The sequence below is a fragment of the Psittacula echo genome, assembly GCF_963264785.1.
Source record: "Psittacula echo genome assembly, chromosome: Z".
Classification (NCBI taxonomy): Eukaryota; Metazoa; Chordata; class Aves; order Psittaciformes; family Psittacidae; genus Psittacula; species Psittacula echo.
In genome coordinates, this window is record NC_137742.1 from 43,697,964 (window position 1) to 43,770,052 (window position 72,089).

The 72,089-nt window shown below is 39.4% G+C and overlaps 1 protein-coding gene across 1 annotated transcript; it reads right to left on the reverse strand.

The window, feature by feature from the left end:
• Window positions 1-5,254: 5,254 nt before the first annotated feature.
• RASEF (RAS and EF-hand domain containing) lies at window positions 5,255-37,687 on the reverse strand (the record flags this gene model as incomplete). Its single annotated transcript, XM_080638438.1, has 17 exons — window positions 5,255-5,363; window positions 6,715-6,791; window positions 7,787-7,906; window positions 8,726-8,840; window positions 10,106-10,187; window positions 11,121-11,268; window positions 11,359-11,496; window positions 12,563-12,794; window positions 14,755-14,846; window positions 16,832-16,916; window positions 17,814-17,882; window positions 18,662-18,777; window positions 19,382-19,459; window positions 20,425-20,520; window positions 22,816-22,906; window positions 23,681-23,827; window positions 37,338-37,687. The coding sequence occupies 17 exons, from the start codon at window positions 37,685-37,687 to the stop codon at window positions 5,255-5,257; spliced, it is 2,145 nt and encodes a 714-aa protein (XP_080494564.1).
• Window positions 37,688-72,089: the final 34,402 nt, after the last annotated feature.

Below are 72,089 nucleotides of genomic sequence, written 5' to 3' on the forward strand. Positions count from 1 at the left end.
ATACCAGTGGTTGCATCACTCTTGCATGGCTTTGGCCACAGAAATTGGTGAACCATGATGACATTATGCTGACAGGTCACAGACACTACGCTGGACTGCTGCTCATAAGCACTGACATAAAGAAAATGCACTGAAGAAAAATGGCTATTGAAGCATATTTTATTATGTGCATATTATATTTATTATACGTAATTATAGCAACTTCTAATACAGAAAATGTGTATTTCTTTTTAAACATATATATGTAAAAAATTACAGTGAATGCAGTGATCTGTAGTTTTGAGGAGGAATAACTGCATGAATACCAGTTTTAAACAGTATAAATTAAAGTTTCAAAAGTTTTCACAATTTAGATATTTATACAACATACAGACTTTTATTAAAAGTTGGCACATGCAATTGGCACTGAATTTTTTCCTTGTACTACTATGAAGATACATTTCTATTTTAAATACTTTATATTCAGCGGGAAACCTTCACAGCTTGGGTTTAATTGTTACTTCAGCCACCTAATGACTAATTTCTTATAAACCCAGCTATCTATAGCCATTCTTAAAAAGCAGAAAGGCCTTCTTTTTACAAACTGAGTAACACATCTGAACCTACATTCCACATAATCCAAGTCAAATTTTCTTTTACCACAGGATCAGTTTTCTCACAAACCATATAAAATTAATGATGATGAATATTGATGCTACTAGTCCTAAGGATACCAGTAAGAAAGGATTAGACCTGATAGTAATACAGTAGGTGAGAAACACTAAAATAATGGGATCTGTAAAAAGAATCTCCAAATCTAAGTAACCCAGACAGGGTCAGAGGGAAATCTGGCAGCAGTAATGATAAAGGGCATTTGAACTGCACATAAGATAATTGGTCCGTATCTTTAATTACCTAATAGAGCAAGAAACATCTTGGAAGTAGGTTTCTTTGTTATATAATAAAGTGCCTTGACTACATGAATATACATCCCCCTTTGGTTTATGAATTAGGGATCTTTCACTGAATTTTTTTTCCTAAAAAGTTAGCTACTATTGTTGTACAGCAGTTGATGAGACAAAAAAAGAGAAAGCCTCTTTAAAAAGATCTATATATGAACAGATTGCCTGCACTAGCATAGAACCTATTAGCTTAATTAGGGATCTGCATGGATGCACATCTACATGATACTCCTGCAGGAGTGGCCCATGGATATTTTCCTTGGAATACATTTTAACAGGCCACACAGATTTAAAACTGTAATTTCTTTTTCCTAATATAATAGAAAATTTTTTAATCAATACAAAAAAGTTACACAGAAAAATACTTCAACCATGTTAGGCCATAGCTATACTTCTAAGAACAATAAAAAGAAGCAGCAACTTGTTTTATTAAGCCACTATTGTATGTTAAATAGGCACAAAGTGGTTACTAGAACTCAGGGGATCAAAACACTTTCAGGGCATCTCACAGAAAATTATTGCCTTAGAATTGTGTACTATGCCACAATTGAAAAGGATCAAAACCCATACAGGGTAAAATAACATTTCTGTGTCAACTGAATAATTTATTTGCAGATCATGTGGAAAAACAAGGCCTCTCCTTTTCAAATAAATACACGTATTAAGTGAAAGCATACATTAACTTAAAAAAAAAAAAACCCAAAAAAAAACCAAACTGTGCAATTAAATGAATAGTTGTTATGTACTAGACAAAAAACATTCAAAGTACAATAGTGCAACCATGTCAGAGCACATAGCTGATGCTTGCCATTTTACATTTTAGGTAGAAGACAAGGTAACCTTCCAAAACAACACAAAACATTATTCACTATTCCATGTATAAATAGATGCTTCAATTTCTTTTTTTTTTTTTTTTCATTCCAAGTTCCTTTGCTTTAACATGAATTCTACATAGTATCATGTGAATATTCTGACTTAATGGAACTGATCATCATAGGATTTCTAAAATCAGTTCCAACACAGCTATAGCTATATCCCCATTTGGTAGTGCTTTTGTAGTAATTAAGACACTGACCATAAAACTTCACAAAGGCAAAACTTTGTTAGCAGTTTCCAGCCTTGAATCTTATTTAAAAAAACAACACTGTTTCAGAATAAAATTGCTTTACATAACACACAAAATCTACAGAGCTTAAAAAAGGGGGATTCAGTTTATATATTTGGCCAACTAACATAAAAGAGATTTTGGTCATTAAAATAAATTTAGAAAGTACTCAAAATAGCAATGGCCAAATCCTCCAGAGAGAGAAAAAACAGGTGTGATGGCAGGTCCCTGAACTCACATCCTTCAACCAGGCTCTCTACAGGCATGGACATTCACATGGCACTCTCTATATGGTAAAAATCTTGGGTATGAAAAGGAATTACTGCACACACACCCACACACACTGCCAATTCTGGGATGCTGGGATGTGCCAACTCTAGGTACCCCTAGCAACATCTGCAAGAGGTACCTCACAACAATATCACTATACTGGTGAAGACAAAGCCAAGTAGGATCTAACACCCTACAAATACTGAAAGGGGAGTCACCAAGATCACAGCCAAACCCTTCATGGTAGCAGGAGAAGATATGAGGGGAAATGGCTATAAATTTGTGTCCACTTGGGAAACCAAGGTTGGACATGGGGAGAAATTTTTATCCAGAAGTGGAGTGAAAACGTGGGAATAGGCTGCCAAGAATGGTGGTAGTCTTTGGAGATTTTCACAGCCTGGCTAGCCAAACCCACAACTAACCTGATCTAAGGCTGGCAACAGTGCCTGGGTGCTTGGAAGGTTGAACGAAACCACTTCCAGAGATCCTTCTAACAACTTTATGTGATTTTGTGAATTCAACCAAAATGTTTTGCTCATGCAGGTGTGTCAACAAGGTTTAGACTAATATATTTCACCTCATCTACTACAGGCTAAGACCACAGAGCTGTGGCTCAGGGGACACACATAGAATGCTGAGCCTCAGTCTAAACTCTACAAGTTAACAAAAGTTAGTAATGCTGAAGGAGCAATATTTCGGAATGCAGGTAACAGCTTATAATCATGATCTTTTCTTTCTTTTTTCTCTGAGAAAATGCAAATGCCTGCATGTAAGCTTACATTTCAGAAACCAAGTGCTGGATCATCTCCCACTCTCCCCTCTACTACTGCATGAAGAACTACCTGCAAATAAAGCTTACATTAATTCTACTTCCATTTCACTCCTTTGGAGAGAGAGAGAGAAGCTTTTACACAAAAAAAAAAAAAAAAACCCACAAAAAACGCCCTCATCAATGCACTCAGTGAAGTGTGGCTTTCTCCTCAGAGAAGATAATTAGAGCTGTAATTTTGTTGCTTAAATAATGTAAGGTAAACAACAAAACAAAACAACAAAAGTAAACAACAGATACATGACCAGGTATATTCCTGATACACCTGTGTCTCCTTCATTCTCTGCCACCTGCTCTAAGTAAGTCTCAGGATTACAGTGAGGCACCTTGTACTGCTGGGTGGGAGGATTCTACAACCATAAGGTCTTCTGCATAGAAGAAGGTAGTGCGTAAAGGTTTCCTTAGTACTACGAAAAGGAAAAGAAACATGTTTTCTCTTCTAGGGTTGAAGTACAATACAGTGAAATAAAATGCCTTATTCCTTTGGTTGTTAGATTTCTCTGTCTTGTTAAGAACAATCTTTCAGCTCGTTACCTGAGGATTAACTGCTCTGATCTAGAGGTTTGAAAGGATGCCTAATTACACTGCTCTTCCTACTTTCCTACTTTGTTTGGTTGGGCTTTTTTTTAATTCTGAACTATCCTGTTTCTGAGAACTCTACATTTTATAAAAACTGGTAATGCAGCACAGGCTATACACCATTCAGCTATAGTGCTGATAAAATGCAGTAACAGCTGCTTGTCATATGGGTTTTCAATCACTCCATAAAGCTTTATCCAAGGTTTATTTACCAAGCTAGGTGTCAGCTTGGAAATGTTTTATTAATATACACAGAAAAGACAGAGACAACTTATTGGCTCTGAATGGGCCCTATCTGAGTCCAACAAAAATTTGTGAAAGATGAGAAGAACTGGATCATGATTGTTAGAAATACCTCCAATTTTTACTACACTACAGAGTTGTTGGGAACTGTTATAAGCAATAATAACTTAGGTTTTAGAGATGCTGAGACCTAAAGCTACCACCCACTGGTGAGTTTCTCAGAGTTTTCCTTAAATCAGACAAAGGAGTTCTAATTAAGGTAAGTGGTCGCTGATCATTTCAGGTATTTCTCTTAATGAAGATTTTAAACATATCTCTGTGCATGTGCAACAATTCTTTCACCTCCAAGTTTAAAACTTAAAAAATGCATCAAGATTATCCATTAAAAGAGACTCCTCTGTACGACTACAATCCCTCAATTAGGGTCTGAATGGAAGATATGACAAACAAGGGAAAAATTACAACCTGCATCTCTCTGTAATACTAATAATGATCTAATCTAAACAAACAGGCAGGTGTTGGATCATTAATTCATCTCAGTAATCCTACATATCACAAGTATTACAGTCTCTCTGGAATTTTGAATGGTAATGGTCCATGCAAATGTTCCTTTCACTTCTGAGCTGTGTAAGATCAGATGTAAAGTCTACTTCTCAGTTCTGAATCAAACGCCAACTCCCAAATTAAATAAATTCTAACTCACTAGATTTTGCAAAATTTCACCAGAACCCCATGCACTTGCCACTGTCTTAACCTGACAGAGACCATTCTGCTTCGTGCCCTGAACTTAGGGCTTGCCTGGATCTAGACAACCTTTCAATGTTTTGGGGTTTTCCTGGGAAAGGTTTCATCAGCATATAACTTAAGACTTCCAAAAAACTACATAAGCAGGCACAAACAAAAAGATTTAAAAAATTGAAGCTGTAATATTTTTCTTTTCCTATGAGTGATATATGATATTACAATGTTCTGTACGTAAGAAATCTTGAGCCCTTAGAGAAACAAGCAGGTAAAGATAATAAAATACATTACAATATTATATGCAGTGACCACCATAGCATTGATTTGACTTACACTACTTGAAAAAAGTGAAACCAAAGCCTATGGGGCAAAGCAAGTGCACAGATATGAATGGACAGAAGAGCCTGGATTTTTAACACGATGTGCAATTTCTAAATACACAAATGGATAGTCCACAATAAAAAGAATACATTATTGAAATCCTTCATTAACTTTTTTTTCTTTTTTAGCATACAAGTTATTTAGATCAGGAAAAGTATCTATCAGTTAAACATTGCAACAGTTTTTCTTGAGCGCTAATTTTTTGACAGGTGTTCCAGCCAGGCTGGTTACTGACTTCGTATCATCTTGATTATCACTTCGTTTTCGCACTTCGCTGTAAAGAAACCAAAAAAACCAAAAAAATGCCTTCAATTAACACATTTTCATTCATGCTTACTGTTCTGTTTCCCCCAGTATATATTACAGGGCTCAACATCATCATTGCACAGTCAAAACTCTGGGGTTTAGTGCACAGAATCAGCATGTCTCCTAAGTTTCAAACTTGGGAATTGTATCAGTATTTCTGTACAAATCATAGCTAGTGCTAGAAATATAATAATTTCTGATACAAAATAACTCTCCTCATATTAGTAGAATAAATTCATAAAATAGCTCTAAGAACACTCTATTATTCAGCATAATGGTAATGAAATGTTAATTTCAAAATTATGTGCTTCTTTCAAAGAATACAAATTACCAATAATTGAGTAAAGAAATTGCAGACAATCATTCCAGACCAAAGTTCTGGGTAATGTCTAGATGATATGAGCATCAATGTCTTTATGAAGAAAACCTTTATTTTTGAGATTCTGAAGAGAGAGGCAAAACATTTTTTTTATCCTTGAAACAGTTAAACAAAGGTATCATGTTTAAACATTAGAGATAATTTTCCAGCTATGATTAATGTCATATGACTGTGCTATATATGTTCTCTAATCTCTTAATCCATAGCTGCATTCATGGCCAGGTTCTTTGTAACATGACATTTAACAAATTGGCCAATAAGTTCACACTGACATTGACAGACAAATAAATTATATTATAACCAAGACTTGTTTGAAAAGGTAGTAGAACTGTAATGTTTGGCTCACACATTATCACAGAAATACCTGGTTGCTAAATGGATCATAAATTCTATCTTTTACATAATTTAGAGAAAGGGACATCAAAGAATATACATGGGATTAGAATGGTTAGTAATAAAACTGAGTATATATGTGAAAGAATCAAGAATTAATTATACATAATTATATGTATTTGAAATTAATTTAGAAAAGAATTAAGAAAGTAAATTCACCAGGTTTTAAAATCGTGAGCTCCTTAACTGAGCTGTAATTTAAATATTAATTATCAAGACAGCTTTGTAACATTTGCAAGCAAAAATGTTACTTGATTAAACTGAGAAAAAATCCTACCTTGTAGTTACCTATAAAGATTTAATATGTTATTAATTTTTAAATTCTGTTTGTTGAATTTTATGTTGGTACAATTTTGAATGTACATGTGCAATGTGCATGATGTGCAATTACATAATAATATACAAATGTATAGTTCACAATAAAAAGAATACAAAGAAAAACACAAAAAAATGCAAAGAATCTTTGTATGTGTATTCACATATCATGTCCATTTCATTAAATATACTCAAGATTTGTTTATTCAACAATAGAAACATAGCTACTTACCGAGCAAGATGAAGAACTGCTTCTACAACATTAGATCCATCTTTAGCACTTGTTTCACAGAATAGTGCATTGTAAGTCTGTAAGTAAAAATAAATGTTAAACTAACTAATCTGAAATGGTTTCCATGTGCATATATATGTTCAATTACAAATAGTTTCCTCAACAACACAAAGAAAGATGGCACACATTTAAATGAACAGGACTTTTATCTCACACTCTTCATTCTCCAATATATTCACATTGTACTGTGAAAAAAAACAGTAATTACTTTCTAATTGTATTTTTTTTTTTATATTCAGTATATTCTGAATTAACAAACTGAATAAAAAACACATCATAGGCTTAATGTCCATATTAAGTCTTGTCCACAAGACTGCAAAATAGGAAGAGAGTTGCTAAAACAGGTTAATGAATCCATCTTGTTAGCTACTTATGAACTACAGTATCTGGTATTCTAAGTTAACCAGAAATATCAATCAGACATGACACTTGCCTCTGTATAATCAATCAATTGCACAAGCACTCAGAAATTCAAGACATTAAAACTTCTATATTTTTTTCTGCAAAATAGGGGTATGTGCATCCCTTATCCCCCATATAAATATATGCACAAAACTTGTCCAGACTTCTATTTATAGCAGACAGTTCCTTTTTCTTTCTGCAGATATCACAGGAATACAAGATACTCTCTTGAAGATGAAAATACTCCTCTCAAAAGCTGGACAGAAACTAGCTAGGTGAAAGCCTCGTATGCTCACTAGTGTGCTTTGTATTTGTACTGGCGATTTCTCTTTGGCAGCAGCAAACATCAGCCTCCTAGTCCATCCACTTTTCACCACAAAGGTGGAGAAAACTATCCCAGCCAAAAATTAAGTGCAGCTCAGAGAAAACTGAGCTGAGATTTAGCCCAGTGAACAAATAGGATAGTTTTCACGAGAAATATCCACGAATCCTAATTACTACATTTGAACAAACAACCAGAAAATTACTTCTGTTTACTAGTTTCTCACATGGTTCTCAGATTCAAGTTTTGAAGACCATTTTATACTAAAGAGGTAGACTTGGACCTTACCATAGCCAGCTTTTCTCCATAATTTACAGAAACACATTTTTGTCCTTGTTCTGTAACAGTTTGACGGAGATCCGCTTTGTTACCCACCATCATAATTGGAATATTCTCATGAGTTGCATCCTGTAAAAAGGATTTTATTTCCTTATTGCTAGAACACTCAGAAAACAAAAATGTAACTAGCATCATCATGCCATATTGATTTTCTTCCCACAAAAATAATTTTCCGCACTATCACAAAAAATGACAGATAATGAGAGTAATGCTGAGAATCATCAGCTAGTTCATATTTAACATCAGCCTGCAAAGATGGGCTTCCCAACAAGGCATTTTGTATGTTAAGTTAACCTAATGGAAATGGTTACAATACCCAAATGCTGTCTAACAAAATTACTAGGGGGAAAGTGTCAAACTCCTGTAGTATGATTAAAAGAAATGCCTTTCAGAAGATGAATTAAAGATCTTGCTTAATTCTTTCGCTCTTATTAAATGCTTCTGGTATGAGAGAAAAATGCTCTACGTTACATGCAAATTTGTATTCAAATAAACAAACAAGAAGTAATAGTAGAAAGAAATACTCAAAATTTCACTTGAACTGTAGCTAATTCACAGAATCTAACAAATTGGTTTAAAATGCAAAGACTCCAAGGAATACTCAAGCCATCCACAAGAGAGTGTCTGAAGTGGGCTGCCATATTGATTTCAAAAGGAATTGAACAGGAAGAGTGTGATTACATGACACCTTTTTATACAAAAACATTTATCGGTTTTAGCACTAACTGAATATATCAGGACACATTTACGACTTCCATGTGGCTTTTACTTATATGTGTATTTACGGTCTGGCTAAATCCAACATCCAGACACTCAAATTTTAAAAATAATAAAGATAAAAATGCAGTGAAACATAGCTTGTAACTTGCACATACATAAGGTTCTTACCTCAATCATATCCACCCATTCTCTCACATTAAGAAAGCTTTTTTCACAAGTTACATCATATAGCAGTAAGACACCATCTGCTCTTCTGAAGTATGACTTAGCAATACTTCGGAATCTTTCAGAAAAAGAAAATTTGCATAAGGCCACATCATCAAAAAATAATTCAATTTAACATTATTAAGAACACCACATTACTTTATTATGCTACTGAGGAGGATTTCCTCCACACTACATGATGAGTTTTCTCATAGCTTCTTTTGTAAGTAGATCTTGAAAACTGCTCCTGTAGGCCTATAAATGTGCCATAACAACCCATAGGATCCTTTCCTAAACATCAATCATAATTTTTTGTATCAAAACAAAAATGTAGTCTACATTGTATCTATAAAATATAATCTGCTTTACAGTGGAATTTTGATTAGGTGACAAGGCTTTTTCACTTACATACAACTTTAGAAATTGAGTGGGTTATTCTGCTACATTGGAAAACATATGAAACCAATAATTTGGAATTAATTCATCAGTGACAGTCATCTTTGCCACTATCATAACAGAATCAACAACCAAGGACAGCAACTAGGTATTTAGAATATATTTTAAAATATTCTTCATAAATTTATTCTGTGGGAGGAGAACAATTGAGCCTCTGACTACTTACTTCACATAATTACTCATACAGGCAAAAATAAACTCAGACAGCCCAATACAAATCTTAGTCAATGAACAAATTAAACTGACTTCCAAGTTGTTAGATTAACCTTTTAACAAGCCCCAAAAGCTATTAGTAAAGAAGTAATGGCTCTCAAGTAAATTTGTCATAGGATTTTGAGGAAATTCTACACAATAATTTGAAGGACCTTGGATATACATTCATCAAACTGTATAACTTCACCATAAGTCTTTTTAAAGTCTTCCGGAAGAAGTTTTCATACCCTTAATACAATGCAAATCAGGATCAGGCCTTTCAAGGAAAGGAGAGGATGGTGGAGGACAGAGAATCTCTAAGACAAAGCCTGTGCAGAAATACAGGTCTGTGAGGACAAAGAGGGAAGAAACAATGTACATCTACTTCATCTTTTTGTATTGCAAGAGAGGGGCAGAAGGATTTAATTAATTAATGCTGTGGTGAACCTCAACTATTTCTCCCTGCAGACAGAAAAGATTACCTAAGGCATCATCATGGCTAACAAATAAAAGTTTCACCTGTCATGGGTCTCAGCAGAGCAAAATCACATCTGTTATACACACTTGCATATGGCCAAACTGACTTACTGTAGGGTCATCTAATATTTAGTGTGTATTTTTTTTTACCTAGGTGGAAAAAGACAAACTTTTAGAAACAAAACAACTGAAATTATGTAAGTGCAAAGAATCACTAACCTCTCCTGCCCAGCTGTGTCCCACAGTTGTAGCACTGTAGGTTCTCCATCAACAATTAGTCTTTTCATTTGAAAATCCACACCTGAAAAGAATGTGTATAGACAAACAAAAAATATCAATAACCTTAAAAGCTCCACAGAAAATGTCAAGTTATGTGACACATACAAGTTATTTCAAAATTCATCTCTTTTAATAGATTATGAGATTACAGTCATGAACATAACCTTGAACTGCAATAATCCCCTGAATGCATTTATCTTTAGAAAAACATTTACAGAAACATTTTACCCACATATTTTCCCAGAAACATTAATACAAATGTGTCATTATGACCAGCAAACAAGAATGTCTCTTTCTCTAAGCAGTTTTATGGAAGAAGAGAAAATGTTTTATAAACAGACTATTTCAAATGCCAAGAAGAAGAAAGATAAATTAAAACAAAAATCCTGACTCAGAGGCAATAAAACAAATATATAACTATGATTTAATTAGAGGACAAAAATTAAGTCTTTGGAATCAGTAAAAAAGTTTGTCAGCTGACAGCTATAGTAATACACACAAGTCAGAAATCCCTTCAGCTGCATTTAAACAAAAGCTTCAATACACTTTGAAGAAACTGACACAAAAAAAATACTATAAAAGACATTAAATGGTAGTATGAAATACTAAGGAAAGAGGAAAGAGCTGAGGACAAGAAAGTAATGAAAAATGTGAAAAGGATCATACAGACATTCTAAGTCCATTACACTCAAACTCCCTTTCCTAGTGCTTGATGTTGTTCAGGAACAGGCTTTGTACATTGAGAAAAGAAACAAAATTACAACAATACCCTATTATCTACTCCAGCCAGCAGTGAGGCACTTCTAATCTTTAGTACTCAATTAGATCTCACATCCTAAGAAACTGCATGTGTATATTCAGGAAACTCTGGCAAGCAACCACAGACAGTAATCTTTTCACCCACTTCCACAGAACAGCAATGAAATTAACTTTAGAAATTTAAGAACAGCTATACCCAGGGTTGCACTCGTATTGCCTCGAAATTCATTCTTGCAAAGTCTCACAAGGAAACTGGATTTTCCCACTGCTGCATCTCCAGCAAGAACAATCTTGTAAGCCTTCTCTGAACTGGGGTATTTCAGAGCGCATTCGGTTGCATCTGACTGAAAATAAAAAGAACCCCTCTGTTTAAACTCATATAAAAAGTATTTTTCACATCAGGCACTTCTTTTTTTTTCTAAAGAACTGGTTACCTGAGGGGAGAGAGCAGATATGCATCTCCTTGTTGACACAATTGAACTGCTCCGACTTACTGGTTGTGAGGTCTTCCAGTCTAATACCACACTGCTGTTATCAGGACTGTATGCGTCTTCATCCCTGATCTCTGGAACCTGAAAATACAAGGCTCGTGTGTTAGCTCCAGTAAGAAAAATATATTTTTTTTGAATGGCACAGCTAAGACTGCTTAAAACATTTGTTCTTGCAGTTTGGATTAAACAGAGATAAATGACCAAATAACCCATGCAATTTTAGTCAACAAGCTGTGATTATTTTGTTATTATTTACACTTGTTCTTCATTATAGCCTACATTTCATCCTTAAATGTGTTTGCTGTTTGGTGTACATGCTTTCAGTACAGTATTCAGATAGAGAAATCTAATTTCCACATGGAAAATTCAGCTTAAAAAATAATTACAATAAACAAATACTTTATTTCAAAACTTATTTTACAAAAATATTTCCCTACAAGATATTACTTTCTATCCTACAACAACGGGACAGAGAATAATAGCTCAAGCTAAATTAAATACAGCACAGCTGTAATCACCACTATTCATAGCATTTTTCAACTGCAAACAGACTAAATGTCTCTACTAAATGCACAGCAAAGAATCTGCTCTATAAAACCCTGTGTTCTGCTGTGCTTGATACTAGCCTTGCTATGTAGTCATCAGCAAAGCTCCCCATTTTACTAACAATAAAATGTACACAATACACATTCTTACATTTCTAAATTCTCTGAGACTTACTGTGTAAGTCAATGTATGCACTAACAGTATTCTTTTTCTCATAAACGTTTTTTCATTCAATGCCACAACCTAGTAAGAGAAAGTGAGCAGAAACCTATTTGACTGCTATAGTATTTGCTTTTCTATCATTAGAAAATGAACTCCTGTCTGCATGCTGTTTGACAATGTTCAAAAAACACAGGTACGTCAAAAATGAAGTTATTACTTCAAACATCTATCAAAAATGTCAAAAAGAACATTTTCTTTTAAAGACGAATAGTTCTTTATACATTCTCAAAAAAAAAAAAGTCATTAATCTTATTTGAATGCATACAAATACAATATTAACTGGCCTTTGGGGAAATATCCGTTTCATTTTAAAAACCAGGAGATCAATTTTGTCTCCATCAAGGGTCTTCTTCAGAGAAGGAGTAGGTCTGGCACTTACGTCTGTATCAGAAGCATCACCACCAAAGCTTTCTTGCATACACTGTGACCTTGGAAAAATCCTTTGATGCCTGTATTCCACTTCTGAATCATACTCATTTGAATCTCTCAAGGTAGACAAACCACTGTCAAAACAGCTCTCAGGTAAGCTGTCAACTTCACAGTTAATCCTTTGCATAGGATCACAAAGGGCTAAAGAATCATAATCTTCATCCACACAAGAAGGAGATGATCTAATAAAAAATATTGGGGGGAGGGAGAATTATTCCACAACTGTTTTTTCTAACAAAATCTACACCATTCTGGAATAGTCAATACTTAGAAATCCTAACTATACAGTTTAAGGCATATGTTAATGCCATTTTTGCCTTGCTAAGTAATTTATTTTTCAATCCTATTTCTAAGTATGCTCAGATTAAATTACATAATCTACATTATTGATGATGATTTCCTGAGTCTCTGTAAGAAAGTCTATTTATTCATACACAAAAAAAATAATCAAAAAAGAAGAAAAAATATTCAGAAAAATTACATACAATGAAGACATCTTAGGCAGAATATGACTGCTGATGGTTCAGCTACTTTTGGCTTATTCTAAGACACATAAAATGACCTTGATGTACTATATATAATTCAAATGAATGCATTTGCTCACAGAAGCACACAGGCCAGTAAGTAACAGCTATAAACACAGAAAAGGAGGTAGCCAAGTTCAGGAGAGGAGTAATGGTGGAAGAAGTCATTGAAACGAGTTTTATTATAGTTTAGTAGGCTACACAAAACTTCAGGTTTTACACGGAAGTCCTTTCTTTTCCCTCACCCTTTCTTCAAAGACGTTTGCCTTTCCAGATGCTGTAATATATACAGAAACACTTAAATGGATGCAGCAATGACAGTAGTATGGCTTATAGAAAATAAAACTACTTTTTATCTGTCTAAATGAATCTAGAGAAAATAAAGATTAATAGAGTCATTCTTAAAGTGGCCAATCTTTTAAAAAGGTTTACTACTGCTACAGTCATTATCCTCCTTCTGCAACAAGACAGGGACAGGCACAAATTAAAGTCAGGTAGAAAAGCTTTCCAAGTCACAGTGGACAAGAGAGGACCAGTTTGGGAATGGATGTGAAGCACTAAACTACTAGAACAGGCCAGGTCAGCATCAATGCTTGTAAAGACAGTTTGCTGCCAGAGGGGCTGGAAGCTCCCAGAGCAATGGCACACCACAGAACACAGCGGGGAAAATCACCTAATTACGAAGCTGTTACTGACTCAGATATAATCCCTCCTTGCAAGCGGCCAAATAGAGGTGACAAAGGCACCAATGTCCCATGCAGCAACACCCAGAACCATCTAATTTACATCCCTTCAAGCTAATAAATAACCACATCAATGAGAATGATATTTGCTGTGGAATATCACAGCATCCATGTTATTTGTATTCATGCACCTACTAGCCTCTACCAAATCACTGAAATACAGAAGAGGGGTGCATGCTACAACAAACTTAAGCTTGTCATGCTTTCCCTAGAATAAAAGGTCTTTAGTAGCCAATTTTTAACTCCACTGAAGCATGAATTCAATGCTGGGAATTTCATACCTGCTTAAAGCAGGTTAGACCAAGATGTATGATAAGATTAAAAAAAAAAAAGAAAAGAAAATATACCTACTATTGTAAATCACTCTAAAACATGTTAGAATGCAAATCAATATCTCTTACTGCTGATCTGATGTCAGGAGACAAAGTACTGACAATGAACATAGTTTGGGACATTCATACCTCCTTCTGTCTTTAGATACTACTAAGTCCTGCCTGTTGGGAATCAAGTTTTATTCATACCACACAAACCTTCTTTTAAAGTAGTATAAACTTCTTACTTTTGTAGCAGGGCAAGCATTGCACCATCTGGCAAATATCTAATAAATATTCACAGAGAAGGACATTAGGCCCACAAACCTTTGTAATAATAATTATTATTACAAAAGGAAAAACCAGACATACAGCCTGAGGATATGACCAAAAATGCTAATTTCCTAAACACTGAGTAAGCTAGAGGTCATCAGTAGATTTTTGTAGTTTCTTGGAGGCATGGAGGGGAGACTGAGAATCAAACTACAATCCCGCAGCATTTGCTCTTCTACAACAAGTGATGCCCTACCCTTTTTAAACTTCATAAAAGTGAACCTAGCTTACCTGTCGTACCGTGAGTTTAGAGGAGACTGTCCACCATTAAATTTAGGACTGCTTCTAGAAATGGTACTCCCCGGTGAAGTGTTTGCTAATCGCTGTGACAGATACATAGCAAATGCATAAGTTTGATGAACACAGTATAAGGATCTAGATATTTCATGAAAAAAGTATGCATCACCAGAATTACTACTGTGTATTTTCATATATATTCAACTATTCATTTTTAATTTTTATATAGGATTGGATGTCAAAAGGCCCATTAGGTACAGCATTTTAGGCTACAATGTTACCTTAATACCGAAAGTGCTAGCCACACTCAACCAAAAAAGACAACTGAAATTCCAAGAGGATGATTTCATTGATTACATCTGAAGACTTTGAAATGCTAAACTTTGAAAAGTAATATTAAAAAAAAAAGGCATGTTGACTACTAAAGTGAAATGGCAAATGCCACTAACTGAGCTAGTTTCAGTAGAGGTACCTTCTAGTTCTTGAGATAGGTAGTGGAGAGAAGGAGAGATCTCAAACAATAGCACATGACAGCATATTTCATACATTCAGCTGTTCCTTTACATGTTTACTCACTGGGAACAATTTCCTCTGTATTCTCTGTTATCTGCCCCCCTTATATTTCACGGCATAGCAGAAACGAAATGGTGTTTTTTGTTGTATCTGCAGTGAACCTCTGGTAGCCTGTATCAGCAAAAGGCACTGATGTTCACTGGTATGATAAGCTGAAATAAAGCAATGACCCTATTTTCTCCTTCCTGTCCAGTACTTTCTCTGTGGGCCCATTATACTAGCCCCATCCTTCTAAAACAGTTAGCTGCTTTCCTGATGATGTAAGGCTGCCCAATCATTATTTTAGGAGTTTAACAGATTTCCCAATATTGCAAAATGGTAGAGTAAATTTTTTGTAACTTTCAAGCTTTCCTTTCTCTGGTTTGGAGGGTCCAGAGTTACATCCATTACAACAGATCCCCATATAGTTGTCCCCATTTAGTCCCCATATAGACCCAAAGGGGTCTGACTGAGGTCCTTATTATCAGCAGTCCCTGCTATTCCATTTTCCCAGTGCCTTGCCTGGATAAAAGTTTAAATTAGGTTAAGACCTTGCTACTGAAAAACATCAGTTTTCTGAAAAAGTGTATTTTCAGTGGTAGGGCATTCCCATATACACAATGCAGACATACTCCCTTTTGTCGTGGTTTAAGCCCAGCCGGTAACTCAGAACCACAGAGCCGCTCGCTCACTCCCCTGGCAGGATGGAGAGGAGAATCGAAAGGATGTAAAGCCCACAGGTTGAAATAAGAATATTCCAATACCTAAAGTATAATACAAAACTACTACTACTACCACTAATAATGATAATGAGGGAAATAAAAAGGGGAGAGAATATAAAACTAAAAGGGGAAAGGAAAACAATAAACAGAAGTGATGCACAATACAACTGCTCACCACCCGCCAACCAATACCCAGCCCAACCCAAGCAGTCATCTGGCCTTCCAGGTGACTCTCCCCAGTTTATATACTGGGCATGACATGCTGTGGTATGGAATACCCCTTTGGCTAGTTTGGGTCAGGTATCCTGTCTCTGCTTCCTCCTGGCTTCTTGTGTCCCTCCTCTCTGGCAGAGCTTGAGACACTGAAAAGTCCTTGATCAAGGTAAGCACTACTTAGCAACAACTGAAAACACCAGTGTGTTATCAGCCTTGTTCTCAGACTAAAGCCAAAACACAGCACTGCACCAGCTACTAAGGATGAGAAAAATAACTTACAGCTGAACCCAGGACACCTTTAGTGCAAGATAAAGTGATGTTTTATTCACCTCATCAGATATATTTGGTCAGCACATTAAAAAAATCACCTCAGAAAGTAGCTGCGTTCTAACAAAAGCCCGTTATTTCACAAAACATAAGTAAAATCTAACTAAATTCAACTACACAATTGTATCCTCAGAGTGAATCCACTGAATAAAACTGATTTTTTCTGAGAATCCACTGAAGTACAGACCAATTTGCATTTGGTGTGTTAATTCTTAAACATTCTAGTATAATATAACGGAATTAAAAATACATACCAATGACCTGTTGTACTTGCTGAAACTGTTTTCAAGCGCACTTCTTAAACCATCATTGCTGTCATGTAGCTTTCTATTAGCTGATCTAACAAGGAAATATAGTTTAACTTGCAAGAGTAAGGTAAGCAGAACATTATGTAATTCATCACAAAGAAAATTTAAAAAAAAACAAAACAAAACAAAGGCTAAAAGAACCTTTTTGCTTTTCTTTACATTGAAGAGTAACGTGGAGCTAGAAATGTGTGTTGCACACTCAAACAAATGATTTTACACAAAAAAGCACTGTGAAGTTTAACCTACAGTAACAGTCTACAAAACCCTGTTTCTCTTCTTCCACCACGGTCTGTGGTCAGCTGAGGGGAAAAAAGACACTTGTAGGAATGGCCTCAGAAAACACAGCTATGGGGTAGTAGACTGGTACAGTCATTTCTGAAATACAAAATTGCTAACCTTTAGGTACTGCTGAAGTGACTGTAAGAACAGGTGTGATTCAGCTGCTTGAAAGAAAGAGCATGCTCAGGATAAAGCATTTAACTAAAGATACCAGAAAACCTACTCATTGTGACCCTCCTTGAAAATAAGTCTGTGCACCATTTGTATAACTCCATGCACTTAGTACTTTCCTGATAACTATCAGACAGGGAATTACTGGAGCAGCAAAGTCAATAAAAAATAGGAGCCAAGTAATATAGCATGGATAGATTCAAATCTGATTAAGCTTATCATGAAGAAATGAAAATCAGTGAGGCTAGGAAAAGAAAGAAAAAACAATGAAGAGTTAGTGGCTAAGTAACACAGTAGAGTTAGCAGCATGGTACCTTCCATGAAAGTTGAGCACAGTACCTTCTACGAAAATTGAGGCCATTTTTGTATTTTTATTTCAGATTTTTTCCCTGGTTTTTGCATACAAAATATATACTCCCGAATAGGTTGGGACATATATAGAAGTTTGTGAAAAAAATCTGAATTACTAAGAACTTACTGAAGTATTTCAATTTGTCTTTCCAAATTATCTCTGTCTTCAGTATACTCTCGGATAATTTCTAGGTCTCTGAAGGAAAAGAAAAATATATCTATCTCCAATAATTTTTACTTTACAGGATATATTTTTTTATTTTTATAATATTGCTTTTGGCAGATGACAAAACTTAACAGTCAACATTTATAAGAGGTGATAAATATACAGTGGGGAAAAGATACCATTTCAAAATATTCCTGAATATAGTTTTTCTATGTTCATATTTTTACTGAAATACATAAAAGTCACTTGGTAACTTCATTGATCTCTGCCATTATATCTCCACAGAGACTGTGAATGAAAACTAAAAAATCTACAAAATAGCTGTAAGAACTGCCACTTCTCCCCTTGAAATATCTTTTTTGTTATCAGAAGATAGCCACATAATGAAACTGTCATTTACACTCCTTTAAATTAGTATCTAGAAGCAGCTTCCATTCACTTCAGAAAAAACTGATTGAGACTGATGTGTGAGGCTTCCAAAACTATTCTCCCTAATATTCACACAGATACCCGAGTACAAATAATGAAGGAAAAAACTGTCTGATGGTAACTTTGAATCCTAACTGAAATCCCAGTAAAATCAATAGGCTTCCCTGCAAGATTATGACAGTTTGCATCATGAACAGAACTTTCTCTGTCTGAAACCTGACAAGAAAAGTGAACAGCAGTCATGACATACTTTGCAGGGTGTCAAATGTGTCCTCTCATTGATGGTAACAGTTACCAACTGCATACATACTTACTACTACATCAGACAACAGATATTTTTCCCCTGGTGAAAATATTATCATGTAGTGTTATTACATTACCTCTCAGTGTTCAAAGTCTGATCAGCATACTCTGTTTTCAAGCTATCTAGTTCACTCTGTAGAAAAGCTATATTTGTCTGTGCTTCTATGAGATCTTTCTTAAGTTTCTGATTTTCCTTAAAAAAAAAAAAATGAAGACATTAGACATTAGCTGTCAGTCACCTGCATAAAAATGTTGACATAATGGTAATACAAAACATACCAAAATTAAATTGAAATACTCCATTCCTGGCAGTGTTCAAGGCCAGGTTGGACAGAGGCTTGGGTGACATGGTTTAGTGTGAGGTGTCCCTGCCCATGGCAGGGGGGTTGGAACTAGATGATCCTAAGGTCCTTTTCAACCCTAACTATTCTACAATTCTATGATTCTATGATACAATAGAAAATCTGAGCATAAAGGGGGAAAGAAAATGGAAGAACTCTAAATCAAGTCAGTAAGTTAGCATACAAGAATCACTGAATTTTTTTTTTTCCATTTCAGTTACACAAAAATGGGACTATATCATCTCAAGCCATTTCTAAATGTCATACCTAGAATGTGTATGCATTCATGCAGAACAAGGGTTTTTCCAAGTTAAAGATCCTCATACACTTACCAACAACTTTAGAATTTTATTTTGTATCTTACCAGTACTAAACTTAAAAAAAAAAAAAAAAAATCTCTATTGCAGAGGCTAAAATGGAGATTAAATTACTATATTAACTATCATCATCTCTTACCAGCAACATATCATGCATTCTTTTTTTCAATTCAACCACATCTTGCCTGTGATTTACATTTTTGGACTGCTCCTCCAACTAGAAGGTAAGGAAAAAAAAGCACAATTAATGTAAGCTATTGATTGTTCTGATTCAAAGTACATTAAAAGTAATATAAATCATATTAAATAACCCCTAAAACTTCTTAAAGCTATTAAAAGTTTTTAAAATCCAGGATTTTCTCAACTATATGAGTAGGCAGTATGAGTAGACATTCATGTTTCTTGTGAGAAATTTCCATTTCTATCAATGCTCTTTTAAGTTCAATTCGTATGAAGAAACAAAAATATATTCTCATTGGATGATATAATACTGGTAAAACTTATAGCAAAAAAATGTGAAAATTAAACCCAAATTGCAAAATAACCCTAACCAATATTCATATCCAAGATTTCAGTTTACCATAAACTTAGGTATCAAATTAAAAGATCAGATTGGAGTTAGGTTCAGGCTAGTACTAACTAGTTACACTAGTAATTTCAGTTTAGAATTAAGAACTTAAACCCACTTCTACAGTCAAGTTTGAGAGAAATAACTAGCTGCTCTATGGCACTATATTACTGTAAATTACTATATCTGAGTTGCCAATTTCATCTAAATCTATAAATTACAAATATTTATTGGCAATATATTAGATTATTTCTAATATATTACAAATTTATACAATAATATTTATAATATATTACAAATATGTTACAAATACAAGAGTAGGTAACTGCAGTGATAACAACTTGATGAACCTAGAAAAATATTCAGCCACATAATTTGGCTAGGGGTTGGTTCCTTTCCTAAATATTTCCATAAATTACAGAGATGAATGCAACAGCACAGAATGACAACACAACCTAGAAGATTATTAACAGGCGCCATTTACTAATGCACATCAAATTAAAAAGCTAAAATTTAAAGAGCTACAGTTAGGATTATCCATCTTGGGGAAGGCACTTTGTAAGGTCTGCATCTCATAACACACTTTAAAAACTCTTGCCATGACTTCAACTTACCATTTTAAGTTTTTTTATTGTCACCTGAAGATCCCCAACCTCAGTATCATACTGGCGCCTCAGTTCATTTAGTGCTTCTTCAGCTTTTCGCTTCTCCTGCAATATTTTTAATCTTATTAAAAGTTGATAAATGTTTCAAATGTTATTAAAAATAAATAAATAAATAAATAAATAAATGCATTCATCAGTTTGGAAACCACACACTTTCCCTTTAATGTGTGTAGTCTTGTGTTTCCATTGAATAAACCTGGTCCTTCCTCAAGATCCACAGATTCTGATTCTGTAATTCTAGTCCACTTCTAAAATATTCATAGAAATAGAATGGTAAGATGGAAGCAAAGTTATGGGCCAATTCAGTGTTTGTTGCTTATGTCATAGTCTCCTGTGCTTAGCTTTCTCAATTTCTTAAAGAAAAAAAATAAAGAGAAATGTTCATATTTTATTGTACATGAATTTAGGTGTGCATTGCATATAGAGATGCAAACACACACACCTGTTTTTTAAACCAGTCTTTTGCGGCTCTGCATGCGTTGTGCTAATAATAGCATTACTGTGCCACCATCAGTTACTTATTTCTGGCCTTCTTTTACATTTTTTCACTTAGAAGTGCTGGAAAGTTACAAACTTATCTTCAGTAAAAGGTCTGCTAATGACAGTATCTTTAGTTTTATATAGCACTTGGTCTGAATATCAAACCAAGAACAATATTCTGAGATTCGTTTTATCAACACAGAGATTTTGAAAGGAAATTACATCAAGCACAATGAGAAAAACGGTATGTTTTGCATGCTATAGACGACTATGTGTTTAACTCACTCCAGTCATTCCTCAGGGCCTTCAGTGCACAGTTTCACAACACAAGAAACCAGAATGCAGCAGCGATAACATAGACAATGAGACAGGCTGAGTTTTTATATGGAAAAGATAGTCATGGACTTAATTCAAAATTCGGTCCTTTCCTGTAGGTGATGCTGACCATCTGTGTGTTAAATTGTAAGAGTGTATTAAAACAATAATCAAAGTAATCAGATTAAATTGGATTCTCTTACTGTTGGCACCCATACAGGACTCCTAAGTAGTGTTTGGTAACTATTTCATTCTCTTGAAGAGACAAAATACAGGATAGCCTCAATCTGCAAATACTATCATGCAAGGGCAAGTGTCACTGTGGCTTGGCATGAGTGAGATCACTCTGACAAACAATTCCCTTGAGCACAGGCATTAAGATTAATGGCTTAGTACAATCCCACAAAGTAAATACCTTACATTTACTCTCAGGGCGTTTTAGTAGGTGGAGTATGTGGAGCTAGCAGCTAAAGGGAACACTAAGGAATGAAAATAAAAAGAGAGCTGTAAGAAACAAGTTACAGCCCATCTTTCATATCTATAGCTAGGTGCGAACAGTAAAATAGCAATCCATGCAACTCAATGACAATTTGAGGACTTTTCAGCGTGAGAAACACAGGCTAGATGTGGATAATACATAGCAGATGGGGTTTTTACACGATGATAGTACATAACTGTGGATGATCTCAGAGTGAGTGAATACTCACACATCCCAGTCATCTTTTTACAGCAGTGAAAGAGTCTTCAGGGCTTTTCTCAGTGATTTATCACTTCTGCAGAACAAAAATTTTCCAGAGCAAATGTATTTTCTGAACATAAATGCTTAGTCTCTGGAAATGGAAAGTTTACCTCTACTGAGAGTGCATTATCATTAGTTAAATACATTATTACATGCTTTTATTTTCCTGGGGTGATAAATTTAACAGTATATTTTGTTTCTAGTAAAAAAGTGACTTTTATGGTTTGGTAGGTTTCCTCATATCTAGAAAAATATGCCATTTTCTTCAAACCTTTCAGAATACTGTTTACCTTCACAGATCAAATACTGTGAACCATTTAAAATCGGCAAGTTGGCAGACTTTTGCTTCTGATTCTGCACATGCTTTGGTTAAAGAACCCGAACCAAGTATATAGACATTCAGTATATTGTCTGTCCTACAAAGCAATAATTATGCCCTTAGTATATGTTTTAATTGATGCATTTCTTACATCCACAGTTTCACAAACTGCTATTCTTATGCATATTATCTCAAATCTGTTTCTAGTAATGGTTTCAGAAATAAATATCTCTAGGTCACCATATTCTCACAAAAGAAAAAGACTTTTTTTTTTGGTTTATTACATCTGAGCAGCCATTCCTTTTTGGGAAAGCATTAAGAGAAAACATGTTCGATCTCTTGGATAGCTTCTTTTCGTCCAGGCCCAGCCTTCGGCAGCTTTGAGTCAGCCCATCAGGATCAAAACACACATCAAAAATCAATCCTGCTTAATACCACTGGGAGTTTATGAAATTATTATGAAATTCCGTACATATAAAATACTCACTTCCTTTTTGACTTTATGCTCTGCAGCCTGTATCCGTTGTTCCATCTCTTCCTCCAGCTCACTGAGCTGAACTGCCGCTTTATCCTGAGCTCTAAAATTTAAAAGTAAACACTCTCTTAGCAATTGCCCTCTGGCTTGACAGAAACACTGTGTGAAACACATCTGCCTACCTCAGCTGAAACAAATCAGAGATAGACATGGAAAGAGTTTAAGATTGCCTAGACCTTGAAACTGGTACGGTTGGGAACCAAAAATCACAAATTAATTTGAAGATACAGGCAAATTAGATTCTAAATAACAGCTGACAGCTGATGATTAGTATGAAATGCATCACATCTGCGTTTTGAAAATTAAGTTACAGAGATAAAAGGCCCCTCCAGTTATTCACTGAAGAGACTTCAAAAGGATAACTACAGCAGCTTGCATCACCCATACACAAGATTGTCCTGTTCAGTTTTGACAGTATGATGTGAGATTGCAAATGATGAGTATCTACAACAGGTAAATACTCCCTGTGAAGCCAAAGAAGCAAAAACATGTTTTCTAAAATGAAAGTATAATGCGTATGGTATGTTAAAACTCAAAAGTTACACCCAAGGAAGAGGAGTCAAAATGTTTTAAGCCATTAAACATAAAAACAGAGCCAGTAAAACTTTGGTTCAGGACTCATCTAAATTATGAACATTTGCAAGCTGCTATATGTGCTTATGCACATGTGTGTGCACATAAGCTAACCTTTGAACTCAGTTTATGGAAACACTCCGTACGACATATTTTGGCATTAATTCCCAGGAGTTTAACCAAAAAAAGTGTGACAGAGAAAAAAGTAACTGTATAACTGACCTAGAAACACAACTTGATATACCTTTTTACTGCGATGGCCAAAGTTTCCATCTCTGTGCTTTGAAGTTTGATCTCTCGGATGAAGTTCTTAATGACATGTTCATACGGCTGTATTAATCTTGGTTCCACTATGTGTATGTTCTGATACAGAACACTGACCTGCTCTTGTCTGAAAAAGAGAGATACCATTTTAACTCACTTACTGGGAACAATGTTCTATGACAGGTTTGAAAAATGTATTACAAATTAAGATATTCCCCTTTTTGCGTATTTCATGGACTTTGAACATTCATCAGCATGTCTGAATTTTTCTAAACTATGTTTCCCCTTCCTGCTTCTCTACTTTAATACAGTTACTATATAAAAAAAACTTTTAAGCTTTTTTTTTTTTTTTGTACTTGTATTCATCGTATATTGAAGTGTGTCACTGGAATAAGCTATGTTGCATATCAGATTTGTTGCTGGACCTAATGCTAATCATAATCCATGAGAATTTTATGGCTTTAGGAGTCTGCTCAAGAAATTAAAATGGATATGAACACCAACCACCTATGCTAAAATGTTTAAATGTTTAAATGTTTAAAGAGGGGAGAGGGAGGTGATCCTATCTCCTTCAAGGAAAAAAAAGTTTGATGTTCCCTCAGCTGTTTGACTTCTAATATTTACATTTCTTCTATCAGTGCATGGCAGGGGTGCAGCAGCTGCAGGGGAAATGAGCACACAGCTCTTTGGTTTAAAACAAACTGCTCTGGTCCAGCCAACTGCACTCCTCATATGGCAATATAGCAGACAAAATGCTGAAACAGCATTTTGCACTTCCAAGGAAAACTGAAGCCAATTGCCATGCAGATACACTGGAACCTGAATAGGTATTCAAGAACTTAAAAGGAAAGGGAAGATCAGGTCTAGAAACACGGAGGAAGCATGTCAGTGGCAGCATATCAGTGGCAGAAAGAAAACAAAAATAATGTTTTTCAAGTTCTACTCTAACACAGGATCTAATATATCATGAACACATGACCTCTTTTTGTTGTTAAAGAAAAGCCTAAACTCTGAATTAATGATCCTCCTTGTTACACAGCTTTTGTTTTCCTATCTGTTATGGAGCTAGTGCCATTTAATACCTTCATCATGCACATTTCATCAACAGTGTATGTTTTCTACATTTTTCCCCCACATAATGCAGTTCCATAGAGTATCAACAGTGCAGCAGTCTGCTTCTTCTATGATTGATGTGATTTCCCCAGTGAAGTTCTAACTTTTTGTATTATAAAAGTACCATAATTGTTACTATAGCTCAGACTTCCATTTTAAACAACTGAAGTACTTCAGGACACTCCCTGTAAAATCTGTTTCCGGCTGAAATGCTGATGTTCATTTCAATATACAGAAATGTAACATCAGCACAAACAAATACAGATTCATTGATGCCAGGGGTATTTCTGCGTACACACATTTCTGTCTTGCAAAGGGTTTCCTTTATATAGCCTAATGATTTAGCTGGATTCAGTATTTCCAGAAGTTAAACTCAGTGTAGTGCTCCAAATAACTTCTAAGATATGCACACAATTTCTTTTTCCAAATATATTTTAAACAGAGTTATGTCAAAGGTCAAAAACAGTCAAAACAATGCTCATATTTATCTGAACATTATATTCTACAAACTATGTATAAATAATATATCAATAAAAAACTCTCCAAATTTAGATTTACTCAATTAATAATTCTCATTTAGAAACAGTTAAGGACATTTTCTTTAGCAACATCTTTGCGCTAAAACAACACTGACATTATCAGCACCATCAGAAATATTAAAACTAGGAAAAAAAATTGTAGACTTAAAATCTGCCCTACTTTCACTCAATGCTATTACAGACATAGTGATTACATACAGACAAGTGTGATTAGTTCTGCACTAAAACGTTTACTGCAAAAAAAGAGTGTTTTGGAACAGTTCTGATGATAATGCGTATCACAAAATAAGTCAGAGGCTTGGGTTCACCAGATCTCAATTAAATTTCAAGTGTGCAGCAGATCTGTAGCATTTAGAAATGGATTTCCAAGTAGATGTAGCTGTGTTCAGTGTCTCAAGGTATCAACATTTACAGAATTCCTACTGCCTTCCCATTAGGTTGGGCAGGCTTGAAGCTGGAACCTGGCTGTACTTCTGACATTACAAAACATACACTTTCTGTAGTGTCTTCATTTCAAATTCAATTTATTTTTTATATTTGGAATGAGAGCTAGCAACGAATACTGTATTTCATAAATTCCTAGCAGTGCAGCAGTTGTCCTTCAGATCTGCAAATTGCTCACCAAAACAGCTAATAAACTATTCCAGAATAGTTTCAAATTTTAGACGGAAGCAGACATATGCATATCCAGAATTAGCTGCTGAGGAACATCACTTCTTCAAACACTGTGGAAATACATGGCATTCTTTAAATGAGTCACATGTAAAATAGAAACAGCACTAGCCACAGCAAAATGGAGTTTATGCATCTTCCAAGATAAAATTCAGATTTAAGATTCCAGATAAATTCAGCCCAATCTAGGTCAACACATATGATTTTTAGAAATATGTAATACAAACATTAAATCTGTGCTCTGAAATTTTCTTTTTTCTTTTAAATTTCCTTTAAATTTCACCCATGAGATCCTTGTTTCCTAACCTTGCTAATAACCTTTTTCCCTAGAAAGCAAGCAAAGAGTAGGAAAATTACTTGTTTCTTGATGATAACAGAAAATATTGATTACTACAGCAAATGTTTTCTTGATTCTCTTCCAAACCACAGGTCATTGAAATAGGGTTGCATCCTTAGGGATCTACATTACTTTTTTCAGAAGATTACAGGGTCATTTTGATACTCCCTATTTCTCACTCCATCTTGTGCAGGATTAATCAGCTGGTGCCTTTCAATCAAATAAAGCTATATGCATAAAACTACACAGTACCTCAAACTGTACTACAAATCCTATGTTCAAAAATAGCACATGCATAATGGTAATATGAGAGGCCTCCTAACATACAGAGTATTAATGGAGTAGCAAAAATTGAAGGTACAGTGTCTTATGCTAATGGGAACAGAGAATCAAACAATTGGTCTGGCCTTCACTTACTGTATTTTGTACCAGAAGCAGAAGACATTTGTAGTGGAATATTTTGCATATCTGTAGTGGAAAGTTGCAGCAACTTTCATTCTCTTTACAAGAATGCCATGGCCACTCCCTCTTGCAGCTTCTTTTCAAGTGTATGCAAATACACATACCAGAACTGAAGATAGAAATCAGTATGTCCCTGCTGCCAAGGCTCGACCATACAGCAAATCTGCTTTACAACGCAGAAGCACAGTCGTTGTGAGAATTTACTGTCCCTCTGTGATATAAAAATCTCTTTGCATTTATTATTCCTCCTTAGCCCAGTGACCAGCTACCATCCAGATGGATTCAAAATATGTCAGTGACCCAGTTTTACGAGGCAGTACTTAGGTGTAAGAAGCAAAACAATACGCATACAACCACAACTATGCAGGATCCTGGAAAAGGCTGGAAGGCTCTTTTAAACTGAAACTGGCCACTAAAATTCTCAGTGACACTTACATGAGTGCTTCTACGGCAACTTTATGGGAAGTCTTTATTAAAAGCATGTCTCAATAACTACTGCAGAGGAGGAATTATAGTCATGCAACAAAATTGATGAGACTCTGCTTAATCACTTATGCCTTCAGCAAGAAGTAATACATTTTCATCAATTGGGAAGACTGCTATTGATTTAATCGCTCCAAGTATATGTGATGAATTAGCAGCAAGCTCACTGTGATAGTATTTTATAGACATACAAGATTTGAGAAGGATGAAGCAATATACCCCCCACATCAACATGCAATAGGTATTTATTTGATCGTTATGAGAGGAATTGCCTCTTTCCATATTTTCAATCACCCCTCTGTTTTCACATGCTTTGGTGACACCAGGATAGATTAGTTGGAATGAATATTGCCCAACTTGTTTGTTTGTTTCCAGTTCCCCTTGAATAAATGGTATTTCTGCAAATTCATTAGTTACTCAAAATTATTTATCATGGAAGATTTCACAAACAGATTCCACCAAGCTGACTCCTGAACTCTGAATAGTCTATCCTTCTGCTGGACAAAAAGGCAACTAGAATACTCTTACTTTAGTTTCAGCAAAATTCGTGAGAAATGCTCGGGTTTGCCCTTTCAAAATGGTCTTTCTTGAAATCTTGAAATCACATACATGGAGTTAGCTGCACCCCTTTAAGTTGCACACTAATACTGTGCATTAGTATTCCGGAATATTAATATAAAGAGCATTTTTTGATATATGGCATGAAAGAAACTGTCCCATTGGACCATCTGGCACCATGCGTACACCACCTACCATGCATGCTTTTCTGCTGCCTCTACAAAGTACAGACACAAAACAGTAATACCCAGAAAAGTAAAGTATTCTGGTCAAAAGCTGCTCTTGCTTTACCTTACCTCATTGCAAAGGTTTTATAATGTAAGCTGTCTGTAAAACTACCTATTCGTGAGTGCAATTAGCCGATATTTGCATAACTTGACATGAGTTAACTTATGCTAAGTTACAGTACTCATATGGTTTCAGACTTCCTGAGAAAACTGCAGAAAGAAAATAAAACTGCCCTGATGATAATGCAATTTATAATATGATAGATTTTAAATATCATGGTAGAATGCAGAATGAGCAGAACAAACTAAAAAATAATAAAAACAACCCTGTAAATCACAGATATCAAATACTTAGATTATATTAAGTGGCACAATCTCATTTAACCCACAGAGCTACGCTAATTCCTATTGATTCATTTATTATTTTGGTTTTCTGAATATACAGTGACCATTTGCCTAATCATCCACACTCTGGCTACCCTGGATTTGGAGAAGGCTGAGGTTCTTAATGACTTCTTTGCCTCAGGCTTCACTGGCAAATGCTCTGACCACACCACCCAAGTCTTGGAAGGCAGATGCAGGGACTGTGAGAATGAAGACCTTAGGCCCACTGTAGGAGACGATCTGGTTTGAGACCATCTTAAGAACCTGAACATATACAAGTCCATGGGACCTGACGAAATCCTGAAGGAGCTGGCAAATGAAGTTGCTAAGCCACTGGCCATCATATTTGAAAAATCATGGCAGTCAGGTGAAGTTCCCGACGACTGGAAAAAGGGAAATATAACCCCCATTTTCAAGAAGGGGAAAATGGATGACCCGGAGAATTACAGACCAGTCAGTCTCACCTCTGTGCCTGGCAAAATCTTGGAGCAGATTCTCCTGGAAGGCATGCTAAGGCACATGAAAAACAACAAGGTGCTTGGTGACAGCCAGCATGGCTTCACTAAGAGGAATTTCTGCCTGACCAATTTGGTGGCCTTCTATGATGGGGCTATGAAACTGATGGACAGGGGCAGAGCAGTTGACGTCATCTACTTGCACTTGTGCAAAGCGTTTGACACTGTCTTGCATGACATCCTTGTCTCTAAATTGGAGAGACATCAATTTGATGGGTGGACCACTCGGTGGATAAAGAACTGGCGGGATGGCCGCACACAAAGAGTTGTGGTCAATGGCTCGATGTCCGGCTGGAGACCAGTAATGAGTGGTGTCCCTCAGGGATCGGTGTTGGGAGTGGTCTTGTTCAACATCTTTGTCGGTGACTTGGACAGTGGGATTGAGTGCGCCCTCAGCAAGTTTGCCAATGACACCAACCTGTGTGGTCCGGTTGATACGCCAAAGAGAAGGGACCTCAACACGCTTGTGAGGTGGCCTGTGCAAACTTCATGAAGTTCAATAACGCCAAGTGCAAGGTCCTACACCTGGGTTGGGGCATCCCACGCACAGCTACAGGTTGGACAGAGAAGAGATTCAGAGCAGCTCTGTGCAGAAGGACTTCGAGGTGTTTGTCATTGAGAAAATGAACATGAGCTGGCTTCAGTGAGCACTCACAGCCCAGAAAGTCAACCGTATTCTGGGCTGCATCGAGAGGAACGTGACCAGCAGGTCGAAGGAGGTGATCCTGCCCCTCTACTCTGCTCTCGTGAGACCCACTTGGAGTATTGTGTGCAGTTCTGGTGTCCTCAACATAAAAAGGACATGGAACTGCTGGAACAAGTCCAGAGGAGGCCCACAATGATGATCAGGGGACTGGAGCACCTCCCATATGAAGATAGGCTGAGAAAGTTGGGTCTGTTCAGCCTGGAGAAGAGAAGGCTGCATGGAGACTTCATAGCAGCCTTCCGGTATCTGAAGGGGGCCTATAAGGATGCTGGGGAGGAACTCTTCATTAGAGACTGTAGTGACAAGACAAGGGGTAACGGGTTAAAACTTACACAGGGGAAGTTTAGATTGGAAATAAGGAGGAAGCTCTTTACTGTAAGGGTGGTGAGGCACAAGGAAGCTCCATCCCTGCAGTGTTCAAGGCCAGGTTGGCCAGAGCCTTGGGTGACATGGTTTAGTGTGAGGTGTACTTGCCCATGGCAGGGGAGGTTGGAACTTGATAATCTTAAGGTCCTTTCCAACCCTAACTATTCTATGATTCTATGATTCTATGAATGCAGCTCAGAGAGAGTTGATGGAATTTATCAAAGAAGAGTGACTCCACAGTTGCTCAGTATCTTACACGTCTTCTCTATGTATTTGACACAGCGAGTATGCTACATTACCTGGGCCTCTTGGTCTGACCTCAAGGGCAGTATTTTCAGCATAGTTTTCCACCAAAGACATACAAAGTGAAATAGGCTAGCAGAAAACTGGAAGGAATCAAAAACATGCCAATGATGTTATAATACCAGCTTCCCTTACTCACATGGTAAGGGTTCAGTGTTTCTTTTACTGCTATTTGCATATGTTGTCCTGGGTCTGCTTTAGAAAGGTGGAGACTGATGAGTTGACCAGCACAATTTCAGGGCCTCTTCGTGCACAGCACCGTGGGGAGCACAAAGCAGCAAAACAAGGCAACAGCTAACTCAGGTGGGAGCTGCCTGTGGGCTGTCAGGCTTAGCTGGCAAAGGTTGTATTGAAAGATAAGAAGACCAGACCACAGCATTCCCCAGCAGCACTGTTATTGCAGACCCTTCTGTGTACATCTATATCTTTCTCAACATTATCCCTTGTCAGTTACTGATCTCTGTCTTCTTTCTTACCCATGTTCTTACCTGCAGACTTAAGGTCTCCAAGCATTTTCTCTTTGTTTTCTTGAACCAGACATCATTCAAGGACTAGGAAGATGTAGTTTCTATTTTAGTAGGTGCATGTAAAAGAGAAGATAATCACCACTAAAAATTTTATTTCATGCTGATTAAGTGCTCCTGTTCCTAAATTCTAATGGTCCCTTCCCAGTGAGAAAGTCAGCTTGCAAAATTACTCTTATCATTTGCAGCAACTCTGTTCTGGTATAAGCATGAAGGGATGAAACATACGGTGCTCTGAGGTGGGTGGTTGGAGCAAAAGAAAGATCAACCATTACGCATCTGATGATTGTCCTTACACTTGAGACCAATAACCTATGCGTGCTACCAAGAGATGGAGAAATACCTTTTTCTGAAAAGCAGACACACGGGACATGCCACCAGAAAAGATCAACCAAAACCATTTCAAATTGGAAAGGATATATTTTTGCCACTGCTATGTACCTAACACCTTCTCCTAGATAAGTGCCACGAGAAAAAAATAATTACATGAAATGTTAACACAGTGTAAAATTCAGGTATTTCTCAACCTGAAGCACTATGGAGTTTTAGTTAATGCCATCTTTTCTTTTTCTGTATCTGTTCCTTCAGAAATAGGCTGCATTAAAAGAAGACGAACAGATCTGCAGTGCTCAGATGGGAGAGCCTGCCCAAAGGCTCATTCCCAGGGAGGGGATTTTTAGTGTTTTCAAGGAACAAATACTGTTCCCTTCCTAAAGACAGAGGAGTGATTTGCAGCCACTGGAGCAGGAATGAAATAAACTGTGGGACAGAGAGGAAAGATGAAGCCTGTGGAAAAGGAGAATGCTCCAAAGGATATGGTTGTGACAAACAACCATGTGACATGAAAATACCAGAGAATAAATGTTACAGAGCTAAAGTTATTTGGCACAGATGCTGTTCTGATTAAAGCAAAGAACAGAAGAGCAGTAAAACCTGAGGTAGCTCAGAAAGTCTTCTAGCACACACACAGGGCATCCATCACACTTCCAACAGAGCACATTTGTCAAACCCCTGTCATGAGATGCATTATAAGACATCACTCTACTCTAGGTTACCCTGCTCTTGCAGGGGGGTTGGACTAGATGATCTTTTGAGGTCCCTTCCAACCCTTGGGATTTTGTGATTCTGAGATCCCGTCTCCAGCATTGTGACAAAGGAGGACCCTGATTTTCCTCAGGATTTGCCTTTATCCAACTCTCCAGGGAACACACTTCGACTTCCAAGGAAATCTCTCTAGTGTGCATATCATGGCTCATCATCTCTTGGAAGTAAACACAAATTGCTGATAAGAGTTAACACTGTGCTGTTGACTTTGGCAAAAATCCATGCTAGCTCATGACGGCAAAAGCGCAACAGGTTTTACACAGCTTTTTATGCAGCAGAGCCCCTCTCCTTTGTTGTCACACAGCAATACTTGCCATGAGCATTGCCTGCTTTCACAGTTCCAGTAGCACATGATAAAAAAAGCACTCTTTTCTTATCATGTCCTCCAGCTCCGCATTTTCTATACAGCTCCAGATGACATGACTGGGGGAAAACTTGTTATCATAATCACATTAGGACCCTTTGGAACTGTATGATGCATGAAATCTCACAGTCTGGCATCACTGAAATCAGAGTACAATGAATAGTCAGCTTGGCCCAAATTACAAGGCACACAAGTAAAACAGGCCCCAAAACTAAAAAGTAAACCAAAAAAAATATGAGGGTTTTCAGAAGCAGAAGAATCTAACTTGAAATTGGGGTACAAACTTTCTTCTCCAGATTCATTCACTCATTCATGCCCATATTAATTTAGTTAATTTTCCAGACTCTCCAATTTGCCAAATATCACAGAAAATTCACCTGATAGGGCTTAAAGGGATTCAGTTTATCCCAGAGCAATCCCATAATACACAAGAATCAGAACCAACTAGGTTGGAAAAGACCTTTAAGACCATCAAGTCCAACCATTACCCCAGGACTGCCAAACCCACCACTAAACCGTATCACTAAAGGCCTCATCTACACAATTTGTGAACACTTCCAGGGACAGTGAGACCACCACTGCCCTGTACAATGTGCTCCAATGTCTAACCACCCTCTCTGTGAAATTTTTCCTAATATCGAATCTAAACCTCCCCTGGCACAGCTCGAGGCCGTTACCTCTTGTTCTATTGCTTGTTACCTGGGAGAAGAAACCAACCCCCACCTCACTACAACCTCCTTTCACATCTAGGGAGTTATATGGTGCCCCTTGAGCCTTCTCCAGACTAAACAACCCCATTGCCCTCAGCTGTTCCTCGTCACACTTGTGCTCCAGACCCTTCACCAGCTTCCTTGTCCTCCTCTGGCCCCACTCCAGCACCTCAATGTCTCTCTTGTAGTGAGAGGCCCAGAACTGAACACAGGATTCGAGGAGCAGCCTTGAGTACAGAGAGAAAATGCACACAGCACACACAGTCCCAAGTCTTTGTTTTTTCCGATTTAAGGTCTTTGACATTAAAATTTAAAATCTATTTTCTGAAAAGTCTTTCGCCTGTAATTTACAGGCCTATATTTACACAAATAACTGTTGTAGCATTCATAAGCGCAGGTTTTCTCTTGAAGTGCTGGTGGATGCCGGATCACTCTTTGCTCAGGCCAAGAATAGAAAACCATTGCTGCAGGAGACTTTCACGCATGCTTAAAGGAACTCGTGCCTATAGTAAGAACATAAATAGAACACATTCCTTTAGCAGCATGGAGGGAACCCTTCAATCTTTTCAATATCAAGCCAGTGAGGTTGGCCACAGATTAAAAAAGAATGCAAGTGCCCAGTAATACGGTGAAGGGCTAAACCCTTCCAGTGCACACAGTACACTGGATCACTCACGGCCTGGTGCATCAAATAGGTTTCTTACCTTTTTTTTGTCTACTTCTGTACCATTGCAAATACTCATTAGAGGACAAGCTAATTAACATGCCAAATTCTCAATAAAACAGATCGCCTGTGGCTCACAAAGATATGCTCCATGTGGCAATTCACTACATAAAAAAACAAAGGCACTGCAACCTTTTGTGTTTAATTACTCATTATACCTGATACATATTCACTAAAATCTGACCTCAAACATTTTATTAAGACATCAGCCTGTAAGACTTTAGACTTTCCACTTTTTTGTGCTACAAACACAACTGCCCACTAAGCATACATAAAGAGTAAGACAAACAATACTTTGACTCACAGTGAGCCACTTTACCAAGAAATTTACCTGAACTTAGTCCCAAAAAATCTGTTCAGATGGGAAGGGAAGGAGCAAGGCTGAGAAGGTTCTCTTTGATGTTACACTTCCCATTTAACTGTAACTGATACAACCACAGCTCCAGTACAAACTTGGATGTTTTAAAGTATAAGCTAACAGAACTGTACAACTGATATACCAAACTACAGAGAGGCAGGATCTATCCCATAATAAAGCTATCTTTTTCAAATTACCTAAATTCAAACTATGCTTATTGATTTTAGTACCTGGAACAAGGCAACCCCTAGTAGTAAGCAATGTTGCATCGAATGTCTGCTACTACACTAAGTACTGGGTCAGGATATTGACCTGTCACGGGGTTTGACACATCATTATGGAGCTTATTTACAGCTTTTAAAAGCTCAGTTGCAGAAAGAGAAGCTGAACCATGTGTATTGGTATCAGTGAAAAATTTTCCCTTGATGTCCATGCGCACTCAGTCAAGCTCAGGAACGGTAAAGACCACAGATGACCTGGCTTCAGACCTGGTTTTATCTCACTACTTCAATCTGCTGTGCCTTGTTTCTCTCTGTATAAACCACAATAGCACTAAAGCACGTGTCCCAGCGTTTTGCTAGACTAGGGCCAGAAGGCACAGCATTTTGAGGGACTGAACCCTAAAATGATTGAGATTGAAACCACATATGAACAAGATAAAAATTATGGACAACAGTTTGAGCAATTTCTTCTTTTTAATTACTTTTCTCATGGTTTTCAATGTCAATGTTACAGCAAACATATGACGACGTATGTATGTCCACAATGTGAGGGCACCAACTGGTTTATAGTATTGAACATAAAGGTGTGTTCCAAGCAAGGTCTGTACTGCCTCTCCCTAAAAAATAGCAACAAACTGATAAACACAATAAATATGTAAGATAAATAACTTTTCCAAAGTACCAGTTTGTACTTTACATGGTTTCGTTACTTTCTGTTGCTTAAAATCAATCGTATGCCCAGAATCAATCGTATGCCCAGACTCCTCCAACAACTGCAGTACCTTCATGACCTGCATAAGTGATCCTGATAATTTTAGTGGGACTACTCACATGAAAAGAAAAAATTATACGTACATTTGAACAAAAAAAGTTGCAGGCCACAAATGGAAAAAAGTTGGGCCATAACACAGATCTGCTTCTAGTACTTCAGGACAGAAAAGAGAAGGAACAGGGAAACAAAAGGCACACTGTTCTCCAGCTGACGTTTACACACACACACCCCTAATAAATGCAGCCAACTACCAAGGATGGTCAAAGCTATTTACAAAGCTGAACATGAATAGGAAGCACTTACATCAAATTACTGCCCAGCTGATACACACGTATTTAACTATCAAAATCTAGTTATGTTTACAATTCTGATGTATAAAGACTCATAACACATGACATTGTGTCATGATGAATTTAACAAAACTTAAGGACACGTCTGCACAGTAAAGCCAACAAAAGCTATTCCCCTTCTCTCCTACCATCCTCTTAGACAAACAACTGGACTATATTGAAACTGTTGCGGCAAAGATAGTAACCTAGATACTGAGATAGCCTTACTAATCGAAAGGAGAGAGATGCTTTCACATGCCACCACTGTTCATGAGTCAGATTTTTTCCATCTATTGAGTTTCTGTCTGGGTTTAGGTTACGTCACAAAGTGCTTCCGCAAATTTTCAAGCAGACCTTTCTTTTATTGTTTTCTTTCTGCAGAAAGCAAATCATACAGCAAAGACGGCATCATGAACTGGGTAAGTAAAGACTGTATGAAGTTACTGATCTGTCTGTAACACTAACCATTCTTATTTATTCTTCCAGTCCAAAAAGGAAAGAACAGTTGACTCAGGCTGTGCACATGACTAGCAGGTTAAGTAACTGAAAATGTCTCTGAATAAATGTTTCATCTCACAATCAGAACACATTTTTAAAAATGGCTAGAAACAAATTACTGGGGTAGATGAGAATTTAAGGTGCACTGTATGGAAACTGCTATGATAAAAATTTGCACTGATCTGTTACAAGTTCCTGTAAAAAAAAAAAAAAAAAAAAAAAAAAAAAAAAACCAAAAAAAAAACTAACAAAAAAAACCCAAAACACAAAAACAAAAAAACCCCAACCAAACAAAATAGAAAACCACCACACACACACCAAAAAAAAAAAAAAAAAAAAAAAAAAAAAAAAAAAAAAAAAAATTAAAAATAAATAAATAAATTAGAAACCCAAACTTGCACATCTGATTTGATTGTTACAAAAGTTACACAGAAACCAACACACTTTTTGTTAGCTTCTCTGTACCTCACAGCCAGGGCCCACTACCACTACAGTTGACACAGTCTCTTTAGATATATCCATGTAGTATTTTTAAATGCCCCTTAATTAGCTGCCAAGACCTCGAACTCAGATTGCTGGTTTTCCATCTTAAATTACAATTTTTAAATGAAGCAGAATCACTCTACTTTTCATGGGTGGCATTTGTATATTAATTTTGAGCACCTCAGGTTTCAGACAGATTACTGCAAATCGCCAAAATGTGCTTCTGTAAACTGGAACCAGCTTGGTACAGACAGGCCCCTGGGAACTTCGTTTAATCCCAAACCTAACTACCATCAATTGTCTTCACTTCACTGACACTGAAGGCAAAGGCTGTGTCACGGACTTCAGTGAGCTGCCCAGACCGACAGCCGTACTTGGAGACAGGGGTGGTGTTGGTCTGCCTTTGAAAGGAGACGGAAGACAGGGGAGCAAGAAGGATGCTGGGCCGGTCAGGGGGCATCTGGGGAAGAAAGTTTGGTTTGCGGAGCTGGCAGCACCTTATATCCCGAGCGCTTCACCGGCTGGGTTTTCCCACGTGGGGCGCTGGTAAAGCGGCAGAGAGGAAGCAAGCAAGCGGCTGCACGCTGATAAAAGAGCTGGAAACCCTCAAAGCCGAGGCACAGACGTGGGGAGGGCTGTGTACGCCTGCGAGCACGGCGGGTGGGAGGTCAGCCTCAACTCTGGTACGGCCGTTCCGCAGCTGGGCAATTGCAACAACACCGGCGCAAGCTGCTGCCCGACGTACCGCTCCCCCTCCGGAGGGCGGCAGAGGCAACTTGCCGCCAGACCCCCCGGGAAGGGTCAGCCCTGGCACCCTGGGGCCCCGGCCCCACGCCCACCGGGGGGGACTGTTCCTGTGCCGCCTCGGACGGGGCCGGACATTACCTGGGGATGTACCTCGCCTCCTCCCCGAGCCGCACCTCGAAGTCCCTCCAGGGCTGCTCCAACCCCACAGCGGCGCACGCCACCTCCTCCTCGCCCTCCAGCTGTTCGCCGCCGGGCCGCCAGCGAGTGGCGCCGCGGAAGCCGCGGGCGAACTCGGGAAAGGTGATGGCCCCGTCGCGGTCACTGTCGAGGCGCTGGAAAATGGCCTCGGCCTCGGCCGGCCGCACCCGCAGCTCGGCGCACAGAGCCGCGAAGTCTTCCCGTTCGATGCGACCCGAGCCGCTGGCGTCGCAGGCCAGGAAGAGGGCCCGCAGGCGGGACAGCTCGTCCCCCGTCGCCTCGGGATCCATCGGCCGGGAACACTCTGACCGGGACGGGGCGGACCGGGACAGGGTAAGCGGCGGACTCTCGAGCTGGCAGCACCTCTGCCGTCGGCACAGCGGGGCGGGCCGGTCCCTGCTCCGCCCCGGTACCCTGAGGGGCCGGACGGGGCCGGGAGGCGGGGGCCAGGCCGCAGGTGACGGAGCTTGGCAGCGGCAGGTACGGGGCAAGGCCGTGGGCGCCGCCGGGCGGCCCCAAGCCGAAGACCTGCCGGTGCCAGACCTCCTCGCCGCTATGCCGTCCGTGGTGCCGGGGCAGACAGCTGGTTCCCGTGCGCGCCGCTCTGCCCAGGACTGCCAAAAGCGCAGGTACTGATCACGAGCACCACAGGTTAAAACCACGTCCCACCTCCTCTCAGCAACAAAGGGAAGTCCTAGTGCTGTGCTGCCACTGTACGGTGTTAAATCGCATTGTCGTTTTCCAGCAGAATAAAAGGACTTCTGGTCATGGACAATGAAGAACCCAGGAAGTTCTTCCAAAACCCAAAGTTTCCCTGTGTCTTGGTGGCTATGAGTAGTTCTGGAGTTATACATTGCTGAGGACGTGCTCACTCCTATCCCATCACCAGTGAGTTAGAAACGTGCACTGTTAAAATACCAGCTTAAACTGAAAATGCAAATGCTACATTCAGATCAGTAAACCAAAGGAGCAGATTTTCAGTGCTCTGTGTTGATGAACTAGCATCTGTCTTTCTTCACAGAAAGACTTCTCACTTTCTTGAAGCCAGACTCAGATTTCATTGCAAGCAGTTAAATCTGAACTGAGATTCCCCTCCTTCCCCCCACACTCGCTCTTGTTTGTATCTATCTGGAGATGTAAATTGTGTATACCAAAGTTGTGATAGAGTTAAACAGAATACAAATCCAGCCATCAAAACACTGTTTCCTTATTGACAGAAACATAGCCGAAGGCTAAGTAACTGATCCAAGAAAGCACAAACAGTCCAACTGACCTTTAATTAAAATAAATCACATAAAAACTCTAAAGTTCCCCTCTGCCTAAGAAGTAGGGAATGCTCTCAAATAAAATTATTATATTTATACAGTTTTTGATTAGTATTTTGTCAGACTTAGACAGACCCAGCCTAAAAGCCTGCCAACAATCTATCCCTAGTCAGTACAATGTGTTGTGAAATGTTCCCTGAAATCCAGAGAAATACAGCTGTCAAGTAATTTGGAAAAGAAATTTTAGCTTAAAAATGTCAGATACCTGAAGGACTTCAATTTGTAATCTGATGCATATTTGCCACCATATTTCCATTATTCAGTTGTAGAACTAGTAAGAGTAGCAAAGTGGTATCATCTCCAGATTCTGAGTCTAGCAAAATCTAATATTTTAGTAAAGCAGAATTAATTTAACAAAAGTGTTCCTTCTGTTCTATGATTGCTCATCCGGCCATTAAATTTTTGCACCCAAAGAGTGTCATGAGCCCTTGTGAGTCTGATGAAGGTTTGTTCAGCTATCCAAAGAGGCAAGCGTATGTTGCTTACACACACCAGCTCTCTGTTCATCAGTCAGGACATTTGGCTTTCAGTGTGGACAAACTCCTGAGCTGAGCTGGAACAGCCTTATCTGGGGCTGAATGTGTCTCACTGGACAGACAGAGAGTTCCTGCTCAAATTAATGCGCTCACCTTCTTGTTTGCTTTTGTGGCTGCAGGTGTCTGAATTGACATCTGTCAGTAATCCTTATCCTGCTCATTCACTTACTTACTCTGTTGTATCTCTTGTGGTAGTAACTACCGTGTACTGTTAAGTAGAGGGCATAGACTTTGGATACATAGCCTCCCTCCTTTTTTTTTTTTTTTTCCCTCTGAGATTGAACATCATCTTTTCCCAAGCTTTTCTTTATAACCCTACTTTTATATGACTTGGGATTTGACCCTTCCACTGCAAAGATCTGCATCTTTGTTTCATTTGAAAGCTTTATATTTCTTCCTATGTAATACAAGCAAAAATAAGGAACATTGAAAACAAATTGAAATCTCCATATTAACATTCTATTTTAAAGCAAGCCATATAAAAATCTTGCAATATTGCCAATGCAATGCCTACATGGGCCAGATTTCTGCCTTCATGTGCGGGTAACCCCTTGTCTATTCAGTGACTGTCATTGTCTTTGGCATCTCCCTTGTTTCCACTGTTACAGAAGTTACACAAATCTCAGACACTGACATGAAGTGCAGTGTGTCATTTAGCACTGACATGGCATATATTCTGTAAAACAGATGATGCCTGCAGTGTTACACAGTGCCATGCAATCAGTGCTTGCTTGGCAGGCCATCGCTCAGTGAAATGGTCCTAACAGCACAGAGATAACAAATAAAATAAACCTGAGTGAGTGCTGGGGGCAGGACTCACAGCAGGCAATAGCAAAACAGTGCTTTGTTCTGAAATTATGTGCCTATTCCAAAAGGATCGGTCACCCTTCAAATCCAGCTCTAAATTAAATAAATATGCAAAACCAAACCCCTTTTTCCATGGACTAATGGTTGTGGATATGCTGGAGGAGAAGTTTTAAATACATAAGTAAGAAACCAGAGCCACAAATACAAATATATCCCACGTGCAATTTTCAGTACTATCTGTTTTACTTCTCTGTGCCGTGAAACACACAAGCTAGCTGGAGGACCTTTTCAGCTGAAGAGGCAGAGCATGAAATCACGCTCAGGAACTTCAGGTTTGCTTAAGAAACAAGAAGAGCATGAGCAAGAAGAGATTCATTGCATCACTACTTTTTCGTTTGACTGAAGTGTTAGCAGTTGGGACAGTGAGGTTATTAAAGACTCACATTTTTATTGATTTCTTTAATGGACTCCAGACCATATCTGAAGCAGAAGCCACACAGATGAAGTATCTTCAGCCTGAAAGAGAGAAAATAGACCATTAATAAAACAATAGTGAAGTACCCAAGGTACTTTTGCAAAAATTATTAAGCAATGGAGACAGCCTTTTTAAAAGCTTGTCTGTATGATCAACTGAATAGCCAATCTGATGCTGAAATAACCAATAATGACTGCTGGCCTATTTTGGAGGTGTTAGCAGTCACCCTCATGCTGCTCTAACAAGAGTACTCCAACCCCAGAAATAACAGAAAAAGATTGTTCTAAAGACATGCTGTGATATTGCCAATTTTCAAACTCTGTAATAGTTTTGAGTAACATAGGCAGCCAGCAATAAATACTTCATCTGAATGAAATTCAGAAATCCATGAAATAAATTTCATCTTTTACAAGAATGCTTTCATGACGATTTTCATAATACTTTGATTATTTTTTTTAGTCTGTCCTACTTTTAAGCTGTTAGGAACCCTGACAAATACCTGGCTTTTAACAAACAAGAATAGAAATGCAAAATTGAGTGAAATGCAAAAGGAACCACCAAATCTGATCTTCAGGTATGAAAGGAACACTTCCTCAGAAACAAAGGGGCAAATTAAACTAACATGGACAGATCCACAAGCATCCTTAGAAAATCCAGGCTTTTATTCCTTCGTCTTTTCAGTCCTACTAGGCTCAAAGAAAACAAAGCTGCTAGATCCATTCTGCCATTATTTTCTTGTGGTAAAGCTGGATTGCTACAACAAGCAGTAATTAAATTGCTCTGTGAAGAGAAAACCCAACCACTGCTTAATTTTTTACTATTCCTTTCTCCTTAGCAGTAAAAGAAATTAAAGCAAAATTCTCTGAGTCCATTCATAGCAAAAAATGAAAAGTTATTCTGTGCACAGAGAAATAACATGTCTATGGAAAACTCATATATTACATTAGATTATTAAGTGCTGCTTATTATTAAGAATCTGAATTTCACTATGGACTAAATATTCCTTTGTGCATGGTCATAGATGGTGAAATCCATGCTGATGAGTCTTCGAAGTTTTCTGCAGCAGCCATAAAAATAGTCACAGGTAACTCCATAATGGACAGAATAAAGTAAGATAAGCAAAATAAGCTTTCTAGGCTTTTTTAACTGAAATATATACAAACTTTCAGATACTTAAGCCTTTATTGTGTTTGAAATTCCACTTACTTTTACTCATGCTAGCAGTCAAAAAAATTACTGATAAAACTTCTTTGGTCCTAAAATAATGGCCATCTCAAAATGCAACTCCCTGTGTGCAAATCTCATGCACAATGAGCAATGCTGAAGACAGAGGATGTGTCTGAAGACAGAGAAGACATGTGTCCTTTCAGGACAAAGATCAACAATTTTAGGTCAAACAGACATCTTTTCATCCAGTTAGGATTAGCTTTGACCTCTTTCCACAGAGTGGTGCCAAAGTTCTTTCAAAAACACAACAAGGTTCATGTTTTCCTTGCAAACAGAAAGGTCATGGTTTCACCATCGTTCTGCCTCCATTTTTTTGCTCAGTGTGTTGGAACATTTCCCCAGATGCAGGAGAATCACATTTAATGCACTGGTCTGCCTGGAGCAAATTAAAGTTACCTTTTCCCTAATGCAAGTGCCCTAACCACAAAGTTACAGGGAACAGTGACGGAGTTGAGAAGCATCCAGCTGTTTAAAGCTAATGCTCCAAGTATCTGTGTTTTACAATGCATTATAACTAGATAAAAAATTCTCTGGACCAGGTGCCGGATGCCAGTTTTCCCTGTGCCAGTGGATCACTGATCTGTCCTTAATTTCTCTGTCCAATTCGAAAACCATATTTTTTTCACAGATTTCAGGTAAATGGTACATATTCAACCATTTGAGCAACTGTAAGACATCCTAAAGGACAGGGTTGCTTACACAGAGCAGGAAATATTTGAATCTGTTCAGACAGAGAAGACTGAACCCATCTCCTAAGCTTCCATGTAATGCACTTACCTTCAGGTTACTCTACAAAGAAAACAGATGCAAGGTCCTACACCTGGGTCGGAGCAATCCCAGGCACAGGTACAGGCTGGGCAGATGTCGTGGTTTAAGCCCAAGCTGTAAATCAGAACCACGCAGTCTACTGCCCCCCCCCCCCCCCCCCACCTTTCTTCCCTCCGCTTCTGGAGGGACGGGGAGGAGAATCAAAAGAATGCAGCTCCCACGGGTTGAGATAAGAACAGTTTAATAACTAAGGTATAACACAAATCACCACTGCCGCCACCAACAATAACAACGACAAGAGAAATAACAAGGGAAGAGAATACGATACCGCCCGCCGGAAAAGACAGCCCACCCGACCAGGGGACGTGCCCTTCCGGGTAGCTCCCCGTTCCATCCCCTGGCATGACGTGCTGTGGTATGGAACACCTCCTTGGCCAGTCTGGGTCAGGTGTCCTGTCCCCGCTTCCTCCCGGCCCCTCCTCCTCCCTGGCAGAGCATGAGACTCACAAAATCCTTGGTCAGTCTAAACATCGGTGTTATCAGTTTTTTTTTTTGTTCCCAAGCCAAAAGTCAAAAACACAGTACTGCAACAGCTACTAAGAAGGAAAAAAAAAAAAAAACAAAAAACTGACTGCCACTGCTGAACCCAGGACAGTATCCACCCCTTGTTCCATACCATTCACGTCATGCTCAGATCCCACATTTTCCATATACCCTCACTCTCATCTCGGTGCACTGTTATCTTAGTGCACGGACCAATTCCTATAAAGCTACTGAGTCTATTCGGTTCATGATGTTGGGCTCCATCTCTTGGAACAGTCTTTCAGGGCAGAAGAAGCTGTATGCAGTGTTGGATCGTTGCCTGCTGATGCTGATCATTCCTTTACTGTAGAACTCATCCGGTTCTATCAAAGTTCATTCTCTGTTGGGATGATGGTCGGAGGGAAGTCAGAGCCAGTCGCTGGTGCCCTGCAGACTTCTAGTTGATGGACTATAGCAGGCAACAGCGTACAATTGAGTTCATTGTCTGTTTTCCCCTAAAATCAAATCCCCTTGAGGTACGCATCGGACTTCCCCATCTTCCCGCATTACCCACCAAGTATATCCAGGTCCCTGAGCAAAAGCAATCCCACGAGTGGGTTTGCCTTTACCTGAAGCAGGAATAACCCAGACTGTCTTCCCCAGCAAATTCTTCGTGTGCACCACAGGAACTTTGTCCCCCTCTACAATATGTAAAAGTTCTGACTGGGCTGGGCCAGCCCTGTTGGCAGATCCTCTGGTGTTGACCAACCAGGTGGCCTTTGGTAAGTGTGTATCCCAATGCTTGAAAGTTCCCCCACCCATTGCTCTCAGTGTAGTTTTTAACAGCCCATTATACCGTTCGATTTTCCCAGAGGCTGGTGCATGGTAGGGGATGTGATATACCCACTCAATGCCATGCTCTTTGGCCCAAGTGTCTATAAGGTTATTCCGGAAATGAGTCCCATTGTCTGATTCAATTCTTTCTGGGGTGCCATGTCGCCACAAAATCTATTTCTCAAGGCCCAGGATAGTGTTCCGGGCAGTGGCGTGGGGCACAGCGTATGTTTCCAGCCATCCGGTGGTTGCTTCCACCATGGTAAGCACATGGCGCTTACCTTGGCGGGTTGGTGGGAGTGTGATATAATCAATTTGCCAGGCCTCCCCATATTTATACTTCAGCCATCGTCCTCTATACCAGAGCGGCTTTAACCGTTTGGCTTGTTTAATTGCAGCACATGTTTCACACTCGTGAATAACCCGGGCAATAGTGTCCATTGTTAAGTCCACCCCTCGATCACGGGCCCATCTGTATGTTGCATCTCTGCCCTGATGACCTGAAGTGTCATGGGCCCACCGGGCCAAAAATAATTCACCTTTATGTTGCCAATCTAAGTCCATCTGAGCCACTTCAATCTTAGCAGCTTTATCCACTTGTTGGTTGTTCTGGTGTTCCTCAGTGGCCCGACTCTTGGGTACATGGGCGTCTACATGACGTACCTTCACCACCAGGTTCTGCACCCGGGCAGCGATATCTTGCCACAGTGCAGCAGCCCAGATGGGTTTACCTCTGCGTTGCCAGTTGCTCTGCTTCCATTGCTGCAACCACCCCCACAGGGCATTTGCCACCATCCATGAGTCAGTATAGAGATAAAGTACTGGCCACTTTTCTCGTTCAGCAATGTCCAGGGCCAGCTGGATGGCTTTCACCTCGGCAAACTGACTCGATTCACCCTCTCCTTCAGCAGTTTCTGCAACTTGTCGTTGAGGATTCCATACAGCTGCCTTCCATCTCCGATGTTTTCCCACAATATGGCAGGACCCATCAGTAAACAAGGCATACTGCTTTTCACTTTCTGATAGTTTATTATATGGTGGGGCCTCTTCAGCACGCATCACCTCCTCCTCTGGTGACATTCCAAAATCTTTGCCCTCTGGCCAGTCCATGATGACTTCTAGAATGCCTGGACGACTGGGATTTCCTATTCGAGCTCGTTGTGTAATTAGTGCAGCCCATTTACTCCATGTCGCATCGGTTGCATGATGTGTAGAGGAGACCCTGCCTTTGAACATCCAGCCCAGAACGGGCAACCTGGGTGCCAGGAGGAGCTGTGCTTCAGTGCCAATCACCTCCGAAGCAGCTCGAACCCCTTCATAGGCTGCCAGTATCTCTTTCTCAGTTGGGGTATAGCTGGCCTCAGATCCTTTGTATCCCCGACTCCAAAAGCCGAGGGGTCGACCTCGAGTCTCCCCTGGAGCTTTCTGCCAGAGGCTCCAGGTAGGACCATTCTCCCCAGCTGCGGTGTACAGTACATTTTTTACATCTGGCCCAGTCTGGACTGGTCCAAGGGCTACTGCATGAACTATCTCACGTTTAATTTGCTTAAAGGCTTGTTGTTGCTCAGAGCCCCATTTAAAATCGTTCTTCTTCCGGGTTACATGATAGAGAGGGCTTACAATCGAACTGTAATTCGGGATGTGCATTCTCCAGAACCCCACAGCACCCAAGAAAGCTTGTGTTTCTTTCTTATTAGTTGGTGGAGACATTGCTATTATTTTGTTGATCACATCTGTAGGGATCTGGCGACGTCCATCTTGCCATTTTATTCCCAAAAATTGAATCTCCTGTGCAGGTCCCTTGACCTTACTCCGTTTTATGGCAAAACCAGCTTTCAGCAGGATTTGGATTATTTTCCTCCCTTTCTCAAAGACTTCTTCCGCTGTATCACCCCACACAATAATGTCATCAATGTACTGCAGGTGTTCTGGAGCTTGCCCCTGTTCCAGTGCATTCTGGATCAGTCCATGGCAGATGGTAGGGCTGTGTTTCCACCCCTGGGGCAGTCGGTTCCAAGTGTACTGGACGCCCCTCCAAGTAAAAGCAAACTGTGGCCTGCATTCTGCTGCCAAAGGAATTGAGAAGAATGCATTGGCAATATCAATCGTGGCATACCACTTGGCTGCCTTTGACTCCAGTTCATATTGAAGTTCTAGCATGTCCGGTACAGCAGCACTCAATGGTGGTGTGACTTCATTCAGGCCACGATAGTCTACTGTTAGTCTCCACTCTCCATTAGACTTTCGCACTGGCCATATGGGGCTATTAAAGGGTGAGCGGGTCCTGCTGATCACTCCCTGACTCTCCAGACTACGGATCAGTTTATGGATGGGAATCAGGGAGTCTCGGTTGGTGCGATACTGCCGCCGGTGCACTGTTGTGGTTGCGATTGGCACTTGTTGTTCTTCGACCTTCAGCAACCCCACAACAGAGGGATCCTCTGAGAGACCAGGCAAGGTGGACAGCTGCTCATTTTCCTCAGTCTCCAAAGCAGCAATACCAAAAGCCCATCGGTACCCTTTTGGGTCTTTGAAGTACCCTCTCCTGAGGTAATCTATGCCGAGGATGCATGGAGCCTCTGGACCAGTCACAATGGGGTGCTTTTGCCATTTCCTTCCAGTCAGGCTGATCTCAGCCTCCAGTACAGTCAACTCTTGGGATCCTCCTGTCACTCCAGAGATATAGATGGGTTCCACCCCTTGACAGCTTGACGGCATCAGGGTACACTGTGCACCGGTATCTACGAGAGCTTTATACTTCTGCGGGACTGATGTGCCAGGCCATCTGACCCACACAGTCCAATAAATCCGATTATCCCCTACCTCCACCTGGCTGGAGGCAGGGTCCCTCTAACAGTCATCACAACGTTGGACACCTAAGTCGTGTTGAAAGGGATTATTCTTTGTTATCACAGGAGCTGGAGTAAAATCAGCTCTTCCGCTCCATCTGGGAACCTGCTCACCAGAGACTGAAGCCGCAGCTCTCATGGGATGATTAGTCTTGACCCTTGTTCCTATTTTCAATTCATGCACCCGTTCCTCCAAAGCTGAAGTAGGTTTTCCATCCCACTTCGTCATGTCTTCTCCATGATCCCGCAGGTAAAACCATAGGGTGGCCCGTGGTGTTTGCCTTCTATATCTTCTGTCTTGAACAATAGGACGTCTTTTGTTAACAGCTGAGACGTATGTTGGTACACGTGAGGAGCTGGATAAATCAGATAGATCGTCCCTCAATTGTTTGACATCCTGGGACAGTTTTTCCACAGCTGAGATGATGGAAGGGGTGAGATTGTCTTCGAACTCTCGGAGTTTGTGAATCATTTCATCTACTGTTGGTGTTACTATGTCACCCCAGGTTACCGTTGCCAATGAATGGGCATATGATGACGGTGCATTCCGTGTAAGTTTTCGCCACATGGGTCGTGTACATTCGACTTCATCTGGGTCTATGGGTATATCTCCGTTATTCGGTTTGGTGTGATAGATCATCTCTACGATGGCTGATTCCCTCAGAGACTGGATGCCTTTGTCTAAAGTAGTCCACTTGGCCGAACGACTCGTAACATCATCCTTGTATGGAAACCTTTCTTTCACAGCTGCCAAGAGCCGCCTCCAAAGACTGAGGGACTTTTTCTCTCTTGCAATTGCTTTGTCAATTCCCCCTTCTCTAGCAAGTGATCCCAGCTGCTTGGCTTCCGTACCTCCTAGTTTGTGACCATCGGCCCCATTGTCCCAGCATCGGAGCAACCAGGTGATGATGTGCTCCCCTGGTTGACGGGTAAAATCTTTTCGCATATTCCGTAGCTCGGTTGAGGTCCGAGGTCGAGAAGTCACCTCTTCTTCTTCTTCTTCATCATGGGATGATGACTCCTGATCAGGTGGTGGCCTGGGTGGTGAATACATTGTTTCTTCATCTTGCTTCACCCTTCTTGCCTCTTTTCTGCTTTTTCTCTTGCTTATGGGGGCAATCGATATTGGTACGAATTGGTCCTCTGGTTTAGCTGCAGTCATTATCACTGTGCTTTGAGTAGCAACAGTACTTGTCGCGGGGGGTGGTGTAGCTGCTGTGGTTGGGGCTGGGGTAGCTTCGCTATCTGTTGCAGTTGAAGTTTGAGTAGTGGCTGTACTTGTCGCTGGGAGTGGTGTAGCTGCTGTGGTTGGAGCTGGGGTAGCTTCGCTGTCTGTTGCAGTTGAAGTTTGAGTAGTGGCTGTACTTGTCGCTGGGAGTGGTGTAGCTGCTGTGGTTGGAGCTGGGGTAGCTTCGCTGTCTGTTGCAGTTGAAGTTTGAGTAGTGGCTGTACTTGTCGCTGGGGTAGCTGCACTGTCTGTTGCAGTCGAAGTTTGAGTAGTGGCTGTACTTGTCGCTAGGGGTGGTGTAGCTGCTGTGCTCGGAGCTGGAGTAGCTGCGCTGTCTGTTGCTTCGCCCTCAGATCCAAGGACATTTCCTTCCTTTTGAAGGTGCTGGATAGTGTTGAACAAGGCCCGGTAAGCATAGGCCAAGCCCCAGCACGTTGACATGATTTATCCCTCTCTGGTATGACCAGGATGACAGCACACCTCATTTAAGTGTTTTACTAATTCTTCTGGATTTTGCACTTGTTCGGTGGTGAAGTTCCAAAACACTGGAGGGGCCCACTGACCTAGATACTTGCCCATACTATCCCACACACCCTGCCACTCATGGCTGTCCAGCCTCGGGGAAAATCTCTCGGTCCCCCTATTTTGTCGTCTAACCCCAGACAAGGCCCAAACCCGACTCTGCTTAACTCTTGAGATCAGACGTAATGGTTGTGGACAAAACACACTCTGTATGCGTGCCAACATGGTGACCCCCATCACAATCAGCAAACAGGTCTCAACAATATTAAAAGGCCACTCAAAAACTTCAAAACTCTCAAACGATGCTGTAAACGGTCTGGAAGGGGCACTGGGAGGGTAAAAGAATGTCTCCTTCATAGGTTGACCACCCAGGAAGGAGAAAAAAGATGTATAGTTGCTAAGCACTTGTATTATATACCTCCCAAAGTATAAAGGTGGTGACCACACTGGGAACATAAGCCAGATCAGTTTCATGATCAATTTTTCTATTGTATTACAAGTCATTACCATAAAATATAATGAGACAATAACCTTAGCCCAAGCCCCACACTTGAAAAACACTAACACAGCAAATACCGGCTCTAAGTAACCTACGGCATATTGAGACTGTGAGATCAAAAACAACAACTTTGAGAGCCAATAAATCAGCATTGTGACAAGTGACTATCAATCCAAAACACTGAATGCTTATCACAAATACGATTAGACACACTCTGGTCAGATCTGTCGTTATCTCAACCCTTCGTGCCCCACGTTGGGCGCCAAAAGAACTGTTGTGGTTTAAGCCCAAGCTGTAAATCAGAACCACGCAGTCTACTGCCCCCCCCCCCCCCCCCCCACCTTTCTTCCCTCCGCTTCTGGAGGGACGGGGAGGAGAATCAAAAGAATGCAGCTCCCACGGGTTGAGATAAGAACAGTTTAATAACTAAGGTATAACACAAATCACCACTGCCGCCACCAACAATAACAACGACAAGAGAAATAACAAGGGAAGAGAATACGATACCGCCCGCCGGAAAAGACAGCCCGCCCGACCAGGGGACGTGCCCTTCCGGGTAGCTCCCCGTTCCATCCCCTGGCATGACGTGCTGTGGTATGGAACACCTCCTTGGCCAGTCTGGGTCAGGTGTCCTGTCCCCGCTTCCTCCCGGCCCCTCCTCCTCCCTGGCAGAGCATGAGACTCACAAAATCCTTGGTCAGTCTAAACATCGGTGTTATCAGGTTTTTTTTTTGTTCCCAAGCCAAAAGTCAAAAACACAGTACTGCAACAGCTACTAAGAAGGAAAAAAAAAAAAAAAACAAAAAACTGACTGCCACTGCTGAACCCAGGACAGCAGAGAAGAGATTCACAGCAGCCCTGTGGAGAAGGGCTTCAGGGTGTTGGGCAATGAGAAAATGAACATGAGCTGGCAGTGTGTGCTCGCAGCCCAGAAAGCCAACTTTATCCTGGGCTGCATCAAAAGGAGCTTGACCAGCAGGTCAGAGGTGATTGCCCCTCTACTCTGCTCTCGTGAGACCTCACTTGGAGTAGTGTGTGCAGTTCTGGTGTCCTCAACAATAAAAAGGACATGGAACTGTTGGAACAAGTCCAGAGGAGGGCCACGAGGATGATCAGGGGACTGGAGCACCTCCCGCATGAAGACAGGCTGAGAAAGTTGGGGCTGTTCAGCCTGGAGAAGAGAAGGGTGCGTGGAGACCTCATAGCAGCCTTCCAGTATCTGAAGGGGGCTTATAAGGATGCTGGGGATGGACTATTCATCAGGGACTTTAGTGACAGGACAAGGGGTAACAGGTTAAAACTTAAACAGGGGAAGTTTAGATTGGATATAAGGAAGAAATTCTTTACTGTGAGGGTGGTGAGGCACTGGAATGGGTTGCCCAAGGGAGCTGTGAATGCTCCATCCCTGGCAGTGTTCAAGGCTGGATTGAACAGAGCCTTGAGTGACATGGTTTAGTGTGAGGTGTCCCTGCCCATGGCAGAGGGGTTGGAACTAGATGATCTTAAGGTCTTTTCCAACCCTAACTATTCTATGATTCTATGATTAGTACTTCTTTCTACTTTTTCTTGGGCAAAAGAGGCTTTCACTGTTTCATTGTGTGAAACTTTCTCATGTTCATGTTACGCAAACTTTGTGTATTGACATCAGAGCAAGCCCTCAAAGAATGAAGGAAGAATGTCTCATTTCTGGATTCAAAGGGGGTTGGCTCTTCAGCTGCTCAGTGCCCAGAGGGCTATTGGACATGCCCACAACTTCAGGCTTCTGGGCAATTTTGTTGGGGAAAACAGAACTGGCATATGCCCCATTGAAAGTAGCATTGGATGGTGTCTCTCAGTTGCTTTGACTGCAACTGATAATTTCAATAGCGCCAGAACTCAGGCAAAGGCACAGAAGCTCATCCTCCTACATTGTTAAATTGTTCATAACAATCCCCCAGTATTGGATGCAGGACAACTAGCATCTCCCAGATTATTTCTCTGCCCTAATGAACACTGTTTGGGAGACAGGATAAACCAGTTTCAATGTGGCCACCCTGTTTTGGAAGGTAATAATAATGTTTAATAATAATGAAGTGGACACTGCCATGCACACTGGCCTCAGTGTCGGAGAAGAGTTCTGGTGGTTTTAACTTACTAGGGTAGAAAAATAGCCTGTGTAGGCCCTTTTATCTATGAAAGGTCAGAATAACATTTGAGCTTTTAATCTTATTAGAATTTATTTCCTGAATATACAGGACTTTGAAAATTGTTTCATTAAAAAGCTAAATAAATGTGAACACAACTAATTTGAATTTGTCCCCTAAGCAGGGTCAATTCTGTATCATGTGAGAAATAAAATAAGTCCATTCAAAACCATTCAATAGCTATTTATTACAATGTGTGACCAAATGATATTGCAATAAAAGATTGGAGAGCTGCACAAGAAGAAAGGTGTAGTAAAGCATCCCTCAAGGATCTTCTAAATAAGAAAGTGTTAAAGAAAATTAATGGGATTTTTAAACCAAAGGAAACTAAAGGTTACATGACTCAGAGATGAAAAGTAAATCAAACAATAAAAGAATCACAAAGTTATAAAGTCATGCTAATTCTTCTGGAATGTAAGATAAAATACAATGCTTGTTAATCTTGAGGAGGAGTGAGATTTCACCATAGCCTCAGGAAAAAGACTTGGAAAAACATCTGCCAGAGTTGCTACCAATTTTGAAGATCCTCTTTTCTAATCACACAAATTACAGAAAACATAATTCATCTCAGCAACATACTATAAAATCAGTAAGGGAAAAAAAAAATTACATATTTCCTCCTCTAAAAAGTCACTAAAACTAGATTCACTCTCATCTGCCTCCAAAGCATAAAAGAAAAGAATGATGTTCTTATTAGCCCAAATCATTAGCAGGCTTAATATACCCTTTTCATATGTGTTTATCTTGCAGACCTTCAAGAGTTACGCAACTGGAGAAGATTACAAAAGTAACTATTTCCAATGTGTTATTTTTCTACAGGTGAAACTTCTTCCACAAATTGTATTGTACCAGCCTTTGCTTAGAAATCTTTTACAGTGTGTATACTCATGTTCTTGTATTAAATACTCAAGAATAGCTATGAAGAGTTAATTCAATGTGTGCAAAGTAGTTGCTTTCAGTGGTAGGCTGATTCTCCTCCTAAAGCACCTGACTTCTGAAACACAAAAATAACAGTAACAACTCCTGCTCACTTGGCTTCATAAAGTTATGCTTTAGATCTAAGTGCTTTAGTTAACTATGCTACACAGCTAAAAGCTGTTGGATACATCCATATTGTATTTCATACCACTTTACAGTTATGTAGCAGATACCATAATGTGCGCTGCTGACTGATGGAGGTTTTTTTAAGCAGAAGTAGGCCATCATGTTCACCCATCTGATGAGGGAGGAAAAATATATCGTGTGACATTGTTTTCAGCAGAAATGAGGACACCCATAGTTTCAAATACTCATCATAAACTGATAACTTTCAAGATAAAACTAAGGATGATCCAGTGGGTAATTTTGAATAAATGGGGTTTTTTTTTTAAAAAAAAGGAGAGAAATAATTCATGAGTGATATAAAGTTTTGCTCTTAATTAAAAACTATTTGTTAAATGGTTAATTGCAACAGTGTCAAATGTATATAACAATTCTTACTTTCATGATAAACTTTTTAAAAACCATGGCATTTAAATAAATACAATCTTTTGTAAACAAAATTACCCTTAATGAATTTCTGTACTATACTGTTATTAAAGATAATGCTGGAAATAGCTACATCATTGTGCCTTAAAATATTCTGTCCTTGAGAGGTGTAATTTTGAAAAAGGTTTGTACAACCTATTAAAATATGTGCTTTAACAACAGACATTCTGAATTACTATGACATGATTATAACACGCTGTAGCTCAGTCAAATACCTGGAAGGGTAACAAAAAAATAGGTTGAAATTTAAAAGCTAGCTGTGAATGGCTTAAAAATACATTTTGCATTTAATGATAATAATAATAATAATGTTTTCATATTTGCCATTAAATTATCAGGATCTGACAGGAAGTGCTGCAGCTGTAGCTAAATTATGAAGGATGATTTTTTTCTGGAAAGTTAGACAATTACCTTTTGCAGTTACTACAGTTTTTTAATTGCATCCAAAGTGACATCTCTGCAGAAACTGAGCTTCACATATTCCAGACTGACCTAGCAAAGCTGGCCAACAAGAACAACTTGAGACCCACAAACAACAAGCAAGTTAACCCTATATTCTTCCAGATATGTTTAAGAATACCTTCATGATTTCCTTAGAAACAGAGACCTACACATCACATCGTTGAAAGGTCTGAGTCACCTTTACCTTTGAAAAACCATAAATAGATAGTTAATGCAAATCCTAGTAATGTCGAAGAAGTTTGGATTTCGCTTTCCCCGCGTTAGAATTTTAATGTATAACTTTGAAGGTCAGGAAGAGGCACTTTGTCCACTGGGTAAAGAATTCCACAGTAAACATAATGTGAAATTCTAAATACTAGCAACTGAGATATTAAATTATGATGGCTACATTCATTTGAATTCTTTCAACTGACAGAATGTGACTATTAATCGGATGAACTCCAATATGTATATTCGTGTGATTAAATTGTCTCTGAAAGATGCTCACTGATAGCAGCAAGAGTTGATGAAGAAAACTTCTGGTTTCCAGATCAATACAGACACCTATATGTAAAATGTTTAAAATTAACTTAACTGACAAAATCTGAAAAGGGTGTTTTGATAGGCAGCTGAAGGAAGCATCAGGGCAACTTTTCATTCTGGCTACATGTTAGTTGCTGATAGCTAGCTCAAGGCTACATGTTTCTATTTTCACTCTCATTTGTGGGTGGAAAGAAAAAAGAAGATAAGATTTAAAAGTTTTTGAAAAAGACCTTGTGTATTACTTTGTTGAGGGACATAAACCTTTAACTGTATTGGTTAGGCTGCAGAGAACTCGGACACTTTCTACATCCTGCTATTTAATAAAAAAAAGGCAGAAAAGACGTTTGCTCTTTGGAATAGCTATTCTTTATATCTAAAATGAAAGAGGAAGCATGCAAAACCATAAGGCAGTCATTTGTGGTCAAGACGCTACACACTTGTACTACCACTTCTGCTATGATAATATCACTGTAACTCAAGAGAAGTAATACTAACAGGAAAAATTGCAGGTTGTTGCCTTTTGGTTCCACTGCAGCTTAAAAAAAATGCAAGTATTCCACAGAGTTCACAATTATACATGTACTTCAGAACAAACTGTAAATATACACTGGCAACATGTGGCACTTGGCATTTCTCAGTAACTTGTTCTTCACATTCAGAGGGAATAAAAGTAATTTTCTCCATACTGACAGAAATCTTACCAAAAAGTGGAATATATCTCAGTATGTGACTTACAGAAACAAGTTCCAGCTACTTGCTTACAGCACTACTGAACACATAACTGAAAATAAGAGCAAATGACAGCAGAAAGTGAGATACATATAAGAAACTAAGGTGAGGCCATGAAAAAATTCTGTACTGCATGTGCTGAATAAACAGGGCCACATAAAGCAAGTATAAAAAATAAAATTGCAAGATATTAAGGATAACCCTTGGATTTATACTGAGCTCTAGAAGTCCAAATATGAAAAATCAATGTCCCAGCTGCAATTAAAACATCACAGCAGCTTAAAGCTGAGAACTTCTGCCTTAGTAACTTCCATAGAACAGTACGAAAGCTGCAGAGAAGGAGGATGTGGGAGGGAAGATCCATTCCTTCACATGGGTGAGGAAAGAAGATAATTGCCTTTCTGCAGCATTTGATGAAGTGAAGGCACAGAAAGCTGGAGCACATGGGAGAGCAAGGAGAAAGTTCCAGCTTTCCAGTACTTGAGCTCTTGTCAAATGCAATGCAGGTACATTCCACCCTCAGTTCTAGATATGTGGTCACCTAAAAAACCAGCTCCTAAAATAATACGCTATCTGTATAAGAAGACCACACCTAAGCATCTTTTTTTTTTTTTTTTTCTAAATCTGTCGAATGGTTAGAACTATTGCTTGATAAAATTTAGGGAAATCACTTTTCTCCTATATTTAAAATACATAATAACATTTTTTCTTTCCTTCTCTTTAAATGTCAAACTAAGGCAGTCTATTATTGCAAAATAAATTGGTGTAGTTATTTGAGATTAAAGCATTCATGCACACATACTACTTTATAAGTGATACAGAATAAATGGAAAAAACTTTGCTCTGATTCTTTCAAATACAGAGAAATGCCCTTGGAGTTAGAGAAGTAGAAGGCATTAACAGACATGAAGGTACCTTAAAATGATCCCAATAATTTGCTATGCACAGCAAGATAAATATAACTAAAACAAACAAACAAACAAACAAAACTCACCATGTAGTTAACCCAAAGACATTGTAATTCATTTTCTTCACAGAAAAAAAAAATACTGAGTTCAGGATCAATTGAAAATTTCACATTAAATTATATATGACTGGATACCAACAAATAGAAATAAACTTATTATTCTAACAGCACTAAATTCTATTAAAAAAAAAAAGATATAAAAAATAGATATATATTACTACAACTACTTATGAAACACAGTCTGGAATCTTAATAGATTGTGATTCAGCATAGAAAAAAGGAAATATAGTGAAAAGCCCTTTCGTACTTTCAATTATTTTGCTCTCTGTATTTCAGTTAGTAAGCACTTCGCCTTTTAAGGGGTGGAAGCATGATGAACAGAGATTATATTCATTATACCTGCCAGCAACAATTCTCTCAGCATGAAGCTCTGAAACCTGTGACACACATCAACTTCATCAGAGAATATAATCTTTTAAAATGAAAATAATTCTCTCATCAAAAATAGATTAAACGTGTTACAATCAGAATGCTGAGATACACCACTCTAAACAAGTGGACTGATAATAAGTAAAATGCTCCTTTTTTGTCTCCAAGTCTATAAACAAATAGCTTTTTACTCCTGAAAAATAGCAACTTCAAGCCCTGTATGAGCTGCATGTTTTCTATCTCTTAAAAAATGGAACTGCCATGATGGTAAAAATAATTACATGCAAACAATTATTTTCCTAGACTTTCTAAATAAGAACACAGTTGCAAGAAATTTAATCAAAAGTCATGTGGGGAAAGGCATTTTCCTCTTAATGACTGAGAGAACTAGCTGTGGATGAGCCTGTGATGAATAGCTGGCATGAAACTATTGTTAACTATTGAAACTATTGTAACTATTGAAACTATTGTTACATAGGGGAAACAAATCTGGAGAGTATTTTTCTAGAACTCAAAGTCAAATCTGACCTTTGTCATAGGTGATATCAGATTTTCTGATAACCCTTCTGGAGTTAGGAAATATTTTATTAAACTTGTAGCTGAGTACTAGCTGAAAAGAGATACAGTGTAATAGCAGGCTTAGAGTTAAAAAATACTTGGGAAAACTGGAGAAAAAAACAGGGTACAAATTAGTGAGGACAAAATCATCATTAATTAAATACCACACTTACGCAGGTATGATTAACTGCACTAACTAGTGGAGAAACAACTGGCTACATAGTAATTTTTTAGGAAAGGATCTGGATGTGTGTGACTCTGGCATCAATCTAGAAAAAGCCAGACCTCATACTGAGATCTATACAAAGGAGCACAGTCTCAGAGACACCTGACATAAACTGCCACAGTGTTCAGCACTACTAGGTTCCGAACAGGAGAATGATGCCCAATTTTTGGTATGTGGGTTAGTTGGCGAGATTCCTGAGAAGAATAAGAAGGATTATAGCCTGGGAAACATGACCCTACTCCAAAGGTCTAATTAGAACCTTAGAAAAAACTAGGGTTCCTGAGGAAAAGGGTACACCAAGCAGAAGAGTAACAATGTTCAGTGTAAGAGGCTATTGTGCACCTGTAGGGAATAACCTGTTGATCACAAGCAAAATCTTTCTAGCAGTAAGGAATACATTGCTGTTGGACATTAGAACATACCCTAAGAATGCTGGATGGGCTACATCAGGACCATCTATCCCAGTGTCCTACTTCTGACAGGCAAATAACTAATTGCATTAGTTATGATATTCTGCCTGGGACAGAGGTTCCTCTGTGATGCTACAAAGGGAAAAGAAAGCACAAGCAACATGACAGGTATATCACAAAGAGAGGGATTAAGTGGCAGAAGAATACCTAAAGTAGAAGAACATTACATCCAGTGTTTCAGGATAGACCCCTCTGTCTAAGTACATCAGGAAAAAGGGAAATACCAGCTCTGCTTGAAGGTCCTCCAGCATTCTAGGACCAAACCAAAGCATCCCTGTCAGACCCCAGCTCTTAAAACCAGAAATTATAATCACGCTCTAACCTATACTTAAACAGAGCTGTGGGGCAACTCCAGTGTGTGTTCTGGAAGATGTCAGAATTTTGCTTGGCTAAGCCAAAAATTAAACCATGCTGCTAATCTGAAGAGGTCTCATAAACAGAGTCTTGACACTGCTAGCATGCTACAGATCACACAAGCTAGTCACCTAGAGCATGTAGCTCTGCTTGGCTTTGCAGTCACCTGAATCTTACATACATACCAGATATATATATACACAGATGTGACACAAACACATGTGGTTTTGTGTTGGTATTTGTCCTAATTACAAATGCCTTTGGTCAAAAAACAAGTACGCTAATGAAAATTAACATGTTTTTCTTTTTTTTTCTCTGAAAAATCTTTAAAATAACTATCTAGAGAGATTCCATATCTAGAGAAATGTCAAAAAGCCACATATTTGTTAAATTTCTACTTACAATAATTCATCTGTGCATGAAAAGGCATACAGATAAATACAAAATAACCAAAATACATTTTGGTTCAACTCCATACATTATAAACTAAGAAGCATTTCATATATACAAAGATTTTACCAAGACAACATATGGCAGGTACAAGCTTTAATTTTGATTTTAAATGGGAAATAAATTAATAAAGTAACAACCACAAGGATAGCAATTACAATGAACTTCAAACCATAAAATGTTTTAAATGCTTCTTTTTCAGCTGTAAAGCTTTACTAGAAGGAAGAAGATTTTTATGAGGGGTGTAAACACCAAACTTTCAAACTAAGAAGAACTGAGATCACATTTAGGGAAGTTTATGGTTACACATAGGATAGTACAATGGAGACCCCTTGTTAGAATCACAGAAACATAGAATCATAGAATAGTTAGCGTTGGAAAGGACTTTAAGATCATCTAGTTCCAACCCCCCTGCCATGGGCAGGGACACCCCACACTAAACCATGCCACCCAAGGCTCTGTTCAATCCAGCCTTGAACACCACCAGGGATGGAGCATCACAGCTCCCTTGGGCAACCCATTCCAGTGCCTCACCACCCTCACAGTAAAGAACTTCCTCCTTATATCCGACCTAAACTTCCCCTGTTTAACTTTGAACTCATTACCCCTTGTCCTATCACTACAGTCCCTGATGAATAGTCCCTCCCCAGCATCCTTGCAGGCCCCCTTCAGATACTGGAAGGCTGCTATGAGGTCTCCATGCAGCCTTTTCTTCTCCAGGCTGAACAGCCCCAACTTTCTCAGCCTGTCTTCGTACGGGAGGTGCTCTGGTCCCCTGATCATCCTCGTGGCCCTCCTCTGCACTTGTTCCAACAGTTCCATGTCCTTTTTATGTTGAGGATACCGGAACTGTACACAATACTCCAAGTGAGGTCTCACGAGAGCAGAGTAGAGGGGCAGGATCACCTCCTTTGACCTGCTGGTCACACTCCTCTTGATGCAGCCCAGGATGCGGATGGCCTTCTGGGCTGCGAGCGCACACTGAAGCTGGCTCATGTTCATTTTCTCATTGCCCAACACCCCCAAGTCCTTCTCCGCAGGGCTGCTCTGAATCTCTTCTCTGCCCAACCTGTAGCTGTGCCTGGGATTGCTCCGACCCAGGTGTAGGACCTTGCACTTGGCGTTATTGAACTTCATGAAGTTTGCATCAGCCCACCTCACAAGCGTGTTGAGGTCCCTCTGGATGGCATTCCTTCCCTTCAGTGTATCAACCCAACCACACAGCTTGGTGTCATCGGCAAACTTACTGAGGGCGCACTCAATCCCACTGTCCATGTCACCAACAAAGATGTTGAACAAGACCACTCCCAACACTGATCCCTGAGGGACACCACTCGTTACTGGTCTCCAACTGGACATTGAGCCATTGACCACAACTCTTTGCATGTGGCCATCCAGCCAGTTTTTTAATCCACCGAGTGGTCCACCCATCAAATTGATGTCTCTCCAATTTAGAGACAAGGATGTCATGCAGGACAGTGTCAAACGCTTTGCACAAGTGCAAGTAGATGACGTCAACTGCTCTGCCCCAGTCCATCAGTTTTGTAGCCCCATCATAGAAGGCCACCAAATTGGTCAGGCAGAAATTCCTCTTAGTGAAGCCACCCTGGCTGTCACCAAGCACCTTGTTGTTTTTCATGTGCCTTAGCATTTCTTCCAGGAGAATCTGCTCCAAAATTAAGCCAGGCACAGAGGTGAGACTGACTGGTCTGTAATTCTCCGGGTCATCCATTTTCCCCTTCTTGAAAATGGGGGTTATATTTCCCTTCTTCCAGTCGTCGGGAACTTCACCTGACTGCCATGATTTATCAAATATGATGGCCAGTGGCTTAGCAACTTCATTTGCCAGCTCCTTCAGGACCCGCGGATGGATTTCATCAGGTCCCATGGACTTGTGCACATTCAGGTCCTTAATACAGTCTCAAACCAAATCCTCTCCTACAGCAGGCCTAAGGTCTTCATTCTCACAGTTCTTGCGTTTGCCTTCCAAGACTTGGGTGGTGTGATCGGAGCATTTGCAGTGAAGACCAAGGCAAAGAAGTCATTAAGAACCTCAGCCTTCTCCAAATTCAGGGTATCCAGTTCTCCCAATATCTTCCAGAGGTGGCCTATGTTGTCCCTAGTCTGTCTTTTATTTGCTACGTACCTACAGAATCCCTTCCTGTTATCCTTCATATCCCTTGCCAAATTTGATTCTAACTGGGCCTTAGCTTTCCTCACCTGGTCTCTAGCTTCCCACACAACATCCCTGTATTCTTCCCAGGCCACCTGTCCTTGCTTCCACCTTTTATAAGCCTCTTTTTTCCCTCTGAGTTTTCTTCAGCAGCTCCTTATCCATCCAAGGGGGTCTCTGGGCCTTCCTGCTGCACTTCATTGTAGGTGGGACACAACACTCCTGAGCTTGTAGCAGGTGATCCTTGAATAACAACCAAGAGTCTTGGGCCCCCCTGCTTTCTAGAGCTACATCCCATAGAACCTTATGGGTTCTCTGAAGGTTCCTGAAGTCGCCAAAGTCTGCTCTCTTGAAGTCCAGGGCAGTAAGCTTGCTGCACACTCATCTCACTGTCCTGCGGATCTCGAACTCGACCGTTTCATGATCGCTACAACCAAGGCTGCCCTGGAGCGTCACATTTCCTGGAGTGTCACATTTCCAAACAACCCTTCCCTGTTGGTGAGCACGAGGTCAAGCATGGTACATTTTCTTGTCGGCTCCTCTCTTACTTGCAGAAGGAAGTTGTCTTCCACACAATCGAGGAACCTCCTGGACTGCTAGTGCCGGGCTGTGCCATCGCTCCAACAGATGTCAGGGTGTTTGGAGTCCCCCATGAGAACAAGGGCCTGTGAGCATGAGGCTGTTCCTATCTGTCTATAGAGTGCTTCATCCACAGAGTCCTCTTGATCAGGTGGTCTGTAACAGATCCCCACAGTAATGTCTCACATTGGTGTCCTCCTTTTAACCCTGACCCACAGACTCTCTATTGACTGCTCACCTGTCCCCAGACAGAGTTCCATACTCTCCAGCCTATCCCTAACATAAATAGCAACTCCCCCTCCCCACCTGCCAGGCCTGTCTTTTCTAAAGAGCCTGTAACCTTCCATTCCAACACTCCAGTCGTAGGAGCCATCCCACCATGTTTCTGTGATGCCTGTTATATCATACCCCCATAGATGTGCACACATCTCTAATTCCTCTTGTTTGTTGCCCATGCTACAGGCGTTTGTATAGAGGCATCTGAGCCGAGCTCCAAATGAAGCCGGCTCATTGGCTGGAGGGGCTGGAATATCTCTGCGTCGCTCCGAGCATTTATTATAGGTGCTGGCAACTGACTGCGTGTGTTGGGATGGAATGATGCCCCCCTCCCCCAACACATCTAGTTTAAAGCATCCTTGACCAGTTTGGCAAGCCTCCTACCAAAACTGCTCTTCGTCTTCTTTATCAGACCAGCTCCACCAGCCCCCAGTAGACCTGGCCTACTAACTTGGGTCCCGTGTCCTAGATACCCAAACCGCCGACTATGGCACCACCTTTTTAACCATTTATTAACCTGGCCAATCAATCCTCCCAGCCTTTTTAAGGTCCTCCCCTTTATCCTGGAGAATTGGTGAAAAGACAATCTGAGCTCCAGAGCCCCTAACCACCTCTCCCAGGGCTCTGTAGTCCTTCTTTATGTTCTCTGGGCTACTGCTATCTGTATGACCAGCACCCACATGGATCACTAGAAGTGGGACTTACTAGAGCAGGCAGCCTCTCTGCAACATCCCTGATCCATGCCCCTGGCAGGCAACACACCTCCCTTGAGACCAGGTTAGGCCGACAGATGTGTCCCTCTGTTCCTTTCAAAGTAGAGTCCCCTGCCACACTATGACCCACTGTTTTTTCCTGGCAGCACCAGTAGTGATCTTCTTTACCAGTGCATCAGCTGGTTGTTCCTGGTGCAAGTGTGTTTCCTCATTAGCTCCCTGCAGGACAGCAAAGCGGTTCTGGGTGAGGACAACAGCTTTAGGAGGAAGCCCCTTGCTTTTAATTGTCCTCTTCTTCCTTTTTTTGTTGTTTTTTGTTTGTTTTTTTTTTTATTGTTACTGTTTCCCAGCTTCCTGGGTTAGCGGCCTTCTTCTTTCCTCCATGAGCTGCAGTGGACGCCTGAGGCCCCTGCACAGTTTGGGCCTGGAGGAGGCAGTCCTGTTTCCTCTCAGCTTCCCTGATATCTTGCAGCCTATTGACAGCATCCTGCAGCTCAGCCACCCGCTGCAGGAGGACCTCCACCAGGGAGCACCGAGTGCAGCCCTGCCCATTGTGCACCGTTCCCTCAGGAGACCAGTGCAGGCACTCTCTACACTCTGAGCTCCGTGCTGCACCCTCCCCTCTCATTGGCTCCGTCTGGGTGCCTACACTGGCCACTGCCGGTGCAGCCAAAGCAAAGCTTCCAGGCCAGGTCTTGGCTGTGAGGCGAGTGCTCACCATCCCGCTCGCCTGCCCATGTACACTGTCGCGCCGCGCTCCTGGTCGCTCACTCTCCCAGAGGCAGGTTTTTAACCAGTCAGGGCTGGTGCTGCTCCTCGTGGCTCCGCTCCCTGTGAGTCCCTGCTCGCATCAGCTGAGCTGCCGGCTCCTGGGCAAGTCCTGTCGAGGACTTGAGGCTCCCTCGGTGGCTCTGGCCACTCTGAGTTGAGGCCCCTGGACGCTGAGCTTCCCCCCGCTCAGGTGTTGAAGGCCTCCTCTTTGGAGCTACTCACTTCAGCAATTCAAGTTACATCCAAGGATGGTGTGAGGATGTGTCAGCTGGGATTGCATTGGCAGGGGAAGGTAGGAAGATGAAGACCACAGAGAATATCTGACTCACTGATAATTTTTTATTCAAAGGATGGATCCATGCATTTAAGCAACAAGAAGTCTAATTCTTAAGGCAGCAATCCATGCATGCAGAGTTTAGCTACGCCAATGGCTTGTTCCAAAGAAAGATAATGTAAAGAATGAGCCATATGGTTATCTGCAGATCTCTGCATAGCAAATGCTGTTTCAACCTTCATATTTGCAACCCAGTTGTATAATATTGCCCTAACCAGGTATTTCTGGCGTAAGTCTTAGAGAAGGGTGCCAATTGTTTGTGATTAACATGTATCTATTTAGTGAAGACCACTGTATATTCCATAGACTAAAGATTATGCCACATAAGCCGTGTTTGAATGACAATAATTAGCAAGGAAAATTCTATGAAAGAAACAAAATTGTAAAATACTTGTTATGGCAAAAAAATAGAAAATGAAAAAAGAATACTAGTGACTTCCAGCATATTAAAACTCAGCCAAGTGCCTTACCCTCTTTTGCTTTTTGCTGTAAAGCTCAGAGCATGACAGTGAAGCTGGTGACAGCTGCCTGCCAAGGCCTGAATTCCTGTAGCAGTCACACTTGACAGCCACAAAGATCAAGGTACCTGTAGGTATCAAACCAACTGATTATTTTCAAAGTATATCTGTTATGAGCACAACATCATGAAATAAAGAAACACGCACGTTTTCAGGGTGATCTGTATAGATTTACTGTGTGACTTGAATAAATATACTAGTAAGACCATGACAGTTGATTAAAATGCATACACTCTACATTGATATGTATTACTTCTCACTTCTGTTTTTATTGTGGGTTCAGTTTAAAAGAACTTTGTAAAAAACATGTTAATGAGAAGGATTTTCACTAGATCAATAACATAGTTTCTGTAGAAAAGAAAGTTTATTACACTAGGGCACTGCCTCTACCTTGTCCTCAGGCTTTTATATATACATGCTCACTTTTGACTAGGCAAATGCAATGACTCCCAAAATATAAATATAAATTAATTGTTACAGTTAATGTTCTGTAAACAAAATGCTTCATTTGAATTCTAAATGTGAGAACCACTAGCTTTGCTTGCAATTCTCGTGCCTAAGCAGCTCATGAATGTCTATCTTAAATCATAAGACAAAAACCCAGTGGTGAGTGTTCATTTGTGAATTGCCTCACTAAAGATGGATAATAAACTTAGGAAGCTTACAACTATGTCACAACAATACAGGATTTTAAAGCTGTAATTTACCAATTAAGAGCTAAAATTGCAGAGTAGTTACTATGGCATGTCTTGCGTCAGAATATATGTATCATATGCTAGAATAAAATTTATGCCAGATCAACAATTCAAATAACACCATGAGATCCTGTTATTCTAAAGAGACTGCAAGAACATTTTCTTCCTGCTAGAGTCTACTATCATGTTCCCATTTGGAGGTTGTACACCTGAGCAGCATCTGTATGCCTAAGAATTTCACAAATGTGAGCTTGCAGGAGGGCTGTTAGGAAAGTAATGCTGAATTTTCTCTTTGATACTAATTCTCATGAGAAACTAGCAGGCTTAGCTAAAACATTCAACAGTGTGGTTAATGAGCATAAAGAAAGAGCACTTTGATTAGTATCATGAGGCACCATCAAAATACCCAAGACAAATGGACAGAAGCAGTCTCTGCCACCTCATCATTTTCTGTGGTTCCAATTACATAGAACTGTGCAGAAAGATAAAAGGAATTATGGGAAGTTACAGCTTCAGTGAACTCAGAATTTTGTAGTAGAAAAGGAAAGCTTAACTGAAGCAGATGTTGTTACAGTATCTCACTCCTTTAATGAATATTGCAACTGGTTTTTTTTATTTATATATATTAAAAAGGTGAGAAAAAATAAGATTGTGTTATAAATAGTGACCTGCTTGACAGTATTTATATATAAAATAATTACTTCTCCAGGAATTTAGTAATTAAAATTTTGCACTTACATAAAATATCATGATTTCACCAAGGAAATACTTTTATAGAGTAATAACGTAATGTTTTGATTGTTCATATCAAGATAAGTATTTCTACAGAGGACCAGTATTTCAGCCTTCTTATAAACACTGTGAAGGAAAATTATGTCTCCATCTTTCTCTAAATCAAAATTGCTGAAAAAATTGGACATCTATGCAGAGGCAGCTGGCTTCTGCCAAATAGGATGTCATTCAAAAAATACATGCTTTCATTCACTAGAACCAGGAACTGCTGATTCAGGACTTGCATACTACCACAGTGACATGTCTGGTAAAGAAACCACAGTCTGCTTTTGGCACACCAGCAGCACCCACATGATTTTTCAAATGGCTGAAGTATGCAAATTTAAAAGAATCAGATATGGGCAAACATTTTTCTTTCAGCTTTCAAGTGTGTACATCATCATTCATAAATAGGTGCTGAAGAACCCTAGGCCCTTACCTGTCACTTGTGAAAAGGAACTGAAAACTGAAAACTCCAGTTTAGGACACTGAGTCACAATAAAGTGGAAAACTGTATCTTTCACCTAAAATACAGTACATAGAAGTGAAACAAAATATGAACATATTCTTTAGATATGTGCCTACACATACCAGCCTAAAACGTCCCTGACAGAACACTGAATGGCAGCTGAAAATAATAAAATCTAATGGCCATTCACGCTTACACAACTTGTGTGTAGATAAACATTATACAGTTATCATGATACCTGACTATCATCAAAATGTGTGTGGCATTGCAGCCCTTTAGGGTAACCTGTTCCTTGCTCCTTGTAAAATTTGCTTTTGTTCAAGAAGCAGATATTGTGACAACAAAGTGAAATACATTGTAGTAGCAATTAAGACTGAAATTTACAACACATATTGATTCCATTAGCACATATACATAACACGGCTGGATCCTCACCTCATGATCTTTGTCTCCTATAGGATAGTCACTGTTCTGGCTCAGGAGGAAGACCTTCCGAAATCACAACAACCTTATTGACCAAAGACCTCTAACAATACGTTCTCTGTTGCTAAATCAAGAGCCATCACTATTTCCACACCAGTTAGACAAAATGCGTAACTAGACGTTGATATAAGCTACCAAAATAAATACAGAAGCCAATAGTTGTTTTCAAAAAGAGTCCTCATAGCAACAGATTATTTTCTTCATAGCAAAATTACAGTTACAATTTATTTTATTGGCATCTGTGTTTTGTTCATTATCATATGAAGCATTCACGTCCTCTCACTGAGGATACATTTCCAGCTTCTACACCAACTGTGTTTTTTTTAAAGCTCTATGTAATGACTTCCACCGATACTCAATGAGATCTGGTAACTTAGTATCTTTTCTAGATACTAAATTCAGGCTACAGATAACACTCTGAAATAAAGTGTAGTTTTTAGCACCTGAAGGACAGACAGGGTTCTCTCTGTTATAAAACATGTAGGAGACATTCACATGCCTTATATTACACCATTGCTGTGATTCCATGCCTACAGGCCTACAGAAAAACAGGAAGTGCAGACACTACTGTGGATTCCTATGGGTTACACAAAATGCTTCAACTGCATAGCAAATATTGATACATAACACTACAAATACCAACATGTGCATATAATGCAAATAATGTAGATATAATTCAGACTGCACCTAGTTGTTTTAGAACTGAGGCAAGAGCAAAAAATCAGAACTTCCTCACCACATTGAGCCAAGTTAAATTGAATGTAAATTGTTTTCTCAGATGTTTCAGAATATGTGATGAATATACATAGGTAATGCTCAGGACTGTGCCACTGTGCAGTGTTAGCAGATCTAGAGAAACCACTAGCCATGGACCTTACACATTTGACAGTTACAGAATGACAGTCAAACCCTTTTAGTTTTCTAAGTCTAACGAGAAAAGCATAAAATTACAGAAACATCAAGTCCAAGATGATTAATGCAAAAAGCAAAAAACTCCAAAACTTGTTTTAATTTTTTTTAGGTTTTTTTCTCATAATAGACTGTACATGACACATTAGAAAGGTTGCAAACACTAACAGAGAAGAATTGATGACTTCCTGTCATCCTCCAGTTCTGATGTAATGGGGAAGAAACACACAAAATAGAAACTTCTAAAACAAACCCAGAGAAGAAGCAGGTAGTCAGATGTTAGCCACTGTATCTGAATTTCCTTCTCTGGGTATCAGAGTGATGGAAAACTCTTCAGGATATCTATTTGTATAATATTTTCATTCTGACAGCCTGGTAGGTTTTATAGCCTCTTTCACACTGCAAATATACACTCAGATAAGAAAGCTCCTGTCTGAATTTATCATCAGAAGTTTGAATCTGCAGTGTGCTGGAAAATTTATGATGTGCTCATTTCCTGAACCCAGAAGGATACGAAAAAGAACATTCCTCCTGAGCAGAACTTTATCCTTACTATAGTATTTTAAAGTTTGTTTGTTCTTATTAACATTTTCCTCTGACATCTTTCTTTCTCTCTGATACTTTAAATCTATTTTTAGAAACTTATTTGTCCCACATGATCATGATCACTCTTTTTTGCCTCTTCCAAATCTTTTCATTCTGTGTTAGGAAGAAAAGAGACAAAATCAGTTATTTTGTATTCTCTACCTTTGATGCAATTTCTACTATATCTAAAAATGAGAGGAATTCCCCTCTCCATGTACTGCATAATGTGGTCCATCCTTTTCCACATTTTGTAGATCATTATGGTCTCTCCTATCTAACAAAATATGGGAGACAAAGATATGAGCATATTAGTATTTAGTACAAGACCTACATGTAAGCAAAGGAACAGCTGTTCTTTTGAAGGTGGTGAAAAAGAAGTCAGAGAAGAACTGTCAGGAACAGCAGTGAAACTGGCTGGCTTATTTATAACTGCATGTTTTATTGCACTTGGCAACCACTTGCTCTTACTCAGTCATGCAGCTATATGTAGAGATCTAGGAAATGGAAGAATTCAATAGTCAAGTACTATGTATATGCCTGCTGTCCCTGCTGTGATCAAAGCTTGTGTGCCATGCCTCAAGTAGCACTGACCGAACTCTTGGCTGCACTGCTGCAGCACCATGGAGTTATACTGCAGCCACTATAAACACCCAAAGCAGCTAAACGCATATTTGTGCAGTCGATCTGTGCTTCATTTCTCTCTGTGGTGATCCCAATGCTCAGCCAAGCTAGTTTAAAGCCACTATGGGTATGCTACCAATCATGATTAAGAGGTTCCTGGGGTAACTGTGACTGAGTTATCCAGACCAGAAAAGGCCAAGAACTTCTCCAGGGTGGGCAGGGCGGTGTTCTGCAACACTGCCTGTGCATCTCTGCTCTCACAATTCAAGCTAGGACTTCCACAAGCACCTACCAACATCTCACAAAGCAGTTCAGAGCTTTTGTTTTCTTTAAACTGTGAAATCCAGTTTGCCTGTGAAATGTATGGTGGCTACACAGATTGTGCTGTGAAAATCAGGCCAATCTTAAAGTGGCTCTGTAAATAACTAGGTTTAGATGCAAATAGCTAGGTAGACATGTAAATAACTAGTTTAGGTTTAGACCTTGAAAGAGGAAATGGACTGAAAATTGTGCCAAAATTACTACAGAAAATACCATTGCCATTGTGTGAGTTAGAAAGTCTTACTATTAAAATAGTATTATTTCACCAGTAACTGTATTTCCTACTTTTACAGCTAAACTGAAGAGTTCATTTTTGCATTTCTCTCTAACTTTTATAACAAATAAGAACATTTTTCATCCTCGTCTGCCACAGAAAAATGTAAAACCATACACACAGACAAATCAGATTGATTTCTGAGAGGCATAGATGTGCTGAGAAATAGATGTGCATGTAACATTGGTTAGTATCCTAATGACTTCCCTTTACACTAAACAGAAGTTTAGTTCATCATTCCAATTCACTCTGAGGAACAGAGTCCTGCCCTACACTTTGATACACATTAATTTATGTTAGTACATGTTACTGCATGATACAAAATACGAAGGGCAAATGAAGGGTCAGCAGTTCATCATATAAAGACATTTTTATGTCATTCTAAATAAAAAGGTCAGACAAATGCTAAACTAACAAAAAACATTTAAGCATCTTCTGTGCTTTGAAATGTACCTGTTTCATTTACTGAAGAAAATCAGATAGGTGGGAAAGGTTTTGTTTCCATCATGCTAATGCATAACACACATTCTTTGCACAGAATGTTAAACAGTTTTGATGACAATGCAGCTGACCACTGTTATTTTCCTTTCTTCTTGACAACGTGATTTACTTGAACACATGCACCATATAACAAAAATCTTGAATTATGAAAAAAAGAAAAGGAAATTATAGTCTTCTCTGAAAAAAAGCAGCACAAGTGGTAATTGTTTCCATTGAATGATGTTACTACAACATCTGAAGTACGTCTTCATTACCAATAAGTTGTGCAAAATCTGAATTCTGAAGTATTAACAATTAACACTATGCTTCAAACAGATCAAAACTGATTTGTAGTGCTCACCTTCTGGCAATTTGTTTACCTAAGACAACTGACATTATTATGAAAATTCCCATAAATTTTTACAAAAAATTTACCAATTTTTTACAAACTGTGAATTTTCCCTTGGAAAGATCATATATTTTCTGGTTTTTTGCAAAGATAACTGCTTTTCAAATTTATAAGATATCTAAGACACCACCAAACTGTGTGTTTGAAAGGATCAGGTGTTAAAATGAAGAAGGACATGATGCACTGCACAGGAGGGCACTACCGCGTGTAATACACATGTGCTGTCATCCCCCAACAGAACTTTATTTTTTCCAGAAACTTTGCGCAAATTGAAAAGGAATTTGACAATTTGTACAGGACTGCCACACTCCTGCCAGCAAGATCGAAATTACTGTTCCGTATGGCTACCAGGCATCTGGACACTTCAGGCTTCTGCATAAATAGGGATGACACACACAGTGGGCCAGCACATCTTGCATGCACTGGACGCTTTACATGTCATACTTGTGTCAGTATGGCTAACACAGTATGTCCAAAACTTTTTGCATTTACTACTCATGTGCTGACCACTATGGAGTATCTATGCACACATATCTAGTATTTCTCAATTCAATACAGGTAACTGAAAGTTTCACCCTATTAATTAACATACTTGAGTGAGTAAAATGCATCACTTACTGGCATTATTTTAAAATAATAATTTTATTACGTGCTACCTTTTGCACTTAACGTAATGAAGGTGTTTTAATGTTTATTCATTTATATGATCCTCTGCATCATACTTGTTAGCAATAATAAATGGAATGTCTGGTACACACACAAAAAAATCCAATGGATTTACATGTTTTCTGATTCCATTTATTAGAAGGAAATTCAATGACAAGCCAACAAAACTACATCAGAGTACTCCTTTGTCACAATTTGTGACCTTGATTTTTCTGTTTATTGTTTAGCTATGACACAGAAAATAATCCATTTTATCACAGAGTGACATGTGTATTCTTGTACCTCACTACCAAAATGCATTATATAAAAAAAAATTCTTTTTTTTAATTACCAATACATATGTAACAGACAGATTCACGATATACTTAATCCACTTCCTAGATTTGTGTATTATAAGAAATACATAAACAGTATGTTATTGCAGAAATTAACTTATCTTCTCCCATTCTCATGCCTCTTGTTGCTTTATTCAAATACGTTAACATAGCTCTTACTATTACAAACTTTATGCTGCAGGGTTTGATATTTTCCTGACTAATCACTCAAATCTACTGCTGCCTATATACTCCCAATACAAAATTCAGTTAGGTTGCTACTGAGGTTCTTACACAGTATATCAAACTGAAATAGTATAAAGCCAGGGAATCAGCTGCTCATACATTTAGTCCTACTCTTCCAGTTTTTATTAGCTCTGTTACAGCACAGAATCCTCTTATAGAAAAATGTGTGCAGTCTTTAATCGGAACAGCTTGATGGTGGCATACTCAAGCAGAACTGATTCATGTTATGACTATGTGTAGTTTGAATGTATGACTCATAAACACGGCTGGAACGAAACCTGGTCTCTCACAAGTGGTTATAAGGACAGGAGAAGGGGGGTAAATAGGCTACTAGATACACCAGAGAATAGAGAAATTACTATGGATTTGCTTTATCTCTTGACTTATCTCAAGTACTAGGCAAAGTCACTTACGTGTAATCTCAAGGCTCAATCTACACTTTAAAGTTCGGGCATAGCCATGTGTCTGGAGTGTGAAAAACACACCTCCAACCAGCTGCAATGATTAATGCTCCCACATAGACACAATCTGGCTATCAAAACCACTAGATTATCACCAGGTGCTATTCAGCATAGGATACTGCTTTATCATTCTCCTAAACAAGCACAGTTGCAGCAGCTATATCCCAGTTTCAGAAACAGTTATGGAAACTTTTCCTTGGAAGTTATGTTAATACCCGCCTTTCATTGTAAACACAGTCATATGCACATTTAATGAGACAACTCAATACAGATGACAAAACTTAGCTGCCATTAAGCTGAAGGAACTGCATTGTCTCAATAAACTGATAGTACCACTGCACAAGAATGTTTGAATGGTATTTGACTTTTACCATGTTTTTCAACCAGGATATTTAAAGCATCATTGACATCTGTTAGCAGAAAAACCCTGAAAACCAAAATGCTAAAAGTAAGTGCTATTTCTCCAGTCTTGGAAGGTAAAAAAAGATGTACACATGGCCTTCAATAATCCATGATGGTATGACTTAATTTACACTTTTTCTTAAAACACCTGGCCTGAAAGAAGCTTCTGCTAAAGAAACAATTCCTGAATCAGTAGATCCTGCACAGCTATTTAAACACAGAAGTAAGCTGTTTACAAAAGATACTTGCGTGCAGCAGGATTGTGCCCCCTCTCAGCATGGGAACATTACAGCTTGTTACATGAAATATCTAGAGATGAAAAGAACAAGCAGTTTTGTTGCTGAGCACTGCTGAATGATCCTAGACGAAGGCCTTGGCAAAGTTTACTTCACAAAACATGGACTTAGAAGAACTCTCAAGTTGCAATTTCTATCCTGCTGCTGTTCTTTAAGAACAACTCTTAATCCTTATTTTTATATCCACACAATTAAAAAACAATTTCATGATGCTGTATGTTGCTCTTTTAAATGGGATTCTAGCAGCACATTTACAAAATATAGAGGTATATACATACAAGCCTACATATATAGTGTACTATATATTTTCCACATATAAAGTATACACTTAGGTATGGAAAAAAAAAGTGTGTTTGCACAACCTTACATGTGTTTAGGCACATGTTTTTATATGGTGCAAAACTAAATTAATTTTTTTGTAGGTTTGAATAGCATGCACCTTAACAAAACTTAAGCT